Source organism: Calypte anna, chromosome 13, assembly GCF_003957555.1.
Source record: "Calypte anna isolate BGI_N300 chromosome 13, bCalAnn1_v1.p, whole genome shotgun sequence".
Taxonomy (NCBI): Eukaryota; Metazoa; Chordata; class Aves; order Apodiformes; family Trochilidae; genus Calypte; species Calypte anna.
In genome coordinates this window covers 6,089,412-6,141,366 of record NC_044259.1, presented here as the reverse complement: position 1 = coordinate 6,141,366, position 51,955 = coordinate 6,089,412, and the positions used below count along the sequence as shown (strand labels likewise).

Sequence of the window (51,955 nt, the reverse complement as noted above, 5' to 3'; positions counted from 1 at the left end):
AACCAAGCAAATAAGAAAGCTGGCATTAAAATTAAAAAAAAAAAAACAAAACCAAATTGTCCCAGTGAGTATTGATGAGCTGCAGCAGAGGTACAGGTGGAAAAAATTCTGTTACTCTTGATCAGGTATTCAAGTATAAATGAATTTATTTTGAACAGATCTTAGAAATGTAGCTTGCTGCTTTTTAAAGAAGGAAAGGGAAACTTCTACCCTCTCCCTGTTTGTGAGACAGTCACAACTTGGTATTTGCAGAGTTGTCAAAGCCAGTTTAGTCTTTTTTGTTTTAGCAATCTGTAAACACTAGCAAGCAATTTAAAGTTGATGTAACACTGATCAGTATAATCAACTCATCAGTAAAGTGTACAGGCATTGCTTAATAAGATTTAGCTTAGTGCTATTTATTTTTACTGTGGATTCTATTTACTAGCAAATATGGGACAAACTGCTGAAGTCTTTGTGTTAATTTGATAGTTTTTGGTTGTTTGTTTTTTTTTCCAAGGGGTGTTTATTTTGCTGTCTGTATTACTATTTCAAGACAAAATTAAAGAATGTCCGCCAGTTGAAAAGGCAACAAGATTTTTTTTCCAGAATGAAAGCACCCCTTACATGCTTTCTAGAGAGCCCAGATAAACCCCCCCACCCTCCCTTCCAAAGCATCTCTGTCTGTACAATGAATTACTTACAGAATATGAAAATACAGTGTGCCAGTTGCACAAACCTAAAAATAATGACTTCTTGAACTGGAATTGGTGGCTGCTTCCTAAGCAGGAAATCACCACTGAATTATTTCACACTGAAATAAGGAGCAATCCTGAAGAGATCCCTTACTCTCTATGACCTCATAGCTGAAGAACAAAATTCTGTTAAATCACAAGATTTGTTTGTTGCAAGCACCAAAACACTGTCTCAAGATTTAACAGGTTTCAAGTTTGACTTATGTTTCTCTAACTAGAGTTCAGCATTACGTTTTGCCTTAGAAACAGGACTATACTGAGCACCACCTGGACAGAAGGTAAGTGCAGCCTGTTTTGAGTAAACTGATGGAGCCTGGATGAAGTCTTGCTGCAGCTGGAAGGTTTGGTAATCTATTGAGGGAAAAAAAAGTAAAAACCTTTTTGAAATTATTGGAATTATCAATCACACACAGTGGAATATCTTCAGTGTACTCAAGACACGTGCCCCTGCTAGTTACTGATTTGTTTGTGAGGGCTGGTGAATCCATAAGGCAAGACAGCTGGAAAAAGGAGTCTGAAAAAAGTTTTGTGGAAGTGATTTGAAACAGTGAACTCAGAAACTGTTGCATTTATTTCCTAGTCTGTTCAAGGAAACGTGTTTTCACATGCACTCTATGTAAATAACAGGATAGCACTGACGAGACACTCCAAGTTTCTTGTGGGAGATTTTAAAACCTTAAATGTCTTCTAAGATTTTGGGTCAAGAGAAGGTACTGATTAGAATGAGGAAACCATGAGAGCAGTATGAAAGTATATCGATTAATAATTGATAAACTAACTTTCTCTTGTTTTCAAGTTACTAAATTTCTGCTTTCCAACAGGGCAAAAGAGTTCCATTAGTTCTGGCATATTGATGTATGCTTGGGGCAGATTATTGTCCTATCCTCTAGACAGAAGCAGAATAGAGCTTCTATTAAGTAGGTGCTTGACAATATTTGAATATACTATGTATTAGATTCTTAAATACTTAGACTAGAGAAGCATTGTTATGTGTTTTTTTGCATCTTCTTACTTTTGCATCCTGATTTTCTGAGTATTTGTCAGATCTTTAGAATCACAGAATGGTTTGGATTGGAAGGGACCTTAAAGATCACCTGGTTCCAACCCCTCTATATGGGTGGGGACACCTTCCCCTAGACCAGGTTGCTCAAGGCCCCATCCAACCTGACTTTGAACACTTCCAGGGAAGGGGCAGCCACAACTTCCTTGGCAACCTGTTCCAGTGTCTCACCACCCTCAAAATAAAGAATTTATTCCTAATGTCTAACTTAAATCTCCCCTCTTCAAGTCTGAAACCATTTCCCCTTGTCCTTTCACTACACCCATGTAAATGAGAGAAATGAGGTAATCATTAATGTTGAGGATAACATTACTCTGAAAAATAATTCTTCATGTTTGTAATACAAGAAGAGAGTTAAAAGAATTCTGTAATGAAAGAGGGAGGAAAGACAATCAGTATATTTTATTTATTTGTATTGTTTGTTTTGCAGTGCAATGGATGAGAGTGGCTTTACTGCCTCAAGCAATTCTTTTGCTGGTTCTTTTGTAGACTACACCAGAAGAAGTAGAAATCTGGAACAAAGAACAAAGCAGAGATTTGGTTGAACAGTGTAATTGGAGCTTCAGTGTCACAGATGGAAAGACCTGCTGACCGGCTCACAGAAGCTGTCCTTTTTTGAACCAAAATTTACTCTTTGGCATAAGACAAATCTGGAGGATAAGATTGATGTCCCTGTCAACTCAGAAATACACAGATAAAAAAAACCTCTTACACAAAGCACAATTTCTTTTGGGATACCCTAAATATATCCTGTGTTAGATGTGGCTTCACCAGCTTATCAGGGTTGTAAACAAGTGAGATAAATTTCTCTAGAAGCAATAAATGATCGACACTACAACTTTCAGGGAGAGACTGTCCTTTTCTGATTCACAGCCCACCTTACTTCTCCATAATCTCTGTTGCAGATGCACTCAAATGCATGTACCTTGCACAGACATAATTCAGGAAAATGTTTCAGTCTCAGAAATCATGATGTTTGACAGTCCTGTCTGTTTTACAGGCTTTATTGTAAGTATTGGAGTTTCAGCAATCTTCCAAAGCTTTGGCTTTTTTTTGATGAAATTGGATACTACTTGAAATCTAAACTGTGAGTGGGTTTTTTGGGTTTTTTTTTCCTTTGGTAAGACTAAGGAAATAGGGTTTTACAGAAATTCTGTGAGGACTAAAAGCTAGACTTCCAAGAATGAGAAAAGTTAACTTTATAGAAACATGTTAATAGTAGGTAAAAATTTTTATGTTATTTTCTATTCTTGAGGGATAGGTACAGTGAATAGAGTTAAAGACATGGTAACTTGGGAATATTTCAGTCTGAACATTCCAGTCTTTCAGCTATAAAACCATCTATTTAATATCCAAGCTCTACATTTCAGTTTTTTAAAAATACATGATGAAAAATTTCCTCATTTTTGGATCAAATCTGCACAAAAATGGAGATAATTATGTATAATGAAGAAGAAAGCTATTTAATAGCTTTGCTTTATGTTATATAAAGATTTTTTTTTCTAAACTCATAATTTGAAGCTCTTTAGGTTTTGTTTGACTTTTTTTTTTTTTTTGTGAACTAATTTGGGTATCTGGGAACTCACCTCTACTAGTTTTCCTCCAGAAATCTCTGCAGTATGATAGTAGTTGGGAAAATCAGCTACTAGTTTCCCATCTTCCATTTTAACAGTTGCCTGTAACAGAGTAAGGTTTAATGAGTAATTAGAGAAAGGCTTAATGTTTCCTGGGGTTTCTGGTATTTATATGATTCTTTTGACAGTGAAGTAAAAGGTATAAGTTAATTTTGAGGTAGCATTCTCAGGTACTAATTACCTGCCTGCAAGCAGCACAAAAGTCACTGTGGTCAAGTGATGTGAATCTTTACACTGGAGCCTGAGTTTCATACCTCTGACTATGCTAGAATTTGTCTCATGACTACACACTCTGTAGCCACACCTTTATAAAATAATACAGAGCAGTTGCTACAAGAGCTGCTTCTGTATAGAAGAGGTATGTGAGGATGCTGCTATGAAGCTCACAAATAGTACAGCAGCTGACCAGCAAAACAAAGTATGTGGTTTGATCAAAAAATCAGTCTTCTCTGTATAACTAGTCAGTCATGCCTATACTTACACTAAATAAGCCAGGAATATTTAGAGGAGAAGAAGTTTCCAAAATTACTTGCAATTTTGAGTGGTGAGACACTGGCACAGGTTACATTTCCTTGAGCTGTGACACCAGGAGATACCTGACAGTCTGTTCTTGTTCATTACTGGTATGTATGGTTCTGAAGCACTGTCACTCTTTAAAACCAGATATTTTGATAAGGGCATCAAGAAATAGGGAGGAAATACTGTGTTTCTAAAATATGACAGATGTAAAAAAATAAATTAAGGAAGATGTTGCTGAAACAGAGTTGATTTTTCACCCAAAATTAAAAAAAAAAAAGAGTGTAGGATTAATTAATTAATTAATTAACCTTGAACTTTTTACCACCCATTGTCTCCATGTTTGCCTCTTTGCCAATTGTAAATGTGTTGCTTGTGGTGCGGCCTCCTGGGAAATGCTGTGTCCAGGTGAAATCATTTCCATTCTGTACCACTTCAGTGACTATTTTGCAATTCCTTCCCAATTCAGTCTTGTCACTGGGGAGACCTTAATCAACAGAAACATACAGTTTATCAAATCTAATAGCCTACCAGCTGTATTTGAATTAAAGCTCACTAATGGTATGTTTCTTCTGACACATCAATGTCTGAGCATCTGTTCTGTTTTTATGGGATTTTTTTTATTATTGATATAATGGAAAATATGGGTACATCAATGCATTTGCTAAAATAAAGTTCTGGTCTAGCATTCTTTTCCTTCAGAAGTGATAATATAGAATATTATATTCTATAATATAGAATAAATGTATAGACACAAAGTATATATAAATATTTCTATTTAATATACACATGCAGATGTGTAGAATTTGATTGTATAAACTTGTACCTTTGATTTATAGCTGTATATACTTATTTGCTATTGCTTTTTATTTAAATGAACACAAGCACTGAACTCGGATGCAAAGACTGTTGTGTCCCTGAGAGCTTTTATGGGGTAATCTCTGAAACAGGTTTGCAAAGTCTCCTGAAAGGATTCACAAGAAGCATGTTCCTGTGTAAGAGTTTGGTAGGCGTTTTCATAATGCATCTGTACTCCCACCAATGAATACTAAGGATAGAAAACGTGACCTTCATGATCATTATATTGCAAATGTCTTGGCTCTTCATCCTGTTTCGTGAAAAAGAAAACTACTTCTGTACAACAGGACTATTTCCTGTGACTGACAGAATGAAAACAAACTCCTTGCTGAAGTGCAAAGCACTCCTATCAGTCTTAGCCCCTGTTGATCTCTGCACTTAAATAGTGCACTGATACCTGTTAAAAAAACCCTTTTCTTTTTTTTCCAGAAAGATTTTTACAAATTTGTAGCCCTTAAGATTTATATGCCAAGATGTGCTTACCAATCTTCTTCACAAATTCATCATAGTTCTCATCTCCTTCAAATTCATATTTCCCTGTAAATGCCATGTTGCCCTGGTGATGTGGCTGCTGGAGCAGAATAGCAGCTGGAACAAAGAGGAATGGATAAGTGCAGATGGCTTGAGGCCCTTGTTTTTATCAACCAGCCCAAGCTGTTCAGCCCATCTATACCCACACCCCTTGGAAATAGACTTTTATGATCTATGAGTCACTAGCATGGATGCCATTGACCTTTATGAAAACCAAGGTTATAATTCAATTATGCATCCTTGGCAATAATTTGATAAAAGCAGAAATCAAGGACAGGAGCTTGGTTTTCATTTTAATGTATTTTTAAACTAAGTGATATATTTTTACCTTCAAGTTTTTGCTGATTTTGCCTTCAAGGTGGAATAGTGGCAATATGGTACAATGGAACAGGGAGAAAACAGCCTCAAAACAGCATCCTGAGATCACAGCCTTGCTCTATTTAGAAGCATACCCTATATTAGTTAAAATATAAGAAACAAGTTGTACAGATTCCTAAATAATTTTGGTAGGAGATGGACAATGACAAGATTCTGGTTAAATTACTACACCAACACACTTTATCTTCACAGAGAAAAAAAAATTATAAAATATTCTGCACTACTTAGATGCAAAGTACATTGGGTTACTCCATGGCACCATGTTTCCAGACCTTATGCATTATCAAGGGACAAATTGTGCTTTGTATTGCTTAACAAGTGTTTGCACAAAGTAAAAAAAAAAAAGAAAACTTATTTTTGAGAAGCATAGCTCTGATTTATGTAAGATAACCATTTGTTAAAAGTCAGGGAGTCTGCTGGGTAATTAAAAATGCATACAGGAGAGGTCTTATGCCTAATGAATCCATTGCCACACTCAGATAGCAGGGTAGGAAATTCCCAGCTGATGTGTGCTGACATAGCTCCACTGGCTGAGGATACAGAGCAACAATTTTTAATCTGAATAAAAACATTCCTAGGATTTATCTGAAAATGGTGTCATAGACTGTCAACTTATTGAATTATTAAAGTAATAAATTTAGGAAAGAACAGAAAATCTGCTTTTCCTCAGTTTTATAAAAATGTGGACAAATATATGAGTGTTCAATAAGCATTCTGTATGCAGAGTGGGTTCTGTTTAAATACAATTAATTTAATCCCACATGATACTGCAAGAAGATGTCTATTTAGAGTCAAGGAACAGATCAGAAGAAGAACAGGAACACAGACTGGGTGATTAAATGCATGGAAAACAAAGGTCCACTGAGCTTACCCACTGCTCTCCTTGGTAAACTTTAAAATAATGTATTCTGTTTAACCACTTCAGTATTTCTAATTAATAGAATTATCAATGCTCCACTCTGTCAGAGAATGAAATAAACTTCAGTAATAGGATGGAACTTCAGTAAAATGTTAAATATCATAGATTATGGTACATCTTTACTCTAGAACTATAAAAATTAGAAGCATTGCCATATCTAACAGTTTTGTTACCACCAAAATTGGCACCGAGTTCATGGTCAATGAACTCCTTAGACTGTGCTCTAAATCCTGCATCCTCTCTAATTAGTATTATTTTTTTATTTTACTTACTATGCTGCTTTTTTTCAAGCAAAGTCTGTGCTGTCTTAAAGTTATACAGCTTCTAAACCTGCTACAGAATATGCAGGGCATATGAGTTCTGAATAGGAAAATGAATTTCCTGTCTTAGGAAAATCTTTGCAGATTCAGAACTTTTTCTTACAGGGGTAAAATGAAAGGAATTCCAGAATAATGTGCAAACTGATGGCTGAAAAATATGAATCAGACAAGAAAAGAACTTCTAATTGAGAATAATTTTCTGACCAGAAAAACTTCAGAAAATTCCAAGTCAGTTTTTTGAGAGATTACACCTGTGGGCTGCAAAAGATCTTATCTCATGCTTACTGGTTGGGAATTTATATTATTTCTGGGGCTATTTTTTTAGCTACTTCCCCTTCTGAAGTCTGAGATGAAGTAACTCCAAAATCTTACATCTTCTGAAAGAAAAAATAAAACTTTCAAATGGAGATGTGGTTTTTGAAGGTGACAACAATTCTTTAAGTATTTCTTTGGGTGTATGCTCCTGGCAGGAAAGCAGTTTTCTAGCACAGATGCAGAAAATGCACAAGAGTGAAGCATAACAAAACCATGGTAAATTTGTAAAATAAAAATGGAACAAATATCCTAGGAACTGCTGCCTTCCTGCCCCTAAACCCTTCATTGTCTTCATATTTACTCAGCTTTAAATTGTACCATGCTGTGCAGTGGCTGACGATATTGTGCTGGAGTCGATGATGCTACAAAAGCCATACCATCTGCTGTCTGCAGGCAATTAAAAAGGATGTCTCCATACTTGAAACAGAAGAGAGCCATATACCTTCCCCCCTTGAACATTCTCCATGTCCTGTGATTAGCATTCAAAAAACAGAAATGCAGGAGAAAAGTATGAAACTGGGGTTTCTGTATCACTAAAAAATATTTAAGATTCAGGGAAGGAACAGAGAAATTTCCTTTGCCACCAGTGGATCCTTTACACTTTTGATTTACTGTAAAATTATCCTGACTGTCCTGCAACCATGTTTGACACTTTTTAAAAAAAGAAAATACCTTTAGCTTAATCTCAAGATTGCTAAACTCAATGACCAATTATGCAGGATCAGAATACTGAGAAGGAAACTTTCTTTACCAGCTGAACCCAGATGCTTAGGTCCTATCTGTATAAAGACAAACAGCATTTGTATGGAAAACAATAAATAGTTGGATACATGTAGAAGCATCAGTTTTTACTGCTATGGTAAATCCAAGTATGTACCATTTAAGCTACAACAATGTAAACTCCATGCCATTAGTAGAGGCAAAATCCCTAGTAATTTCAGTCATGCACAGATCCAAAAATATCATTGAAAAAAACCATAAGCCTATTTCATGCATGAGAAAGCAGAGACACTGAGAAAAAAGTGACCTATCAGACCTTATGATATAGCGAGTAGATGATGCAGCCTGTCAGAAATGTCTTAAAATGACTTTAAATGTCCAGTGTCCACAGGATAGAACATTAATTTAAACATTCTTATAATAAAAACATACTAAGAAGCAAACAAGGAGGGTTCTGAGCTGCCCATTACTCGCAGTCACCCAGGACTTGCCCCAGTGATGTGCTGTGAGCTTAGCACAGCTGGCTGAACAAGGCCCTAGGTCAGACTCTTGCTCTGTGTATATACTCTGTATATATACACTGAAAGATAACCATGCCCACCCCAACTGTGCTTTTGGAGAGTGGGAAAAGGGTGAGACTGTCCTCAGGTTAGCTGAGCACTGAAGGGTCTCTGCACTGGGCTCTCAGAGTTCCAGAGGGACATGAGTAACCCTGTGAAGGAGGCAAATGAACTCAAATCATAAACTCCTCTGTTCACATAAAACTTATTGGGGGACAATGCCACTGCTGTAATAACATCACATGGACCTTGGAAGATCAAACTGGATAAGAAAAATGCTACAGTCCTGTGAAACAGGGAAAAGATTATCAGATTATATGAGCAGTATTTGACCTTTTATGCTCTCTCTCTCTCAAGATCAAAATCCAGTGATAGCTTTCTTGTGATACGAAACTGCTGACATCTACACAACTAGAATACAATACTTAGATCTGGCCTGCAATGGGGATGTGGTAGGTATGGAGCCAGTCTGTAGTACAGCAAACTACTAATGAGTAACTATTCAACTAGGTGGGTCACTCTTGCCACAGACTAAGTGTGCATTTATTCACCTCCAAGGACTTGTATGCTACATGAGGGCTCCAGATCAGGTTACAGACATCCATCCAAACATTAAAGGTAAAGCTACACAGTGTTAGTAAAATGTGCTTGCACTGCAAGGATCAGAATCAGTTTTTAAAGTTTTGAACAACCGTGCCATCAAATGTTCTTGTTTGTGCCAAGGAGTTTTTAATGTGCATTGTGAATTTACACCCATGTCTCTGCTCACAGTCTGAGTTAAATCCTCATTTTGGTTCTGGCCTTTTTGTCTAATAAAATGTAATTAAATTTGATATTTTATTGGAGAATTTAATTAAGTAAAGTTCCACATACTGAGTCAGGATAAAGTTTATTTCAAGAATAAAGGAATAGAGGCCCTCTGACTTTACTGAAGTTAAAGTCATGTGCAGTTCCTCAGGTTAGTTACCCAAGTCTCTATCTCTTCAGTTTCAGATAAAACCCATATCCATTCAATGACCTTATACTTCGCATTTGTGTACAGTACTTGTGATTCTCCTGCCTCTTCAGAGCTCTGGATGTGAGATATTGCTTTTGCATACTTCTCCTGCAGTGGTTCTTCCTGAGTAGGCTGGCTTTGAACTAAATGGTGCAGAGAACGCCAGAAATATCCAGCAAAAAAAAAAAACAAACCACCACAAATAACTTATAACAACATTATCTATGTCTATGTATTTTAAATAAACTACATGTATTCAATCCATTCTAACTAGTACAACATAGAACCTGCACACTGCTGCAAACAACCTCAGTCATGTTGTGCTTTTGCTTAAGAGAACTCAGTTCAAATCCAACGGAATTAACAGCTACAACTGAGACCAGTGAAAAAATAAAAGATATTTTCCTGGCACAAGCTGAGAACTGTAACAGAGAAGGGCAAAATAATAAAAAAGCTTCAGGTGTAAAAGCTGAAAACAGCTTCTAGGACGTGGTCATTATCTCCAGTGCACTTGACACTATCTATCATTTTCAATGGAGAAAAATGCAGCTGTTCTTTATGTAGGGCAAAGAAAATACCACTATTCTGTAGGAGACTGCGTCTGCCATCTGGTGGCCAACTGGTAGGGCCCGTATGCCCCGCAGGATGAAAGCCCACCTCACACATGGAACACCCCGAATTCAGTTCAAGAATGACAGGTTAGCAACTAACCCTGTGCCACAGCTGAACCTTCAAGATGAATCTCTGATCCCCTCATTCTCGAAGTGTAATAAGTAAATAAATAAATGGTTATAACCAGCTTGATATTTGTCATGTTAAATGTATCACATGAATATAACATAGAAAAATGTATCAGTATTTATACAAGTACTTATCTTTATAGGCTTCATTTTGGGACACAGTTCTAAATGAAGATGATTTCTTAAGTGTTGGTTTACACCATTACTAACAAATCATATAGTATGATTTTTGCCTTTGCTTAAAGACAAATACAAACATCTGCCTTGCTACGTTGTCAACCAACAAGATACACAGCTGCTTCATATAGATTTAATTAAATATTATAGATCACAGGCCAAATGCTGGCTCTCCTGAATTCAGTGGTAATCAACTAGATCTGAACAAATTTCAGCATAATTTAATGAATCTAACTCTATGTGCAAATGCTATCTGAAGCAGGCTGGCATTTGTGAATCCACTGGGTGGATTCAGCTGTCACAGAGAGAAACAAGAATAAGGGTGGGCGTGCTTAGATGGAGCAGCACTGTTTGCAGACAGAATACAAAGAAATGGTGTAACCTTGCTCTGTGAGGTCTAAGGTGCACAAGCTTATTACACTGCATTTCTCTCACTGAGTGGGAAAAAACTCCAGAACATTAATTCACAGTTGTGCTTACCTACCTCTGAAACCAGAGTCACAGAGACAGTATCAGCACATGGTAAATCTCATATTTGAATGTATGGTTTGAGTATTATAGGCAGGAAACAAATTATTAGTTACAATAAGAAGTTATGCAAAATCTCAGCACTGTATTTGAGTTTACCAGGATGACACGAGTTGCAACTGTGTGGCTGCTGCAGACAGTTAGCATTAATAAGTTGTCGAAGGAGTAAAGCTCTTGTGGAAGCTTATACCCCAAGGAAAGGTTTGTCTAAAGTGAGCAGATAATTTCCCTGTCTCCCAAGTCAGCTACCTCTGATATGCAAAGCAGCTGAGTCTTCAAATGCTAGGAGGAACAGAGAGAACTTTCAGGAATCAAATCAAAAGCCTTCAATATCTACATTCAGAATTTACTTGCCACAAAGTCATAAATATAATGCTTTTGCATTCTTTTTGTCATGTCAGAGTCACCCTGCCCTTGAATGTCTCCCAGCACGCTTTAAAGTTTATTAACCTTTCAGATGTGTTGTGTAAAGCCAACTGAGATGCACTCAAAGACAAAATGGAGGTAAGCAATTTCATTAGTGAATGATCTAAGCTGAGTGACTATCTCTGAAGTGCTTTTGGAGCTGGAACAAGGAGTGTAGATTCAAAATAAAAGTAGAAACTCTCCAGTGAAAAAGAAAGTTACATTTAATGATGCTTTCAGAATGAAACCTGATGAAGAAAGCTTCTAAAATCTTTATACATCTGTATCTGGCAATTATTCACCAACTCTCCATAGTAACTGGCTAATGATTATTAATTCCCTAGGTATTCAGAGTAATAATTCATAATGAATTCAGATCTGAATTCATTTGGTGTTAATGTAATGTGTAATTCCATGGGAGTCCTATTATAATGTTGCCTTATTAAGTATCCATTTAGTATAGTACTAGGTGTTATGATTTGAAACTCATAAGCAGTAGAAAAAAAATTACCACCAAGCTGTGGCTGAATTATTGAAAACCTTGAGCTTGCATAGAGTCCAAATATTTAACAGAAATGGAACAGCCAGCTCTAGAGGTGACACAGCAGACTCTGTCCTGGCCCCAGCTGTAACATCCTGATGGGGTAGGACCTTCCTAACAAAAATAGGAAAGAAAGGATCCTACTAGAAGCTGAGAGATGGAAACATTAGCAGGGGAGGAAGACAGGTCTTCCAGAATCCAGTATTTTGGGACTCCTTAATAGGAATTTTATTATTAGGAATTATTATTAGGAAATAATAATAATAATTATAATTATTATTATTATTATTAGGAAAACTCCTAGTCTGTCTTTGACTAAAGACTTTTTTGTAGTCTTTGAACTGTCTCAACTGCATGGTCACACCCTGCCAGTACAACAGGAGGTGTGAGAGAGGAGGGGAAGAAGTGCATCATCATCATCATCAACATGCAGCCCTTCCATTGGCCCTGTGGTGACTGCAAACCATGCAGTGATGGAGAGCAGCCCGAGGACATGTCAGTGATGCTTAAATTGCTCAGTTGATTAATTCTTAACTGGCACCAGGGTCTGATTTGAATTAAAAATACCAAAGATAAAAGGTATTTTCCAGCTCGATCAGTGCTCTAATCCAGTTCTTTGCATGATCACACAAACAGCTGTAATGGCATAATGCAAGTATTGGCATGGAAAAGGAAAGAAGCAGCTGGTGGAACAGCAGCACGAGATGGCGATGCAACTGAAAAATACTCCCTGTAATCATGGTCTGAGTTATAATTTATCATCCATATTAATAGAATAAAGAAGCCCAGCCTGATCACTGTAAACAAGGTTCTGGAAAGGAAAAGCAGAATATGCTCGTGCTAATTGAGCTAGTGATGTGTGCCCAGTTCTGGTTCACTGAACAAATTTTCTGCAAGCTGAAAGCAGAAATTCTTCCTTTGAGATTCCCCCGAAGTGCTTTAGAGAACATTGACAGCCTCTTTTGCTAGGGTAAATAAATCAGGCTAAGCCATGCCAAACTGTTAGACATTTCTGAAAAGACAGACACTTATTCCAATTTCAGATAACTTTTTGGGAAACTCAGGTAACTGGGACATCTAATATTTTGCAGCTCAACAATGTTTCTTTGGTACACTCCCCACCTTTCAAACAAAGACCATTTACAAACTAAAATGTTTTGGTTTCACAGGAAAATTTGTACCATCATCATCTTGTGAATATAATGGTTCTTTTTTTTTTTTTTCCTTTGGGATTCCTGTCTTATTAATTTACCATCTTACACAAAACATCATCAACTGCAGCCAATTCAATGGAAATGCAGACTGATAGCAAAACTAGCAACCTATTTTGATTTTGGGGCTTTAGTAACAGCTACAACAAATCACCTGAAGATTTTTGTTATGCCAGTTTTGATTCATGTAATCTGAAAATGCACAGTCAAGATAATTTTGGCTACTGGCAACTTGGCTTACACAGTAATTGATAAGATTTCTTTGAAATACCATCTTTGAGTAAAGAGCCACTATAGATTATTTGGAACCTCAATGGTTATAGCCTAAGGCAGACAATTTTTAACAAAGTTACTAACATGAGAGGTGTAATTCAACTTTATCTGCAGAGACATCTGATAGAAGCAAACCGAGGTAAAGATACTACTGCTATATATTTATTTTTTCCATTTATTTATTCTAGAAGTATGTTACAAAGTAACTGTAGTTCTAATAAAGTTAGTAATTGACAACCCTAAAGGTAGGAATCACTACAACTACTCTTGAACATTATTTTCTGATTAAAACCCAACAGTCATTGCTCCCCTTTATCTACATAGCTCATGTGGTGTGTTGTAAAGATTTTATTACTTGATAGTATCTATGTGACTGTGATTGCTGACACACCAGAACAACATAGCTCCAAATGGGAGCTTATCTTCAAGGTAATCTAGTCTAATTTTGAGACTTCCATCAGATGGTTGGGGTCTTATAAACAATCCTCAGCCATCACCAAAAGGAGGAAAAGAATATAAATATTAATGTAAAATCAATGTGCACTGTCCCTGCATTTAAAATCAGTGGGAACTGATAGCAGGGAGGAAAACTGAATGCAATAGGCTGCTGCCACCACACACCAGCACCACCACCAAGGTAAAAAAAATCCTATTTTTTCTTAGCCATAATGAAGACACCATGCTATTTTCCATTAAGGTACTGTAATTTCACAACTTCCTTATTTTCATGCATCTTTAATTCTGTAATGTCAACACCTCTGCATCTGGATCATCAGTGGTTACTTATGTAAATACACAAAGCTGCAGAGCTGAAGAAAGGCCAAATTCACCACTTAGCCTCCCAGGGTATTCACTGCAAGGGTTACTCAGAGTTCAGTATGCATGGAATAAACACAGCATGCTGTATTAAGCATCCTACTTTTCAGACTGCTACTCCCCAGCCCTCCATCATTAAAGTAATAGTACTGTATTTTAAATACAGATTAGGTAGTTTGCCCCAGGTCACATGAGATGGGATTAATAGCCAGAATTCCTGATTGTTAAAACAATAGACATTGATTCATCTTTTAGACATAATAGTTTTTTCCAGCACATTTCTCTGTATCTCCACCAGTTTTGCTGAAGTCCATTAACCTCCAACTATTGCCCTTGTAAAGCCTGGTGCTTTTTTGTGCATATAAGCCCCACGCACAGTTAAATTCTGTTATTCCAAATGAGTCCGTCAGCTGCAGTTCCTGAATCTGTCAAAGAGAACATTAAATTTAGATTTATTTTTTTTTGAAAGCAAAACTGTTTTGCAGCTGACTTTTTCTTCTATTTTAAAATCATGTTTACAAGTTCCCTCTCATCTCCTTCACTCTCAAGCTTTTCTTCTAGTGTCTTCTGCAGCCCACCTGAACAGAAGAGTTAGATGAAACGTGCAGCTAACTGGTGAGCTAAGCAAACAAGGATTTTGTCCTAAAGAATCTCAAGGAAGGAATAAGAAATTAGTATTTAAGTCTTTTTCTTATATTAGTGCAGTGTTTGTAATGTGCCACATTGAAAATACTGATGCAGGTTAATTGTGCAAGAGCAAAAAGTTTGAAAATGCACAATGCAGAGAAAGATGCATTTCTTTTTTTCTAAAATGCCAGCAGCCAGTTTTCTGTCTATACAAGTATTTTTTTGAGCCTCGGCTATGTTTTGATGTGCATGATACAAAGTCACATCTCACTGCATAATTTACAACTATCTGAAACTGTTTACATTTCCTTAGATACATTTCACAGGACAAATAAATATCCTTTTGTAGCAGAGAAAATATATCCATCCCACATGCCATTTGTTCATCTCTAAAACAAGCAGATCTTTGCATTTGCTTGGTAATAACTTCTTAATACATGTAGCCTGTAGTGCCTCTCTTCCAATGGTTTTAGTTATTCTTGAGTAGGTCAATAATAAATTTGCTGCTATTAACCAAAGAATACTTTGGTTATGTAAATACTGATGTAAAATTGGAGAAATGAGGATATATAGTTAACAGCTGTGATTTTGTCTTAAACTCTGGAATAAGCCATATTTCTCTAAAATTTCCTTCTGGAATCAGATGGAAAATCTGGAAAACACTTCCGATCCAGAACTTCCCCTTCAATGTTTCATTACGTCATGGCACCAAACCCAGTATTTTCCTCCTAAATTATATCAATGCAGTAGGGAACAAAAAGACTTAAACAGTGACAATTGTTTATTTTTAAAAACTTCATTCCTAATCTAAACTTGCATTTTCTGAATGGCTCAGTTTGGTAACATACACAGATCACTTATTTTCAGAATGCTTAAACCTTTGGATGTTAGTTCAGTGACTGGTTATGGTACCAACCATATTGTGTTTCCTAAGATGGGAAACACTTTCACAAATCTTCATAAGGTCCAAAAACAAGTTGCACCCACCATTAATGCAGGATTCTAGTGCCCAGAATTATCCTCATAATTCCCCAGGTGAGGTTGCTGAGGTGGATCTAGAAACAGCCTGAATTTCTGTCAATGTTTCTGCAGGGTTAGGCATGGCCTTCCAGAGAGCACTCAGAAACACCAGATGGAGACCCCTGTGCCATAAACCATACTGCCACCTACTGATAAAGTTTTAATTCTGCTTCTTAGCTGAATAAAGGTTCAAGTCCACCACAGATGGACTCAGTTTCCAAGTCTGTGGCTGGTAAGGCAGCTTGTATCCTAAGAGACAGGAGATTTAAAGAAACCAAAAGTTCTTTCTGCATGATACCAGAATGTTTGTTGTGTTTACAAAATTCAAGATTTAGGCAGATTATTAAATGTATGGACTAAAAAAGTATGGACTGCACTTGCTTAGCAGCAACTCTTCCACCCACTTTCAAAGATCTTTTTTTTCCTAAAAGCACCTGATGACATTCTGTAAGCAAACCACTAGCATCTTTGCTTGAGTTTGCTCTGTTAACAAAAGGGCTCTGTTTGGCTCCAGGTTGCTAAGGACACCCTTGCAACACCATGTGACCTGGCTCAAGGTGAGCTGCCTTCTGCTTTCACTGTGCTTGCTCTTTTTATTTGGCTTCTTGGTAGGATGCAAGATTCTTCATGAAGAATAACCCATGATAATGATTCCTGCATACAAAGACATGAATAAAGTTCTAATACACTTTTTTCTTGCAGCTGTCAATATCCTTTTACAAACAAGTTAGAGAGGCCAGAGGGATTGAGCTAGTACTTTTCTCAAGGTTGGTAAGTGATGTCTGTGGGCCCACTACTGCTTACCACATCTGAAAATTTGTGTCAACTGCCTTGGTTTTGTGGGGTTTTTTTATTTGCACTGTTGACACACAGAGCATTACTGTTTGTAACCCAAGTGTCATTAAGATCTCTTTGGGCAGAGGCATTTACACCTTCTATGCCCTAACCCCTTCACAGCTGCACCACTGCCTCCAGCTTCCTCTCCTGGAAGAAATGCTTATTTCTCTTCTAAGAAATACTTACTACATTTTTGTTTCATGCTGCTATTCTTATTCTTGCACAGAGGCTGACCAGAGAGCTAGACAGGTCTGCTTTCCCTGCCCTCTTCAGACTCCTCAAAGCTGAAAAGCACTTTGCTCAGAAAAGATGTATAGACTGTATAGGTCCCTGTGTAAAGAGGTAAGGGTTGCAGAGAAGCACAGAAACACTGGGGTGGCTCTTGGCCACTGAGTGATACTCAAAAAGGTGGAAGCAGCAGGAGAGGTTTTTGCCCAGACTCTATAATTAGGCACTGAAGGCAAGCAGAATTATCAGTGTGGGGAGCTGCGGTGAGAGGTTTCACATCTCTTCTTTATTCCTAAGGAAGGATGAGGAAGCTAGAATTGATATATATGGGGTCATCACAGCACAAAAATATCAGGAAGAGAAATGGCTTGAATCAGCTTCATAGTATCTTGCTGCTGTGCACTGGATAAGCTTACAAGCAGGGGACAGGCAAGCTGAGAGCAGGAGTGCAGCTCCCTCTCTGCTCAGTCACTAGGAACTGGAATCACAACTGAAATAGCAGAGAACAGCAAAATCCTTTCAGCACTAATATTTTTCATCTTGTTTGAGAAAGAATCCTCCTACAACAATGGTATTTTTTGAAAGGTTTGTTTTTTTCTGGTCAGTGCCTTCTCTTTGAAGTCATTGTGACCTACATACAGACATGATCCAAATAAAAAATTAAAGAGAAAGAAAGCTTTGTGTGACATTGCTTGGCTGAACTAGCTCTGGAGTTGCTGTGGCCTCTGTATTATTTTTCCACACAGGGCCAGATATGACTATGTAATTCTTATTGGGTTGTTGGCTTTGGTTGGTTGGTTGGTTTTGTTTTTTCCTTAACTATCATAAATGAATGTTTTAATATTTCTCAAAAATAATTAGAGTTTACCCTCTGAAGGTGACATCGATGGACACACTCTTGCCAGTGTTGTTATCCTGGTATAAAAAAAAATTAAAAAAAAAAAAAAGGAAAAAAAAGGCCAGAGTTCCACATCTATCTGACCAAACCACAGGACTGAGGCACACAATGAAGTTACTGTGAGTTAATGTTACAGCTGAGCCATAGTAACTGATACACTGGTGCCCTTAGTGGGTTGCCAACATGCAGTACATGTTACCTTAAATTATTTTTACCAGGACACTTTGATGAGGTTAGGATGGCACAAGAAATTATTCCAGGGACAAGGAATCCAACTCCTGCTATAACTTACATTTAAATCAAGATTGGTAGGACCATTACTACCTGATGACTGCTCATTAAGCTTAGGTGAGATAAATTTGGTAGAGAGCTCAGCTCCCAGTGGTTGAAGACTTGCTGCAAACTGATTTCATAGCACAAAGGTTTATTCCATTTGGAATAACTGGGGTTAGGGACTGATCTCTGTCTGTCTGAATCACTGGCAGGAAGCAGAGTTGTGCTGCCATTTCAGAACATGCAGTTCACTGCCGTAGCTGGCACCACTTTGACAAACGCAAAAATAATCAAGAACTGAACTGCTCTAAAGGAGCCTCTGGTTTATTCTTTGTCCCTGCAGGTCAGGGCTGTATCTCACCAATCCAGCAAGAGGCACTGTCAGACACCTGCACTCTGGGTATAAACAGAAAAGTGCAGATCCAACTGCTGTCAGTCTGGCACCTTTCACTAGCCCTGCATTACTCAGCAGTCAGCAGACAACAGGCATTTCAGCACAGTGAAGGAGAAGCAGCTGGTTAGAGGATGAAGGAATAGAAAGAAGTAATTAGACTATTATAGCTATCAAGCAAGCTCACATCACTCTTACTTGTGCTTGTGGGTGCAAGGCCAGCTCATATTCACCTTTGCTGCTGATTGTTTTTTTGACAGAAATTGCTCCCTAAACAGCCATATTCAGTGATTATTTGTCTCCTTCCTTCTTCCTCTGATTACAGCCAGACTGGGATATCCCTGATCCGCATAGAAATGCATATTTAAAAAGTCAGTGCTGTCCTCAAAGGGGCTTGTGCACCATTAGGTCTCCAGATTTACTGCACTAGCAAAGAAGACTGTAATAATGAGGTAGCAGCAATAGGCTACAAATGGGAGGAAAGACTTGAAAGAGAAGGATTTTGTCTTGATACATGTCTGACTGTAAATTAAAATTATCATTGAGGTCCCACTTTTATATCAGGAATTGTCACCACATTTTTTAACCACAGTCAAAGAGCCAACTCTGTATTATAGTAACTCTTCTTGACTCAGCAAGAGTCAAGCACACACACTGTATTTCACCTATGATAATGAAAAGCTGGGAAGCACTGCTATAAAAAATAAAGCATATTTAGACATGACTTTTGATGTGTTACTGTTTTATGTTAAGTCCTCCTGTTTCTTATATCTCCTCATGAGTTTTCCCACAGGTAACAGCAGTTTGTGCAAAACAGTAACTATGTACCTATGATATATGACAGCAGCAGAGATTTTCCCAGAACTATTGAGAAAGCAGTTACTCATTGCAATATGTGTATTGAGGCTGATACATTTGGCAACAAAAATGCTATGGATGTGTCACAGCCTCATAACCTGCCTTCAGAGCATTAAGTCCACTGCCTATTTCCACGTTTTAATTATCCTTGTCTCCCCTCAAAAGAATATTCAAGTCCAAGCTCAAAACTATTCCCTTCTAGGTGCATAGCTTTATATTAATCCAAGAACAATTATAACAAGCATAAGGATCAGTCCATCTTTCCTCCACACTCATAGCTCTTGGACCTCTTTTCTGGCTATTCACCAGCTCTTCTAAGAGTATAGCCTTGAAGTCCAATTATTCTCAGCCTTGACTCACTGGGTGGACCTTCTCTCTCATTGAACCATCTACAGTTTTGTGGTTGCTTTATGCCCATAATGACTGTCTCTACTTGCTCAGCTCTCTGAACTGACTCATTTTTTCCATCATTTGGGAACAATTCAAGAGCTTCTTTAAGCTTGACCAGATCTGACTCACCCTGGGTAACTTCAGAAATTAGAATCAAATTGAGATTGTTATAGAAAAAGCAACACTACAGTCAAATTGTAGCTAAAGTCTCTCTAGTGATGTGACAAGGAATCCCTGGCCTCCAATCTGAATGTAGAAGCAGTATTTATCTGCTCTATCACTGATCTAACCTTGCATCAGTGAGCCAATAGGATTTTTTTCTGAGGAACAAACATGAGTACTATGAATCCCATTTATATTAAATTTATGCTAGAGAGGAAAAAACCCTTGGAATTATAAAAAATGTATTACAAGTAAGTTCTATTATTAAAATTTTTTAAAATGCTACAATATTAAATACAATATATGATGATGCCATTAGTGAGACTTATATGATTTCTAGGCTTAGATTTTGAAAATAACTGTGTGGGGTTTTTTCTGCTTAGTTCCATTCTGTTCAACATTTGATAAGATGCTACTATTGTCTATGAGCTATCAATGTTTCTTCAATGAAAAAAATCAAAGGAAAATTTATACTGGAAAAGAAGTAATGGATTGAATTTAGGTTTGGAAAATCAGTGTGCAAATCCTAAAGGAGCAAAACTTAACCTGTCTACAATTTCAGTGCAGCGCCTCATCAGCTAAGGCTGTCAATGCCAAATGATTGCAGTCTTTACTTATTTCAAGGACCTTAAGGACTTAATTTTTTGCATGTGGGGAAAAAATTACTCAGAGTAATGCTAAAGTTTAGATAGGTAGTTTTTTCTTCTGGAGGCATCAGTAATTTAAACATCTAACCCATAAAAAAACCCAAAACCAACCAAACAAAAAACCACAAAACCAACAACAAACCCAAACCAAAACAAAAAAAATCAAGCAACTCTTTCTTTTTTCAAGACAGCATCAGTGAAAGTAATTTGATAGCACAATGCAACTGAATACCAACATCCAGCATAACAAAAATGTAGCAAATCAGAAGTGTCTCCTAATACATCTTCCTTAAAGGGGTGGAGGATGCTTTGTGACAACTGATCATATTCCAGTTATTTTAAACAAAACTAGTTTTTTACATTTTGCTTCTTCATCTCAGAGAATATATGAGATTTTCTCCTTCCTTCTTTTGTCCCTTCCCTTGTGCTGTTAAGGTATTTGTCTGCTTTCATGCAGAATCCTGACTGCAACTTCTCTGTTATCATTAAGAAACATCATTATTTAATTCTGTTAATTCATTTAGGACGCACACCCTTGCATTGCATTACATGACTCACCTGACATCACCATAACCTATCTACGACCAAAATGCGTCACTTGACAGGATACACAATGAAATTTAAGTTTCCTTTCCAAACAATTTTATCATTTGAATGGATTCCAAAGCAGAACACTTCTATACAGTAGGTTGAAGCACAAGAAGTGGTGATAGGACATTCAGTAAATGTAACATCCAACCAACACAGGAATCCATGACAAGGAGGTGAAAGTAATACTGAATACCAGTGCTGCTCCAACATTAATTACCTAGACTGCAGACCACAAGAACACAAAGAATGATCACCTTGTAAGAAGGGTAGCATGTTGCAGTTTTAAATAATTCTCAGTCCCCATAAATAGCATGACATGGCACAGTTAATGTGGTTTTTTTAAGAGGTTTTCCTCTCTTTTTATTCTATTAGTTAACCTGACCTTAAATAGAGAAATCCTATAATCTTGCAAAAAGAGTAGTCATTAATACTTCATTCTGAAAGGAAGAACATGTCTCTATTATGATTTTATTTCTATATCTTTCAAACTAGCACAAACTATGTTGAGAAATATTAAATCATTTCTCAATGTTTTTGCAGCCCAAATATGCCTACTGGAGATATGAAGAAAAAACAACACATTTCTAACCCACCATTCCAGTGAGTAGAAATAAATTTAGGCTGGCAGAGGTATCATTTTCTAGTGGAGTATCTACTATTCAGCACGGTGGTTTTAGCTGTACTGGGGAAGGGACTCCATCTGTTAAACCCCCCCTGTGCCATACAACTACATCAGCACATCCTTTGATAGTGCAGACTTGGCCCTTATGCTGTGATAAGCCTTCACATGGAAATCAGATTGGTCCAACTATAGAGAAATTTAGCATAGTTAAACCAATATATTTCCTCACAAGGATGATGAAACAGTTCTTGAAGCCTTGCATTTTTCTTTTCATTACTTGCTGCAGGTGGGGGGAGAGTTTCTGTTGGACAGCTCTAGAAAGACAAGAATTTATGTAATAAAAGATGCTAATACTGAGTTGTATCTCATTCATATATAATTCAAGATCAGACATTACTGTCATTATCCCTGTGAAACAACATAGTGTGTTTAAACATTCTGCACTATTTCCATCCATTCCTCTACCACTTAAGAATCTGCAGCACACACTGAGCACCACTACTGAAGTTGTTTTCCCTGTAGCAGGTATATTACTTCACTTCACAACTTATTTTCTAGTATTTAAATTAACTGGCAGCAAAACAAACAAAAGTGTGATGACATTGAGTATCTGTCCAGAAAATACTATATTATATGATTTACTTATGGGATTGAAACTCTTGGCCAACAGATACCACAAGATACTTCGTAGCAAACACTGTACAGCCTCAGTAGATCCCACAATAAGAGCAAATATTAACCAGACAGAAAAAAATCAGGACTTTGGTACATGCCAAAAATACAAGTCTTCCAGATAACCTCAACAATACAAAAACTGGGCTTTTGCAGCTTTAGAAACTGCTTGACCGATGGAAGAATTTAAAAAATCTGAATAACCTCATTCCAGCTTTCTGACAGAGGCACATTCACAAGGTCCTGAATTCAGCTTTGCTGTCAGATTCCACGGGCTGTGCAAAGCTCTGGATAACTGCATGACATGAGTACAAACATTCTGTGAGAAAACACAGCCTTCTTCCTCAGGTCATTGTAGTGACAACCCCGACAGTACACCAGTTCATATTTTCTTGAAATGCCCTAAAACCTTGTTTGATGTCCCAAAATCACCTGTCAAAACTCTTCATGGATTTCTGCTAACAAAACAACCCTTTCTGAATATAAATAAGAACTGAGTTCTGCATATTTCACTTTGCCAAAACTTCCACTGACTAAAACTGTCAAGTAGGACACAGACAGTAATAATGATAAACAACAAACACAGGAACTCAAATGCAAGACCCAGTCACTTATGGAATAGAGTTAAAAAGGAACAAACAATGCTTTGTAAATTACCAAGATTAGTTCTAAATGCATCCATCTTCTGCCTGTAGAGTTGCAAATAGATACACAGAAGTCATGGCTAAATGCAGGGTGAATGACACGGTGGCAGAGACGTTGTTATACCTTAGTATTTGTAATTTTATGGATGTCTGTGACACTATATCAGAACCACAGACAATCTTCTTTTGGCGATGATGGATTGTTTGTTCCTATGGCTGTCAGGCTTGAGTTAAAGGGAGTTTCTGAATGAAGGCAACACAATTTCCCAACCATTGACAATCAAGCACACCCTTGAAAGATAACAGAGCAAGCTCTTAGCTTGAAGGATTCTTTCTCTTGATGTGCTAACCAATTGCAAATAGTGTTTTCTCAGGGTTAGAAGTTAAAAGATAACCTGGTAGGAGCAATTAAAAAGTGGCATGACTTTATCAGAGGAAGTAAATTGCCAAAGACCATGCAGGGTACTGCCGATGAGCTGTGACAGGAAGACGGGCTCAGCCTGTCTTGATAAACTGATCCTACCTGAAATTAGATTAATGGTAGAAAACATGCATATTAGATATGCATTAAGTATAGGTGATACATTTTCATTGTTCTGAAGTACTCTTATCATGACGGGTTCTATGACTTAAATTCCACAAGAAAACAGAATATAAGACAGTGGCAAGAGTAAAGATCTGTAAGAGAACAGAATAAGACATATGCAAAAGAGCAAGGTAGTTTAAGATCTAGAAAAAATTAGAGTGGTCAGAAATGCAGATATCTTGGTAATCAGGACCTAACATTCACATTGTTATTTCACTGTGTTAATGATTCAACTCCCCAATCTTGTGGCCTCTGTGTCTTTCTAGTAGTCTTACTTCAGGAAGCACTGAAAGTCACTGCATGTCAAGCATATTTTTTTCTCAATGTGCAGGGAAATGTTTGTGTTCTCAAAGCAACACAGCATTTTCTGCCTTGCATACTTAAAGCTCATAAGGTTTTAGCAAATAAAGTTCTCTAAGACTTTAAGCTAACCAAGCCTGGCTAAAGTGGCACAAATAAGAAATTCTGATGGAATTAAGGCATGTGACAACACAGTGTTGAAGCATAGCTATCTATTCTTTATTAGGTAAAGGAAGGTATTTCCCACCTGAAACTCCAAGTACCACACAGTTTCTTGATCCAAATTAAAACCTGTTCAGTATATGGCAGAGATGTGTAGAGATTTTGCAAGATCAATCTCATTGTGAAAGATGAGGTGGGATGACAGCACTCAGCTTCAGCTGCTGAATGCTAGATGCATACCCTTAGGCTACTGACAAGATGGCAAAAAAAACATCCTCAGCTAGTCCTCATTTTGGCTGAGGAGATGAAAAAGGGAGAAGGCCTTTAATATGAACAGCTAATATGGATATTTAAGGACAAAATTCTTCCCTTCTACCACCCTCCTCAAAGGGATGACTGAGAGCAGTCTCTGTAGTTTTTTTCCCCTCTATGTTCTCCATCAATACCTGTGGTACTTTAAAATTAATAACTTGTCATTTTTGTTAAACATTAGTGACCATTAATTATTTTTATCAAGAATGCAAAAATACACATAGGAGACAGGAATACATACATTTGGAGATGTATTTTTCAAGATCAGAAGAGCTGAAAATACTTCTCTGTGATGAGAGCATTTCTTGACTTTGTAAACCATGCACATCAGACAAGGCCTGAGGAAGTAACAGGGTGGATAAAAGGGAATTTTGCGGCAAGAGAGAAAGAAAGGAGAAAGAGCAAAGAAGGAATGGGAACCAATCATCTAGCAATATGTTTAAGAAGTTCCAGGAAAAAAAATAGCCTGGCATTGAAAATTGCTAACAGCAAGTTTTTATTCTTATTTTTGTCAGAACAGAGGACCTGATAAAGAGATGAAATGTGCACATCAGGCACAGAGATTAGCATACACTAATGGGCCATGACCTCTCCAACTGTTGTTGCTGCTTTTTTGTGTATGTTTGGAGACACCATGATGGACAAATTAATCCTCAGTGTAATTAGACTTAAAGGTCAGTGAAATTGTATCAGAAATTGGTATTATCCTGAATGCCTTTATATTGATATGATTAAATGGTATGGGAAGATTCCAGCTCAGTGTTCTCTCGCCTCACGTGAGAACTGCAGACTTTCAGTACCAGCTGGGTTTTCTTTTGGTTTTGGTTGTTGTTTCAGTTTGTTTGGTTTTTATCTAGAGTTTATCTGGACAATTTGGCTAAGCAGTATATTACATGTTTCAATACTTTTCCTTTGGCCTTTTGAAGCGGGGGGGAAAGACTTGAAAAACTTGGATACATTGTCATTTGTGCCACACCCCTCCCATGTGAACAGTTTCAAAACTGTATCACAAGACAGGCAGAAAAAACCCAACTTCCTGTGGTTTCCTGGGCTCCATAGTGTCTCCATTTTATGACTTTCAAGTCATCAGATAGATAGCAAATAGCAAACTCAGAGGAAGATCTGATTACCAAACATGGACAGTTAGGAATGGCACGTGGACAATAAGACAAGGATGTGAAACAAAAATTACTCACACTTACTCAGGTAAACCAGGAAGTCAAGGTGACTTCAAGAGAAACTGGCAATTTATAAGCACACTTTTGAAATACACCTGGAAAAACCCAATAGAAATCTCTCCTATTTTGCTGAGCTGACTGGAGTGCATATCTATGATTTGAAGCCAATCCATACAGAACTGTTGCATGGAAGGCAATGTCTAGCTGGAAAACACACTTGCCTTCACCAGCCATTTTACTGAAATTGGTCATGTAAACCAATTAGAAAGAAAGATGAATTGGTCAATAACTCTTAACTTAAGGCCAGAAATTAACTTGTAATTTATAGAATAACCACATGCATCCAGAAGACAAATTATCTGGTCACTGTGTCTTTATCCAGGGTTAACATTTGATAACTTAGATAACACTTTTTATCCTCAAGTTGTTTTTAAACATTTGCTATAATTGAACCATATTACACTTCTGTGAATGAAATGTTATTATCCATTTTTCACAGCCAGCAAAGCTCAGGCTACAAGTAAGTGACAAAGGGAAGGACACAGTGTGAGAGATGTGTTGGCAGATGCTTGCTTCAGCTCAGGAAGTACAATGGTTCCAAATGATTACTAGTCAATTCTATTTCCTCTATTATCCCACCTTATTAAGCTCTTTCAGCACAAAAACCTAAATGAGGACACATTATGTAGGATTCCCATTTCTGTACATAATTAAGGTCAATATTTTACCATCCCTATAATTCCTATTTGACATGAGATTTATCTCCAGGGATCTCAGGTAAGGAAGAGCCACACCTCACCAGATGTAAGTTCTCTTGATCTTGGGGTCACAGATGCAGAACAACCTCAGAAACACTACTATATTTCCACAACCAAAGAACAAAAAATTACCCTGCTAATTTACCTATTCTTGAATTTAGACCTCCCAGTTTATCTTAGATGCAGGGATAATGTCACCAATGCATTACAGGCATGTCAGTAACAGATGTGTTTCAGGCACTAGCTATGAACTCTTGAACACCATGATAATTTATTTAAGATGGGTACTTTTACATAGAGGCAGGAATGGGTCAAGAGAGGAAAAACATTGCAGTTACAGCATGGCCTGGAGGATAACATATAAAAAACTTTTTAATGTGATACAAATAGTCTATATCTGACAGATTGAATCAAGTATTATTTTAAGACAATAATACTATTCTTCCCTTATCCTATCTCACTCTCTTTTAAAGAATGTAGATTATGCAAGTTGGTACTTTCTAAAGCACTTTAAGAGCCAGTGATTGTAACAAGCAATGTAAGTGCCAGCTAAACATGATATTTAAAAGAGGAAAGAGAAGTACTAATATCACTAAAAAATAAAAAAAAGAACTGTATAAAAAGGACAGTAGGAATAAATGACTCAAGAAGTAAGCAAGAGAACTAAATATACTTGAGAGATGTTGGTCAAATTATTTTAATTTAGGAAAAATTATATCCTGTTCAACAATTTTCCTGTATATTATTTGCAGATGGCTAAGAGAAATATTTGTAACTAAACGGACAGGACAAATGAAGCCAAAATGAAATAAGAGCTATTAATGAGGAAGAGGTAGGACTGCAGAAACGTAAGGATTCCATTCAATTGTCAGAAATTAACTGAGCCTTTGGTGCTCAGCAGACATGAACAGAAGTCATGAATTTAAGAGAGCTACTCTTTACTCAGGCCTGCTGAGCAGCTGCCTCCAGCAGTTACAGGAATATGTGGGTGTTTACACCACTGTCAGTGATTTGCCAACTGACTCTAGAGGAAAAACAGTTCTAAATTTTAAAAATTAGCATTTGCTTTGGACATTGAAGATTTTCACCAACTGACTTAAGGTCTGTTTCCGAAGGCCCAAAATGCCTCTAAAGACATTCTAGTAAATGGGTTTAACTCTTACCCTGAAGGAAGGATTTATCCATCACACCTTAGAACATATTCTGTATGTTGATGTCAGTACTTCAAGAGAGGAACATCAAAATGTTTCTTATCAGCTGTGTACCCAATGCAAAACACTTATGAAGGGGAAATAATTAACAGTATTTTAATTTGCTTTTCCATATAACAAAAAACCTCAACACTCATCTTTAAAGGAAGGTCTATCCTGTTTTACTCAACAATCAAGCACATTACATGTAATTTAAAGGTAAGCATTTGTATATTTTACACTGACTTCATAACATTATACATATCAGTGCATGTGTTCAACACTAAAAATAATTTGGGGGAAAGGTTTATGAATGCCAGGGAAAATCCTGACAGATATTTTGAAGCAAGAGTAATATAATAAGGTGCAGAATCCCATGTTAAATAATATTTAGCTCCAGCAAGAAGGAACTGGAGCTAACCTAACTCAGGAACAAGGCAGCTCCTGTGCTGACAGGATGGTGTCCTAGCCCAACAATCATCCTCTTGTACATACACTGATAGATCTCTGGCCCACAGCACTATGAAGGCTGAATTGTTCTTAAAAAAGTCATGAAAAGGATGAAAAAACAGAGATAAGGTTTTATATGTTGACATATAAATGCCCCTGTACTCAGTGCTGGTGAGGCCACACCTCGAGTCCTGTGTCCAGTTCTGGGCCCCTCAGTTTAGGAAGGAGATTGAGGTCCTGCAATGGGTCCAAAGGAGGGCAACCAGGCTGGTGAAAGGACTCGAGCACAGATCCTATGAGGAGAGGCTGAGGGAGCTGGGGGTGTTCAGGCTGGAGAAGAGGAGGCTCAGGGGAGACCTCATCACTCTCTACAACTACCTGAAAGGAGGCTGGAGCCAGGGGGGGGTTGGGCTCTTTTCCCAGGCAACTCTCAGCAAGACAAGAGGGCATGGTCTTAAGTTGTGCCGGGGGAGGCTTAGGTTGGATATTAGAAAGAATTTCTTTACCGAGAGGGTGATCAGACATTGGAATGGGCTGCCCAGGGAAGTAGTGGATTCTCCGTGTCTGGAGATATTTCAAAAGAGACTGGATGTGGCACTCAGTGCCATGGTCTGGTAACTGCAGTGGTAGTGGATCAAGGATTGGACTTTATGATCTCTGAGGTCCCTTCCAACCCAGCCAATTCTATGATTCTATATGAAACACTAATAGTATTAGCAATTTTGCATATTCAAAGTTATTTTATTTTCTCTGAATGGAAAAATATGTGGAGATACAATGTGGATAGCATCAGCACCTACAGATGCACGAATTTCAGAAGACAGCAGAAATCAGTCAGGTTACAAGATAAGAGAAGAAGTAGTTTCAGACTCACATTTCTTTAAAATTATAAACTGAGTTTGAGACACATCAGCAGGGAGCTAAAGCCAGTGCTTTGCCCCAAGGGCTCACTTATAGTTGCAGATTCTTTAAGCAACCCCAGGCATTGTAACTGATTTAAATCAGTTCTCCATATGGACACTAAGTAAAGCCCCAGTCATTAACTTCACCACTTGGACACAAGAAATTTAGCATATAATTAACTTTTTAAATTACAGGGTAGAATTCTGGGCCATGTGTGCATGCACACAAATCCTTTAATGATCATTCATAAACCTAAAAACATGAGCTTTTACAGAATCATGGAATGAGCTGGGTTTGAAATGACCTCTGAGAGCATCAAGTCCAACCCTTGATCCACTACCTCTGTGGTTCCCAGACCATGGCACTCAGGGCCACATCCAGCCTCTTCTTAAAAACCTCTAGGGATGGAGAATCCACCACCTCCCTGAGCAGCCCATTCCAATGCCTGATCACCCTCTCGGTAAAGAATTCCTTCCTAATATCCAACCTAAACCTTCCCTGGCAGAACTTAAGTCTATGCCCTCTTGTCTTACTGAGAGTTGCCTGGGAAAAGAGCCCGACCCCCCCCGCCTCCAACCTCCCTTCTGGGAGTTGTAGAGAGTGATGAGGTCTCCCCTGAGCCTCCTCTTCTCCAGCCTGAACACCCCCAGCTCCCTCAGCCCTTCCTCACAGGACTTGTGCTGGATCTCTTCACAGCCTCCTTGCTCTTCTCTGGACCTGCTCCAGCACCTCAATCTCCTTCCTGAACTGAGGGGCCCAGAACTGGACACAGGACTCAAGCTGTGGTCTCACCAGTGCTGAATACAGGGGTAGAGTCCCTTCCCTGGCCCTGTTGGCCATACTGTTCCTGATATTATTATTATTATTTTCCTTTATATTCATATGGCTACAAAAATCAGTTACCAAACATTATGGGAATGACTGCTTATTTTCTCCTGCCAAATCAGTTTCCTGTAATAAATCAACAACGAAATTTGAAACAGCCTAGGTGTAATTTAGAGTTATTTTAAGAGCATTATTTTGCCAATTTTTTACAGAAGCAGCAGGTCCGCAGCATAGGATCAAGAAACAACCTTTACTTTCTGTTTGCTTGTATTCCTGTGCATTGCCTACATACATCCGCTTTCATTAGTTACATTGTTTCTTTTTAAATAGGAAAGCATTGGAAATTTCACAGCATTAACAGAACATGGCTTGCAAACACTGAATGATGTTAAAATGGGTTTTTTCCCCTTTAACAGAGCTTTTTGTGAGACCCTTAGACCTTCCTCAGAGTCACAGGAAATTGTTGTCACTACAGCAGACACAGGAAGCTATTGCCACGATGATTCATATTGACGCAGGGAGAAAAGTACCTTGTAGCAGTCTCAGTCTTGTTGCAGAAGAGCCAGCAAAGACTGGATCTACTGGATGGATCCGAACCACGATCCCTTTAACGTCACATTTTACACAGAAAAAATTCTGACACCCGTGTAGATCCGATGTACACGGATGTGTAGATCCAATGTACACCAATGTAGATCCAAACACGGATACAACGTGTCTACCTCATACAGGCATCATGCAGCCACATCACATCCCTTCACTCAACCCAAACTTAGTAAAACTTCTTCAGCTACCCAGCCTGCCAATGTGCTGCTAACACCTTCACACAGCTCTGCATTTTCCTGCCTTTGAATTCAGAGTTCTATTCCCTCCAATTCTATCAGTTCCTCTCTCAAATTCATGTTTTATTCTTTTTACTTCTGTCCTTTCTTCAACTTCCTGAACACAGAGAGACTTGCTTTAATCTACAGAAAGTGTTTTAGTGCAATTTGTTTCATTAACTTCATTCATTTTATTTTGGCAGTTTCTAGAGGTTCCAGGGTAGAAACAAGGAACCAACGATGCCAATCACTATGCAAACCAGCCACAAAAAGACAAACCCTATCCTAAAGAGATTAAAGGCTGGATTTAAAATAAACAGAAACTAAGTGGTGATCAAAGGAATTTAGAAAAGGATGGAAAAAATTATTAAGCCAACGCCTTTTTATTACACTCACAAGTTTTATCCTCCATCTGAATGCTTAATGTTAGTATATTTTCATTTCAAGGTTACTTATGGTATCATATTTCTGTTGGCCATTGGAGTGGTGTATAAATGTCCTTATTGGCCTCTTTTTAAAAAGCACAAATAGCACCTTTCAACATGCAAAAGATACTGTAAAAGAGCTGTTTACATTCCACTTTAAGAAATCCTTGCAGTTTAAATTGCCTGGGACAAGCAAATAATCTCCTCTGTTATTGCAGTGAAAAAAACCCAAAATGTTAATAAGCCATACACCCAGATCTGTTTCCCATGTTTAGCACAAGCATTGCAGTAGATGTATGAGATGACATTTAGCATTTTAAAAGTAAATGTCTGCCCGAGGAACACCTGAGGAAAAGCAAGGTGCATTTCAGCAAGCATTAACCTCGCTGAAGTTTTGCAAGAGGAAATTCTCCATTTTAGGCCCATTCCCTGCATAAGTCTAAACTTAACATAACAAAAGCCTGCTGGACTGAGCTGTTGGATCTTAATGTCCCATCAGCTCAAGGGCTGAGTAGTCCCTTGGTATTAGTTGGTAATTTCTTGTAGTCCTGGAATTTACTGCCATCCTCTTATACCACGCACAGCAGCACCAGAGAAAGGAACTGAACTCACCTTCTAGCACAATTACTTTCACCAGCCCTACAAACTAATTACACAAGCCATGCTTTTTCATAGCAAGAACAGTCCTGGCTGCCCCTGTGTGAAAGCTGTCTGGCAACTTTATTTTTGCAAAATTCTATCCAAAAGCAAGTGTCCATAAGCTTTTGAAATATAGTACTGCATCTCCTGAGCAACAAAATAATAAAATCAAAATAAAATTAATAAAATAAACAAAGAAATAGGAGAGCCCTTCCATTCCTACAACCATTTCTTTCATACCAGGCCTTCTTCTAAATGAGAACTCTTTAGGAACCATATGAAATTTCTTTGAACCTTTCAGAGCCACTATTCCTTGGAAGCACATATAGAAAAAAAGGAAATCTCATATCTGAATTAAAAGATAAATTCTTGCATAGTTTTGAAACAAAATAACTCAGTAGCAAAAGAAATCTTCTCATTATTCTCCAGAATTCTGGCAAATAACATATTGAGCCTTAAGGGCACCTAGACAGTTGCCATCTTGCAAAATATTATGGCCTCAGGATACAGAATACAGACCTCTAACAGTATGTAGGAAACAATATGAATGGCAGGTTGTTCTGAAAAATCTTACCATATCTGGTTTCTTTTAAGCCACAGATCACATGCTGGATCCATCTGCTGTGATACAGACTGACAAAGCTGCAAGCATGGCTGGAAATAAAATAAACTGGTAATTCAGTATCTACTATTCCTTCTCTCAATAAGCCCATTCTATTCTACCCAATGCCACTACCATTGATTTAGCAGGCGTGCTGGCAAACCATACAAAATGTATTAAGCAGCTTGATATTTAGCAAATTCTTTTAACTGTATCTCTAATGTATTTGTCTCCAGAAATCCTCCAGAAATCTCCAGAAATGTTCCCATATCTTCCTTACACACTTTATACCACCAGTAACACAAGCATTATGTTTACCATACAAAATAAACCACTATCAGATTCAAAAGGAAGAGTCTTTATGTCTGCTACCCAAGTCAAACTGTTATGATCAGGATAACAGTAATTTAATCATGCCCTGGCTATTTACTAAAATCCTATAGCTAGGAACCTGCAAGACCATGTTTTATTTGCATGCAGTTATGCATAGCTTTGTTGTTGTTGTTATTACAGAAGACTACTTATTCCATGTCCTCATTTACTCATTTTTAAAAAAATTACTGGTGTTACTGTAGTCTTTTAACTACACGCGACTCATTTTTCTACAATTAAAAGAAAAAAAGGTGACTGTAGTACCAGACCTTCAATCTGATTAAAGACATTTTCTCATCCCCACTGCAAAAATTTCACTAGTTCTTTATACCTGTAATTTATAAGTTTTCTACCTGACAACCTGGTGTGTAGATCTGTTTCTATTGTAAGCAGACAGTTGGTAGCAACTTTGAAGTCTGCCAATAAAAGCCACTAACATGGAAGGAAAGGAATATTTTACTTTTAAAATAAAATCTTAAGAGATTTGACTGGTTACTTTTCTGTAAAATTCACTTGCTGCTGAACACTCATAATAGCACTCAAAAGAATAAAACCATTGGTGCTGTAGGATTGCTTTTGCCTTTCTGTCTCCTGTTGCTCCTACTTTTCGATATCACTCATCCTTCCTTCTGCAAAGGACTCAACTTCTCAAAATGTAAAATTATACCTATAACACACTAAAACCTTTCCTTTTTAAAATTATTTTTTTGTACAGCAAACACAAGGTTTCCTACCTGGGGCGGGGGTGGCGGTGCGTATGCCCACAGGGGAGCAACTATTGATCCCACAGGAGCACAGATCATCGATTCAGAACATTTTAGGGGGAAAACGTTTACTCTTTCTCTCCCTTACTCCACACTGCGCTTTTCACCTTTAGCCGATGCTTCATCCAGTTCACTCTACTCCATCTTTCACCGCCTTCATTTACCTCACAGCTCCCCCGCCTTCCTGCCGTTTGCCCTCCTCTCCTAAGCGACCCTCCCCGCTCGCCACACTGTCACCCCTCAGCCCCTTAGTAAAAACCACGGCTCCCCCCCACAGCACGGGGGCAGCCAGCGTCCCAGGCCCCCAGCAACCCCTGGCCAAAGGGGCTGGGAGGAGAGGACAGCGTCAAGACAACCTCGGGACCCCCCGGGACAACCCCGGGAGAGCTTCGCCTCTTCCCGCCCTTCGCCACCTTCCCTCGCGCCCCCTCCCGGCCGCCCGCCCGCCCACCGCGCGGCTCCTGCCTCGCCTGCCTCCCCCTGACGGACGTTCGCGGCAGCCAATCGCCGAGGTCCCAGGGGGAGCCGCTCCTCCTCCCACCAATGAAACGGCAGAGCAGCCAAAAAAGCCCCGCCCCTCCAATCGGTAACGGCCTGGGAAGCGCCGGCCCGCGCCGCTCCCTCCTCTTCCCGGCTCTTTATTGAATGAAGACCCCGCTGGCCAACGAGAAGTTCCCACTGGGCTTGACGGACGTCTCCGCTCTCCAGTAGAAGTAGAAACTTGCTCGGCGTCCACCAATAGGCTGCCGAGTGCGAGCCTAGGGGGCGGGCTCTCCGTCCCAGGCGGGCGGGGAAGGCCGTGGTTATCGATCCCGCTGCTGGAGGGAGGCGGCGGTGAAGCAGCAGAGAAAATGGCGGCCATGGCTGCGGAGGCGGCAGCGACTGCAGCGGTGCCGGGCGATGGGGGGGGCCGGCGAGGCTGAGCCCGAGATGGAGCCGATCCCAGGCAGCGAGGCGGGAGCGGACCCACTCCCTGCCGTCACCGAGGCCGTGGAGTCGGTCGTGCCTGATGGGGAAGAGGCCGATGGGGGGCAGGTTGCTCCCGGCGAGGCCGAGGAGCCGCCGCCTGTGCAGCTCGCCCGGAGCCCGGCTGGGACTCGAGAGCCGGAAGCCGAGAGGACGGAGAAGCTGCCGCCCTCCACCCCGGAGGTGGACTCGCCCCAGGCCGAGTACCGGGGAGCGCCCAGCCCGGAGTCCGAGGAGGAGCCGCAGCCCTGCCCGCCGCCTGCTGGGCACCCTGAACTTCCCAAGGAGGAGCCGCAGCCCTGCCCGCCGGCTACTGGGGGCTCCGCGGAGCCGGAGCCCGGGGAGGAGCCGTCCCGGCCGGAGGAGGAGGAGCCGGATGCTGCTGATGCCGCCGCTGTCGAGCCCAAGTCCCCGGTGCCCGTGGCTCCGGTCGGAGGGGAGGCGGAGGCTCCGCTGCTGCCTGGCTCCGAGGTGCGGGTCACCCTGGATCACATCATCGAGGACGCCCTGGTGGTCTCCTTCCGGCTGGGAGAGAAGCTTTTCTCTGGGGTCCTCATGGACCTCTCCAAAAGGTGAGATCTCACGGGGGATCCCCCACCCAGCGGCGGGGGTCAGCGAGCCCGCCCAGAGCCGCCTGCCCGCTCCTCGCCTGCCTTTGGGGTGTGGGGGATCCGCGGCCCTCGGGAGGGGGAGCGACCCGGGCAAGGGCCGAGGGGCACGACGGCAGCAGCATCCCTGCATCCCTTCCCCTCCTTCCCCCGGGGGACCGGAGCCTGGCGCCCGCCTGAGGGCGAGCGGCTCCTGCCCCCGCGTCCTCCCCGGCGAACGGAGGCAGCAGCTCACGGGCATCCTCCTCATCCTCCTCCTCTGCCCCTCTGTCAGGGGGTGAAGGAGCGGGCAGGGTCCCCCCTCCCGCCGGGGCTGAACGCCCCGCTCCCCGCCCGGTGTGAGCGGTGGACAGGGCTGTCTTAACAAAAGTGCTGCTGAGGAGGGAGGAGAAAAAAGCCGGGAGAGGGTTGAGCACATGGGCACATCCTTTTGACTCGGTTGGGATTTGCGTCGGGCCCCCAGCAACCCTGTCTGCCGGGGGAAAAGGAGCAGAGCTGCAGCTTCGGGAGTTTATTCCAGTCTGTACAAACGTAAGGAGCCAGAGATCTGTTCTTCCTGTCGGCTTGGCTTGCATTGCCTATGTAACCTTATATTTCAGCACGTAACATTTTTGAATATAATTATTTTCAAGCCAGGGTCTTACTGTCCTGAAGTACAGTTATCAGTACTGATGCAATGAATGGGGTAAAGTTTAGTAGTTCTTCAACCCTTTTTTTTTTTTTTTCCGAGGAAGGGGGCTGTTTTGTATTACAAAACAGCTTAAGGCCTTATCAGGTTGTGAAGTTTGGGGTTTGCTTTTTACATTGCCTTCCTAGATCGAGGGGTTCTTGGGAGGCCAGAAGTCATCAGTGATACTGTGCATCTTTTAAACAATGTAACTACTGTTTGCAGGTGAAAATACCTCTTAGTGTTTGTCTCTTAGGGATATGAGCACTACACAAGTACATGAGAGAGAAGTGAACTTTGAGTAGGGTTATTATTTATAATAATTGGTATGTAAGTAATGTCCCCAAATTTAAACTGCTGGTATAGTTGGTCATATATCTTATCACTCCCTTATGTATTATAAGATTGATATTACAATGTAATGTCAATATTGTCAGTGCTTTCTAAAAGAAAAAGTATGAGGGACAAGAATTTCTGTCTGTCTGTCTGGGAAGTCCTTTTCTGAAACCCAACTTCTGCATAATGTTATGGAAGTGAGTTTTAAATTTATCGGTTTGAAATGCTAAGGTATCAATTTGTATTTTGAAGCTGGACACTAAAATGTGAGCTGAAAGCTGCACTCTCCTCAAGCGTGATATATTGAATGTCTCTGCCCAGAAATTGTTAGAACTGGTGCTGTAATGCTGGTTAACAGGGGCTCTTTTGTTGGTCTGAAGTTTATACCAACAAAATTACATTGCTGCCCCAGTTAGCAGGGTGGCAAAACCCATTCTTCTGTTCTTTGGGTCTGTATGTGTGAAGAAAGATAATCCCAGTTTCTCCCTTACTGCTGAAATCTTACTGGTAAACTTAGATTTACCACAAATATCCCCTCATTTGACTGAGGTTTTCTTGTGCACTGTGGATGCTTCAGGAGATCTACTGCAGTCCTTTGCAGTAAAGGCTATCTCTAGCAGGGAGACTGCTTCTTTTGCATTATGGCTTCAGTGGAAGCAAACTTCTCAATTTCCCCTGGTTTTAAGCACAGGCCCTGGAGCAAATCTTCAGAGTAAGCACTATGGAGAAGTGATACAGGAAGGTTTGTTCTAGTACTCCCAGATTCTCTTCTGCAGTGGAACCACTTAATTCCTTTCCATTCATATGATCTTGGGAGTTTCTTCAGAGGTGCTTGTTACATGGGAATCCAGAAAAATGAAATTTAAATTCAAAAAACCAAGCTCTTCAGAATGCATGGACAAGAAGAAACTGAGTTTCTAGACAGAAGGTCTATAATATTTGGCTGGTGACAAGTAAATATTTGTAGATCTATAGGAGTCTCTGTTCAAATGTCTCAGAGCAGGAAATGCAGTGGTAATTAAACTCAAACTTGGTACCTGTAAGAAATCAAAGCATTATCAGAAAACTGGTGTTGCATTAATGTCCAGGATTTAAATTCTATTCTAGATTATATGACTTTAGTGGTAAGTGACTGAATGATAGTACTATTTAGGTATCAGCTTTTTTTAAAAATATGCTTACTTTTTTGTAGCCACACATGGACTTCTTAGAACATGAACTTTTTTCCTGAGCCTTCCTTCTGTATCTGTGTCAGGCCCTGTAATTCTTCTAACAAGTTTTTCCACTGGACTAAAAAAAAAGAAAAGAAGAAAGGGTAGGGTTAAATCAAAATTGCCTAAATTCCAGCATGAAAACACTGGGTTTTCTAGTATGCAAGATAGGTGGTTACTGAAAGCTCATTCAGGTGTGGAAATAATCTTCTAAACTTTCCTAGTGCAAAGGAGATCAATACCTTAAGGCTGCCAGTTAGTATTAAATAACAATTTTTTTGGGTGTTAGAATTTAGATTCAGTAGCTTCAAAAAGTGATGTGTTCACTGCATGTGCTATTACTGTTTTCCTGGTATACTCTGAAGAAAGTAATTCTTCAGCTCTTTTTGAATCTTAATTTCTACTTTCCTCTCCAGGGCAATGAAGGTGTTACTTTACAGTACCAAGAAGACTGTTTTTAAAAACTGTCCACTGGACTCTTTTTAGCCTTCTCAAGTCACATTCAGAGTTACTTTAGCTTCAAGGTGAAAGAAAAGCAAAAAAGTTCCCATATATTTTTGGTCTTAAAAGGTTTTTTGTGTGTGTGGTTTTTGTTTTTTCTACTTTTTCCTAATCCCATTTCCATCATAAAAATGATGCATTGACTTTGCATTTTATTCTTGTGGACTTTGATATGAAGTCCACAGTGTTTGTATTAGTGGGTGTTTGTATTAAAGGTCTGGTTTCCTCTTCCACTCCTACTCCTTGTTAATAGGATGTCCATTTAGGAGTTGATAACACAAGCACCTCAATGTTCAGTGGACTTTATTCCTGCACGTATTTGAGGTAAGGAAGTATTTTCTCTGCCTGTACTAATGGCAGCCTTGTCTACCTGTCTCTAGCTCCACAGAAAGTTTTGAAAATCAGCAGTAAATAGGAACCCACATCTACAGAGTCTCAAATCAATTTCTTATGCAATAAGTAATAATTTAGAGAGGGACACATCCCCATTTTTGTTACTCTTGTGGCTTATTGCACAAATTCAAAGTGTGATCTGAGTGTTAAACTTTTTCACTCCTGTTGCCATTACCTTTTAAAGTGCCTTCTTGCATTCCAGGATAAGGTTCTAATGTGAATTCCTTGGTGTATACCTGATGGCATTGTGGTGATAGAGAGACAAGAAATGCAGCAGACCATCAGGCAGGCGAGAGGAGGCAATCCTGTCTTTATTTTGTTAGAATTGATAGTGAATGCTTGAGGTACCATTGTAGTTAATTTCCCTTGCTATAGGGACTGTTATTGAAAACTACTTGTTAGGGTTTAAAGAGGGCTTGTAAACTTGCATGTGTCCAACAAATGCCTGTTTGCTTGGAGTGTGTAAGATGTTAATGCCACCTGCTGGCTCAGAATTAGTGTAAATCTTGCTCTGCACCTGGAGGAAGTGTAAAAGTCAAAATGTAGGATTAAAAAGTTCTGCGTTTACTTTGCTCTTTTGGAGAGAGGGTGAATTATTTCTGCAATGTTTTCTCCTTTTCTTCCCAAAGATTAAAGGGAGGGGGACTAAGTTTATTTTCTGTTGTTTTGCCAACAGTCAGGGCTTGTATTTTCTACTTTATCATTTGACTAAAAATTTGCTTCTAACCTCACAGAATTGATGGACAGAAATGTCTTCCTCTTGTCTTTTTCTAAGTTGTTTCCCTTCTTACTTTTGTGTGATCATAATGAGAGTGGAAGGAAGAGCAAAAAGTCATTTTGTCACCTGAAAGCCACTGATAGACAGAAGGTGCCCATTGTATTGCTAGTAGACAGCTGTTTGAAATTAATCTTAATTGAGGTTTGCTGGTGGAAGATCAGGAAAGACTTGCACCAAATTGTGCATGAGCTATGTAATGAAAAGAAACTTTTATAGACAGCTTTAAATTCTTACAGTTCTCATAGCAGCTTTTAGTTATAGCATTATTTTTGGTGACTTTTGAAACCTACACTTTCCCCAAGTTATTAATTGAACTTTTTTATTGCAAAGGCATAAGTTTAAATAACAAACAGTTGCATGCATTCACTACTCTGTTTTGTCTTAATCTGCAAAACATCTGTTAGATTTTTAAATAATTTACATTTAGCACTTCTTCAAATTTGCTGCCTATGTACACTCACATTTTTTGTTTGTTTTTTTTTTGTTTTTGTTTTTTTTTTGTTATAAGCTCCCCAGGGTGAATCTAATGCCTTGTAAGAAAGAAAGAAAGAATTTGACGTGTCCAAGGAAGTTTGTAGGGAAAAAAATGTACCTGCAGGCTGATAAAATCTGCAGATGCAAGAAGGAAACAGCAGAATTTTTATTTAAATAATGTGGCATGTTTCTCTCCTGTTCTTAGGTTCTCTTTTAATAATAACTCCATGTAATAAATAGGGACAGTATTTTCTTGTCCTTGCCTGTATAAATTTTAAGTTCTGTAGGAGTACTGGTGTTCTGTGGTATACCTTCTCAACAGCAGAGAAATACCTGTTACTCAGGGTTGTGTAAGGCTGTGTTGTGGGTGGTGGTTTTCATTTTTGTTTTTTTTTTTTTAAAAAAAGACTCCGTTTGCAAGGTGTTCCTGGAAAGCATCACTTGTTCTTTTTTGTCATTTCTGGTATGTGTAAAGGAACTTGGTAGAATTATAGGCTTTAAGAAACAGCCATAACACTATTTTGATATTTGCTTTTATCCCTAGAGTATTGGGAGCATAAGAGTGATTGGTGTGGTTAGGAGGGTAAATGATGTATACCTTGCTTGGAACTGGCAGATGTTATATTGAGTGGTATAATGTACAATTTAGATTCAGAGGACAAGGTGGGATCAGAAGACCTTGTGGTACTGCTTTTAACTTAAATTTTTCTATGGTTTTTTGTAATATTTCAGTTTCTATATGAAAATAGTTTCTCTTGTGTCTCTATAGACATCTGAAACTTTATGGAGTGATATTTATGATTAGTTATCAAATACTTTTTGAAAGGCTTACTGATCTTAACGTTTTCACCTGGAAAGTGAAAATGGGTAACAAAACTGGAGTAGCTTTTAGGATTTTACTAGTATAGGTATAAAGCATGTTAAAGCTGCTGCTTCTACTGAAAAGGCCAATCTGCTTCTGATTTTGAGCCAGGACAAAGAGTGTGACTTTTACCTTTATCAAACCATTAAACCCTTATCTTGCTGGTAAATTTCTCTGTGCATTGTGCCTTAAACTTTCCTAAAATAGCTGTAGTCCACTGCTGTTCTTTGTTGGATTGTGATGAAATAGATGACAGTTAAGCTGTCTTTTTATTCTTATGGAATGCTTTCTTGCAACAGCATGGGTTGCTGTTGCTTTCTAAGAGTGGACTTGGCTTGAAGTGTTGAGAGAGAGAGAGAGAGTGGAGGTAAAATTTCCATCCTGCTTAAATTCTTTTTTCTTTTACACTGTTATGGGACTAAATTTTGTCTATCTTGACCCTAAATAGACTTAAAATTCACCCATTAATAAATAGTATTCTCTTCCATATGTCTTAAGTCTGACTGGCATGTAGATGATATTGTAGGGTATATTTGATGTATTTTATGCTAATCATAAAGTTTTGCAATTGTGTAACACTGCTAAATGTATCAGCAAAGCATCTACTTAAAATGCAGCTGACACTTGAAACTAGTAATGCAAAACATACTTAAAAATTAAAAGATAATTTCAATTTAAACAGACCTTTATAAGCATGCGAGTAAAATTGTGGTAGCAGAAATCTTACAGTTGGAGCATTTTATCTTTTAAAGTTTCCTTTTATACCCTTGATAGCACTGTAGAACTTTACAGAAAACTGAAGAAAATTCTGTGGATTCACTTGTAAATCCTTTCTAGCGAGGTGAAGCATCCTTCTGCTTATCACCTTAAGAGATTCTTCAGTCTCTACAGTAGATTATTCTTCAAAGTCTATGTCAGCATCCTGACTATGTGGGCTTCTGTGATTAATTTTCCTGGGAGTTGCCATCTTCCAAAGGGTTTCTAACCTCATGGAGAGATGTCCTGTAAGCTAGTACAGCCTTTGATAAATTTGTATATTGTTTAGAATCCATGAGTTGGTTCCACCTGTGCAGTGATTGCAGTAGAGGACCCAGGTGACAGTGGTTAGGAATGACAAAGATCAGCTACAGCCTTGGATACCTCCAGCCAGCTTTCTTGGGATAATCTTTCAAACTCAGTTCTACATCTACTGTGCTTTTGTCTTTCCTCTTACTTTGAGAGTGTATCAGAAGCAAGAGCTTGGATTTCAGGCAATCCTAGTGGATTTCAACCACTAGGTTTAACATTGATTAGTAAAAGACTTTGAGCATGTAAACTTCCTACTAGTTTGCTTGTAGCTTAATTTAAACTGTAATATCTTTTAACCAATTTTTTTCTTGGTGTTGAGTTTGTGAGGCAACAGCTATTCTTCTTCTTTTGTTATTTCCAAAGAATCACTTCCACTGCAGTCCTGTGCCATGTTTTTAGAGCTCTAAATGAAATAGGAATTTTCTAATCTGTTTAGCCTAGTGTTGCATTGCTGAGGAGGTGAGTAAGTAATTAAGTTGATAGTTTGGCTTCTGTGAATGCTTTTCCCAGTAAGGTGCTGGCTGTTAAACAATGTATTCCATACTGTGCTTTACTTTATGTTGTATATTTACTTTTTATCAATTAAATCATATGACTGTATAGGCTATTCCATAATCTGTTTTGAATACATGTAGTTTGGGGAAGTTCTGAAGTACTTTGTGTTCAAATAGCTGTGATCTAATTGATATGTTTTAATATAAACCTGCAGTTCAGGTACATGCATGAATTATATATACCTAGGTGAACATTATTTCTGTATATTATTATACTCCCAGCATTCAGAGTCTTTGAACTTGTATCCATGTAATAAAAAATAGTTCAGTTGTTGCTTATCTTGGCTTTTGCAAAATACCAAGGATGATACTGAGTACCAGAGCAGTGCATAAAAAGGTAATTGGTGATTCCTGTAGTCTGACTTAGTGGTGAAAATGAGTTTTGATCATAGTCTAACAACATGCTTAAATTAACACCACTACACTGGAAGTTCCTGTGCTTTGTTTCAGTGTGTTTGCAGACAAATGGGAAATATGTCTGGACAGGTACAGTGGGTTCTCTTCTTTGTCTCTTGGCTTTTTCATTTTTGTTTCTTTTAATAGAGAAGTAAAAGTTAGACAGTGGAAGGTAGCAATGAGAGCTTAGGGCTTTACATGGTAATATAAACCACTTTGCTCCAGGACACATTTTTTACATGTTTATGTACATACAGTCATGGATTTAAATGGGATTTTTCCCTTATCTCATGTTTGTTTGTTTGTTTTAAATACTCTTAACTGTGCTGGTTTGCATTTAAATTGAACAGTAATATGTATTCATTGCAATAATTCTGCTATAGAATTTGAAAAAAAAGTGTTCTTACTTTGCTTGATTTACTTAAATTTACATATCTGCAGTGCAAATCTGTATGACTTTTAAGTGGCAGGCTTCTAAGTTTGATAACCAAACTAGCTTTTACATAATTACAAAAAAATTCCATGGTTGCCTTTTCAGTAACTTGCAACTGAGAAACCATGGAAATAAAAACCTGACTGTTTTTGTCATATTTCTGTCTCTGCATGCCCCAGTCAATTGAAAGCTTCTCTCAATGTAAGATTACTGAACTGCCAGAATTGATTTTGTCTGTACCCCATTAGTCTCGTATGTAAATACAGTTTCTGATACTCCTGTAGCTATTTGACTTTAATGCATACATATATTGAAGTGATAGGTAGAGCAGAAATATGATTAGATCCTACTGGTTGCTCTGGTTACTTGTGAAACCTCTTAGAGAAAGGTTTCTTATGATGGGTCTCAACTTACTTCCTTCTCTTTTAGAGATGCCTTTTCAAAGGTAAAAAGAGCCAGGACATCTTTACAGGAGAGGCAGGTGACAGCATGGAAAACTGGCTCTAGTTTTGATTAGGTATGAAGCAGCAATACACTGCTTTCCAGAACCACCTTAAATTAGTTTGAAATACGTATTTCTTTGGTACTCCTGAGAGTTCAATTTTCAATCCTCATCAACAAATCCTTCTAATCCTTTAAGTGGTAGAACTAAGTTATGGAAGAGTGAGTGGTACAGTAAACAGCTGGAACTTGGGCATGATTATTATTATTTATTTTTTTAAGCAAACAGTATTTGGAGGTTCTTTTTGCAAGAATAGAATTTTCTGGAGGAAAGTAATATAGTAAGGACAGTAATACTTGGGGACAAAAAACTAAAAAAAAACTAGTTTGCTGTTAGAATAAAGACAGAACATTTCCATGTAATACTTAAATATGTGACAAACTAAACATGTAGGTAGTGTCACTAATGTAGCACAACTGAAATGGCTTCTTTTAAGAGGTGATCTTCTACTGCCCAGTCATTGATGGACATGTGATCAATAAATGTCATGATTCAACTTGAGTTAGTTAACTTGGGGTTTTTTTTTGTTTTTTTAACCTTTTAAAAATACAGTAACCTTTTAGTGCATCTTCATCTCTGTAGTAGGTGACCCACATGGTACTTCTTGCAGCTTTTATGTCTGATCTACATACTCATGGCACTCCTAGCTATTTCAGACATGTAATTGGTATTATTGCAATTGTATGAGAAGCAATTCAAGGTCCACCAACTGCATGTATGAAAACAGGGCTAGAAATTCTAGTATATGTAATGAATCCTTGTGTTCACTGTTGAAATAATTAGGTGCTGTGTCATCCCTTGTCTTGAACAGGTTTAAGATCACTTCTTTCTGCTTTTTCTCATAAGAAAAATACATAATTATTTGCTTTGCCTCGCTCTCATCTTGTTGTTTTCAGTCTCTCCTGTGTCATTCACTGTTCCATTCCTAAGTTTCTTTGCCACTGCTCTCTCTTCTTGATTTGTGTGTCATTCTTCCAAGTTGCATATTTGCCAAGGAGGAAACAAAGATCTTCTGAAAACTGAATGTAGGCACAGCCTGCTGTGGATGGGGCCAAAGAGAAGACATCACACAGTCAGCAGTAGGAAGGAATATTAAGTCTCTGGGCCTAACAAATTGATCTGGTACTTCAGGTGGACTTTGTCTTGACTAGTTATGTCTTTATGTATTGACACATTTTATGCATTTGAAATTCTAATTGTGCTGCTCTTGCTTGCGAGACAGTAGAACAAAAATCTAGGAAAAGAGAGATTAATTACTTGAATGGAATCCTTCTGGAGAACCTTCTTGCATTCCTCTTTATCCACTTCTGCCCTGGTCACTGCTAATAATGTTTAATTTCCTAATGCAGAGTCAGCATAAATGTCTTTTAGAAGAAAGGCATGTACATGGAAATGTCTTGTGAGGGGCAAGGAAATGCAGTTCCTGAGAAAGTGAAGAGAGTTGTAAGTGATGTTGTTCTGCATGGGTTTTACCTGTTTGATATCATGCTCCTCTCTAGTTCTAGTTTGTGGTGTGTTTGTCTGAGATTGAAATGTGCACAGCAGAGATCTTGCTGTGTCTAGGAGTTCTTGTTCACAACTTTTTTCCCAAATCTGTAATCTTTATCAGGTGGTGAAAGGTGGCATCTGGATCATATTACTTTTAAAAAAGCTGATGCAAGTAATGCTGGAAAAATAATGCTAATTTAATTATCGGCTGATAGTTTCTTTTAAAGCCCTACTTAGGATTTAGTAACTTGCTCATAATCCTTAGTGGGAGGAAAAGTGTTCATGGAAAAGAAACTTATTTACGTTTGGTGGACTTCTGGGACTTGGGGAACTTAAAGCTTGGTTATGCGTGAGTCCCTTGTGCTTTATAAGCCAGATGGTAGGCTGGAAAAAAGCCTTTATTGGCTGCTGATTTTTTTATAGCTCACTGCAGCCTTCACTAGTGCAGTAGACTGTATTTAGTTAGACTGCTTGTTTCTGTAGGGACAACTGAAGTTCAGTTGGAGTGGACCCAAACCTCAAAAATTAACTTTTGTCAAATGGTGTAGGATATTTTGTGGTAAGGAGCATTCTTGAGCCCATGGATAAGGACTGAACTGCTCCAGTTGCCCAGCTGGGCTCCTGCCTCTGTCTCCAAGAGCTTGCAAGTATGAATGTAACAGTACCCAGGTGCAGGATGATAACAGTGCCCATGTTCATATGAAACTGCAAATTATCACATGTTCAACTTCCTTTTTTTTTTTTTTTTTTTTCCATGGTGAGAGAATAATTTCGTTCCCTTTGCTTAGGCTGCCTGCTGTTTCCATTCTCCCTTTGTAATGAAGTGCAAACTGGATGGATAATTTAATCTTGGATGGGTTGTTTGCTTCAGTTGCAATTTTTAAATGCAAAGAGACTTAACAGATAAGCAAAAGGGCAAACAATTGATATCTTCTGTTGGTGACAGTGTAAAGAGCCTTCTAGCACATCATGGTGTTTTTTTTTCAAAACCAGTTTTGAAGAAATAAAGCCAACATGTAGGCACTTGTATAAACTGTGGGCTTGTTGTAGGAGTGTGAATGGAACATAGACTGGTATTCAGCATTTATCTTGTTGAGACACAGCTGTAGATTGTAAATAAACCTCAGTTCAATCAGTTAAGGGGATGTTGCAGTTGAGCAGCTCTAGTAGAATATGAACCAGCATTAACCTGAGGACAAATTGTGAGTAATAACTTCATTTTCTTGTCAGGTGGGATAAGCATGATGGTCTTTTTTTAGCCACTCAAAATGGATGATGTGGAGTATCATGTTGTTACTGCATTAAGGTCAAACTATTAAAATACCATTTAATACAAGCCAAGTGCTGGTGCCTGAATGGGAGCTGGAGTTGGGCAAAGCTCAGGAGCAGCAAACAGCCTGGTGGCAGCTCTGTAGGGCTGGGACCTCAGCTGGTAGATTGTGGAGTGGAACAGAAGGAAGATTAAAACAAGCTTTTGTGATCCCTTCTGCCCTGTTCTGGGGATGGAAAGGTACATTGTTGTAAAAGGAATGTGCTTATCATGGGATCTTTTCTCAAGAGAAGGCAAGCATAATGCCTTGCAAACTGATAAAATGTTTCCCTTAGCACAAAGCTCTGCAGAAAGTATTGTTTGCCTGTTAGGCAAGGTGTTACTTCTGTTACTGTAGGAAAGTTGAGCTAATGCCTGAGGCAGACTGGAATTTTTCATTCTCTTTTCTCAGCAGATGATGGAGGTGAGACATCCTATGTGTATCACACTGGGCAGCAGAGATCTAGAGCTGTCTGGAGAAAAGTAGGCAAAGGTTTAAAATATTGCTTGCTTGCAGAACAGGGAGAAATGGTTTGTGCTGTGTTGAAATAAGAGTGGTTTTGCTGGAAGAAACTCAAACTACTAGGCCTGCGAGCTTTGTGCTGTAATGCATCAGCTCAAGTGCTAATCTTTTGTGGATGAAGAATGATGGCACTCTGTTCAATGCAAGCATTTATGTGGTTCATATTTGCCTTGATTAAATCCAAACAATATTTGGCCCTTTGTGCTATGCTAAAAATGGAAGAATTTGTTAAAAGTTACTGAAGGTGCCTTCTTCACATAAGTTGACTGAAAACAAAGATTAATGTTGGGTAGATTTGGGGTTAGTTGATGGGATGAGTGAGTCCCTTTTGTGTTCACAGACACTTCCTAAAAGTATCAAGTTAATTCATGTACTGCTGTGTCTAGGGAATTATTTTTTTTTGTCACACTTTCAGGGCATCTTGCTGATGTAAGAGAAAATGATAATAAGTGAAGCTGTATATGTCAAGTCTATGGACTTGGTTTTGGAGCACTGCTTTTTCCAAGAGGGTAAAGGGTAGATATGAAGCCTGAATTTTCCCAGATCCTGTGGCTTTCCAATGGTGGTTATGTAGTGTGGACAGATTTTCAAATTAATTTTAGTGAACGCAGCATCAGATCCCCTCAAAACCTTTAATTTTTTTTTTTTTCTCTTTAAGGTTTGGACCCCATGGAATCCCTGTGACCATATTTCCTAAAAGGGAGTACAAGGATAAACCCGAAGCCATGCAGCTCCAAAGTAAACCATTCCAAGATGAGGCACAGGTGAAGTGTGAATCTAATGCTGCAGTCCCTGATGACTCTTCTCTCACGCAGCCATCAGAACCCAGCATAGCTAAAAGCCTATGGACTTCTAAACCACCTCCTCTCTTCCATGAGGGAGCACCATATCCTCCTCCTTTGTTTATCAGGGACACATATAACCAGTCAATACCTCAGCCTCCACCCCGGAAAATTAAGCGGCCCAAACGTAAAATGTACAGGGAGGAACCCACTTCTATCATGAATGCTATCAAACTACGACCCCGACAGGTCTTGTGTGATAAGTGCAAAAACAGTGTTGTTGCAGAAAAAAAAGAAATTAAAAAAGGTGGCAATGCAAGTGACTCTTCAAAATATGAGGAGAATAAAAAACGAAGAAACGAGAGTGTGACTACTGTGAATAAAAAACTTAAGACTGACCATAAAGTGGATGGAAAAAGCCAAAACGAAAGCCAGAAAAGGAATGCTGTGGTCAAGGTTTCTAATATTGCTCACAGCAGAAGCAGAGTTGTTAAAGTTTCTGCACAAGCAAATACTTCAAAAGCGCAGTTAAATACAAAAAAAGTTCTCCAGAGCAAAAACATGGATCATGCAAAAGCTCGGGAAGTCTTGAAAATGGCCAAAGAAAAGGCACAAAAGAAGCAGAGTGCAACCTCCTCTTCCAAAAATGCACATTCAAAGGTCCACTTCACACGGCGTCTTCAGAACACCAGCTCAGGTTCCCTCCCACCCCGATTGCGTTTAAAGCCACAAAGGTATCGGAATGAAGAAAATGACTCTTCTCTCAAGACAGGACTTGAGAAAATACGGAGTGGCAAGATGGCAACTAAGCCCCAGTCTCGCTGCTCCTCCACCCGCTCAGCAGGTGAGGCCCCTTCAGAAAATCAGAGCCCCTCAAAAGGCCCTGAAGAGGCCAGCAGTGAGGTTCAGGACACAAGTGAAGTGCATGTAACTGTTGAGCAGGATGAACACCAGACACTGGGCAAGAGAGGCAGCAAAAGCAATATAACGGTTTACATGACCCTTAATCAAAAGAAATCTGACTCTTCCAGTGCATCAGTTTGTAGTAGTGATAGCACAGATGATTTGAAATCTACCAACTCTGAGTGTAGCTCTACTGAAAGCTTTGATTTTCCTCCAGGCAGCATGCATGCACCTTCCTCCTCCTCCTCCTCCTCCTCCTCCTCTTCTTCAAAGGAAGAGAAAAAGCTCAGTAATTCCTTGAAAACGGAAGTGTTTTCCAAAAACGTCTCTAAATGTGTCACACCAGATGGCAGGACCATATGTGTAGGGGACATTGTTTGGGCCAAGATTTATGGCTTCCCTTGGTGGCCAGCCCGTATCCTTACCATAACTGTGAGCCGGAAAGATAATGGCCTTTTAGTTCGCCAGGAGGCTCGCATCTCTTGGTTTGGCTCCACGACAACTTCTTTTCTTGCTCTTGCACAGCTCTCCCCCTTTTTAGAAAGCTTCCAGTTGCGCTTTAATAAGAAGAGAAAGGGGCTTTATCGCAAGGCCGTCACAGAGGCAGCAAAGGCTGCTAAGCAGCTGACCCCCGAAGTTCGGGCCCTGCTGACGCAGTTTGAAACGTGAACGTGGAGAGTAAGGTAGGCAAGAAAGCTGGAAAGGCTCCCCAAATTTTCTAGCCTAGGGAGAGAACTACCACGAAGGACTTGCCAAGTCAGAAGTTGCACTCGGTTGACTGCTCTTTTTTATACTCAAGTTGTTCCATTTGTAGGGGTATCTTGAAAGTTGAATTTGAACACATAATCAAAATTAGCCTAAAGTGAGAACTTCAGTATTTTTCAAGTGAAAAAAAATTTTTTTTAAAGAAAAAGAATTCCTCAAACACCCAATGCATAGGAGCCATAGCCTCAGCTGAAAGGCAGCTTATTTGCAGGGAATTTTTTAGTAGTTTCTACCCAGTATGTAACTAGTTGCTGTGTGGCAAAGGGTTAACACAAGGAATTAAAGTAGTAGCTGTGACCTTTTTTTTTTTTTTTTTTTTAGGTGGCCCATCAGGGAAGTAAGTCTAGAAATGTAAGCCTTGTCTAAATGGTCTTTGAAGATTATTTTAAACAGTCTCTAATGTTTTTAGTCTGTCCAGTGCAAATTGGTTCAAAGCATGCTTAAACATCTTGGGCTGGCTTCTCACAACCCACCTGGACCAGTTTAAATGGCATTGGAAAACTTGTGAAATTTTTAAGGAAGAAGAATTCATGTAACTTAAAAGGCCAGATTAAATGGGGTTTTATCGTAGTGACCACTTAAACACTCAGCATTTCTATGCACATGGGGGCACAAATATAACACTTCAGGGTTTGAGAAGCTGAGAGGGTTGCCTGTAGCTCTAAGACAAAGCTGAGCAGTTGCTCAGTGTTTGGGATCAAGGGCTGTTAATGCTGCATAGGTGTGAATCATAACTTCTGGTCTTTCTTCCTGAAGAAATCTTTCAGGCCATTTGCCTGGAGGTTTAATTAAGAGAGGCTTTGTTTTGAATGTGTAAATAATTGATTGCTGAAATTGGTCAGATTTTCTCCTGACTGGTTGTTCCTAAATTCTTAGGATACGTCCTAGTAAATTACACTTTGTGAATTGTCAGATGTGTAATTGTTGCATTTTGGATGTATCTAACTTCATTTTTTTTAATATTTCCGTTTAAGGTATCTGTTTGCAGGTCAGAAAATGAGAATATGTAATTGTGTAATGCTCTGAAATGTAAAAAACAAACTGTAAATAAAATCGACTAAATCTGAATTATTTGTGTGTGTTTCTCAAAAAGCTTTGAAAAAAATTCAGGATGTTAGAGTACTTGATATGTATGCCGTATTTAGAGGACACCCTCTTAAAAAGTAAATTGTCCTTTTTCACACATTCTTAAAAATAACTGCTTGATGTAAAGTACTGTTCGTATACTTCAGTCTTAATTTTGAGATTAAGTGATTATCTGTCCCTTTTGTTTCAAAACTAGCTCTGTAGAGGGCTTTCTGTAAAGTTGATCAAATTTCTCCCTTAATTAGATTTTGTTCCATATATTTGAATAAAGACTGTGGATAATGTCAGTTACACAGTGGGAAAATGTTTTCAGTTTTCTCCATCTATCAGACCCATTCTCCACTGTTAACTTTTCTTGCATATCCTTTGCTCAGTGTTGGGCATTTTCATGCAAATGACTTTACAAATTTTTTTTTTCCTTCTGGTTTTGGTCCTTATCTGACCATGTGAATTCCTGTCTCTTCTCCAACCCACTCCTGTTGTTTCAGCCTTGCAATGCCTTGTGAAGATTCTCTCAGTGTTCATCCCAAAGCAGTTTTCATCCTTTTTTTTGCCTATGGTTAGGCAATCATGACAGATGTAAAAAATTTAAGTTTATACTGAAATTAGATTTTAAACAGGCATGAAAATAGGAGTAAGGATTTAATCATCAAACCCTTAAAACCTTTTTAAGTTAATCTTAAGTTTCATGTGTTTATGATACTGTCTGGTCTTTCCCAAGCATTTAATTTCTTTTTACCTTTTTTAGTTATTTTGTTGTGTCCACAGAACTATTGCAAGTCTAAAGTGTCAAATACATAGCTGTTCAAATTTTACTCAAGTTTATGGTTATCTCTGTTAGGTGCTAGTGAAGCTTCCAAACATACCAGCTTTACCTTGGCATTCTAACAGTTACCAAAACCAAAAAAAACACTGGTCAATGCTTTTTGAACATGATAAACACACAATAAGTTTCATAAAAATGAAAAAAAAAATTGAAAAGCAATAATCCTGTTTCAATTCTATGTATTCTTTCCTGCAAACAGAAACAATTACTCTATTTAAGTAGATAAGCCGTACTTTGTTATTAAAACAGACTGTTTTTTTAAGCCAAGAACCCAGACAATGTGATTTAGATGTCTACACTAGTTCCTTGAGGTTTAGAAGCTCAAGTGAACTGGTTATGAGGTAGTTGTTTTGAGCCAAGTAGTGGTGAAATCAGTAGTTACATTGTTAATTTTTCTTTAAAAGACATGGAAGCTTTGTACTCTTCTTTCAATCAATAAAAAAGTTAGAAAAACCTAGAACATACATAGTCAAAGTTTGCTCAGGTGTTCTCTGGGAAGATGAGAAAGCAGTAAGTATGAGAGGGGTTTCTTTAGATTGTTTTATGTTCAAAATAACTGTTTATGAAAGGTGTTTTAAAGAGTCATTTGTAGATGATCAGTCTTTCAAGAACTCAGTGTTTTAAAGTGAATGTGGAGTATCACTTCAGACATCAGGTCTCTAAAGAAATAGACTCTTTTATAACCCTGTGTTGAAGCTGAAAGTACTCCATTCCTACTCCACCATGATTTTCCTTTCACTTTGAAGTAGCTGACACTATATAGCAGTTTACAAGGGAGAAGATGTTGGATTTAATGTCAGGTGGTTGCAGTGAGGAACCTTGGCTGGGGCAGTCTGGATGCTGCATGGAGATCAGCTTTGCAGACTTAGGCAAAGCTTTGTGCTGCTTCTGCTATGAACTGCAAAAAAAATGCCACACTTGGAGCCTGGCTGCTCCCAGCAATGTCTGCAAGGGCAGAGTGTGGGGACTGCTGCTCTTACAGTTTGGTATTCATTGGCCATTTTGGAGTTTAAGTGACTTTATCAAATAACTGATGACAGGAGCAGGGTAGTGCATCTGTGTAATTAAGCTGTGCAACTGTTGGAAGCAGCCTGTGTCTTGAGAAGGCAAACATCAGGAGAAATAATGACTGTTGATTTTCTATC

The 51,955-nt window shown here is 38.9% G+C and overlaps 2 protein-coding genes across 2 annotated transcripts; one reads left to right on the top strand and one right to left on the bottom strand.

Moving 5' to 3' along the window:
- Positions 1–2,193: 2,193 nt before the first annotated feature.
- On the bottom strand, positions 2,194–33,678 carry FABP6 (fatty acid binding protein 6). Its single transcript, XM_008498707.2, has 7 exons — positions 33,350–33,678; positions 32,217–32,296; positions 5,662–5,769; positions 5,286–5,390; positions 4,256–4,431; positions 3,381–3,470; positions 2,194–2,306 (listed from the first exon to the last, which is right to left on the bottom strand). Exons 4-7 carry the CDS (start codon positions 5,350–5,352, stop codon positions 2,253–2,255), a joined length of 387 nt encoding a protein of 128 aa, XP_008496929.1. The 5' UTR covers positions 5,353–5,390; positions 5,662–5,769; positions 32,217–32,296; positions 33,350–33,678; the 3' UTR covers positions 2,194–2,252.
- Positions 33,679–34,230: 552 nt separating this feature from the next.
- PWWP2A (PWWP domain containing 2A) lies at positions 34,231–49,963 on the top strand. The gene is given in 3 exon segments (XM_030459477.1): positions 34,231–34,281; positions 34,283–34,917; positions 47,107–49,963. Coding segments are annotated over 3 exon segments (2,382 nt in total). The 3' UTR covers positions 48,803–49,963.
- Positions 49,964–51,955: the final 1,992 nt, after the last annotated feature.

Bases quoted from the DNA above. Each gene is read 5' to 3' on its own strand.
- FABP6 (XM_008498707.2), bottom strand. From the start codon at position 5,352: ATGGCATTTACAGGGAAATATGAATTTGAAGGAGATGAGAACTATGAT. The intron at 3,471-4,255 runs GTTAATTAATTA...ACTCTGTTACAG, and splicing joins TGGGTGGTAAAAAGTTCAAG to GCAACTGTTAAAATGGAAGA. The intron at 2,307-3,380 runs GTGAGTTCCCAG...TCTTTGTTCCAG, and splicing joins CTGGAGGAAAACTAGTAGAG to ATTTCTACTTCTTCTGGTGT.